This window comes from Barbatula barbatula (assembly GCF_947034865.1).
Source record: "Barbatula barbatula genome assembly, chromosome: 15".
NCBI classification, from domain to species: Eukaryota; Metazoa; Chordata; class Actinopteri; order Cypriniformes; family Nemacheilidae; genus Barbatula; species Barbatula barbatula.
The window spans coordinates 18665686-18737774 of NC_136778.1; the positions used below are offsets into that span (position 1 = coordinate 18665686).

Below are 72089 nucleotides of genomic sequence, written 5' to 3' on the forward strand. Positions count from 1 at the left end.
CTCACATGCTTCAGCGTGTTAAAGCAGTGGTCGTGGTAACGGTATTGCGGTCATGGCTGGCCGTGTTCATTGGACACGGCTCTGACACCGTTTGCTTCCTGCCCGACAGCGGCTAAAAAGAAAGCTGCGGCAGTGGTGATATGGGATTCCCGGTGGGCGTAACTCTGTCACATTATTGCTGCGGACCGCCCAGGCCCCGTTACGCTCACCGAACCTGTCTCCTATGGGAGTCGCCAGACAGTCTTATAGTGGATCCACGCTACGGCGTGCAGACGATAGGATTTCGGCTGCAACATCGGCTGGTGATTTCCTGACATCAATTCAATTTAATTTAATTTATATAGCGCTTTTCACAATTTGCATTGTTCCAAACCAGCTTTACAGGGGAAAAACACAAAAAAAGGGGTCAAATACAGAACATGAATAGTTTAACTTGTTATAAAAAAGACCTAGTAAATAATATCTAATGTCAGCAGTTTCCTGTTGGTTTATTTAGCATATTTTGCATTAAGTGAATGCTTGGCTGAAAAGATGTGTCTTTAATCTAGATTTAAATTTGGCGAGTGTGTCTGATCCTCAAATAATATTAGGAAGGCTATTCCAGAGTTTAGGTGCTACGTATGAGAAAGCTCGACCCCCTTTGGTGGATTTAGTTATTCTAGGTATTATTCTAGGTAGGACTCCCTTCAGCTCCCGGCTACGGTCGGTCAAGCCCAGGATTAGCCCAGCGTGGGCTAGATGTCAGGCGTGCTTGCCCAGACCGCCATGAGCAGCGGGCACTGCCTTCCCCCGCAGTTCACGGCCAGAATCCTGGAACCTGGACACGGAACACAGGGATCCGTGTTCCACCCCGGTGCCAGTTTCCCGGGCAGTGCACAACGAGCTTACGAAAACCGGGAACGCCCACATCGGCGCATTCGCGGCAGACGGGCTTGGTCGCCGTGACTCCCCTCTGACTATGTCAGTATCCCAGGAAGAGAATGCTCTCGTGGCACAAGTGCACTTGTGTCCACAGACGTGCTACCTGGAGGCACCAACCAAGGCTCCCTTCCAAAGCGTGTTCGCCCTCGCCATCACTGATGTCGAGGGCTATCACTGCGGCGGGTCAGCTGCCTCCACCCTTCATACCATCCTGCAGAGCCAACAGGCTAAGATGTTGGAGTGGTTAGACGAGGGAAAATAGGACCCAGTGGTTATGCAGGGCCTGCGCACCGCCACAGACCTCGCCCTTCGGGCGACCGAAGTGAACGCCGCGCACACTGGGTCTGACGATGTCCACTCTTGTGGTCCAAGAGAGACACCTCTGGCTCAATTCTGCGAAGATGGGAGGCGTCGAAAGAGTCCGCTTTCCTGATGCACCCATCGCACAGTGTGGGCTGCTTGGGCATCGTCAAAGACTTTCAAGTCTTTTGACGAAATGGCAGACAGAGGCCATCAGCCTCTCCGCCGTGACCCGGCCCCCACTAGGGCATTGAGGTCCCGGTTGCCGTCTGCATCCCAGCAGCCCCGCCCCTCCGTACCTCCACCTGCGGTTCCGGTGCCCCTTCCTCAGGTGGCCCCCCATGGACGGTGGTTTCAATAGAGGACATCAGCTCCCTGCCAGGAAACGGCTGGCAGGAGCCACCTGAGGAGACCGAGGACATTGGGCGCAGCTCCGGCCCCACGATCGGTGTCGAGCTGCATGGGATGGTCCTTGCCATGTCCCACATCAGGCAGGGCCCTTCTCAGGGCCTGGTGCCCACTTGGTCTCCAGGAGAGCGTCCTTCTCCCTGGGTGCCCACAGCATGCAACAGCCTCAATTTGATGCTGTGACGGTGCGTTCGCCAGCGAAGACTTAAGGCAGGTAAGTCAGCAGACCCACTTGCCCCTGTTGTTGAATTTTCTTATTCCTTAAACTTGGTTGAGTCAACTTTGACAAACGCGACACACAGAGACAAATTGAAGTGTTTTGCAAAGTATTTTATTGTCGTTTAATCTGCATCATACGCAATGAGATGGTGCAGAGAAAAGGCGCTCTTTCCTCCTGCACACAGAGTTTATATATGATTATAACGTGACACCCCTCCCCACCTTTCCCCTCGAGCAAGAACGCTTATGTGGTCGAAGCACGACTCGATCAACAGATTCCTAAGGGGCACACGGGGGGCTAATCCCCCCTGTCGTTATCTGTACCCTCCTGGGACCTAACATGGGTCTCCACTGCTTGTGTGCACCCCTCGGTTGGGCCCGCACTACTACTCCCATGAGTTCACTGTGTAGGTAATCCACATATGATCTCCCTTCGGCAGATGTGGTCTCCGTAGCAGCCCTCCCCCACCCACCCCACCCACCCACTTCTTACGGTGTTGGCGGCCTACTCGACTCCAGAGTAGAAAGGCCACTGCCTGTACGGACGGTAGTAAGAACCTATTGTCGTGGTCACATGAATTGATGTCTTACTACAATACTGGACGGTTACGATTCACAAGGACGTTCATTTGTGACTCGCCCAGGCCGGTCAGTGTCGTTCTGCTGTAAATCGTGATGCGGCGCAGCACCGTGGCGTTTTCCAGGGTAACCCCATTCTGTCAGTCTCGACACAACGTGGAGAGACCGACAGAAAGGGAACGTCTTGGTTACGTATGTAACCTCGGTTCCCTGATGGAGGGAACGAGACGTTGTGTCCATCATGCCACGAGCGCTGCGCTGGCACGCTCCAGGGAACAAGAGTGCCTCTCAATTTCCTCAGCGTGAATGAATGAAAGGTGAATAAATGGATCTTCCCTTTTAAACCCGTAGGTTCAAAATTACACCTAACGTAGCCTACCTAAAGCGAAGGAGTGAAGTTCCCAGTTGGCATCTATGAGGTGTACAGTAACGACAAGGTAGTTATCGTTGTTGACAGATGTCCAATGGTCCCCAGTTAGTTCAACACACCTCGCCTCTACCCTATTCTCATCTTTTGCGGCTTTCTCTGCGGTGTGCTGGTCATATATTCTCCTCCTGATAGTTTGCCTCGCAGGTAGTTTGTAAGAAGGGTTACTTGTGGCCGTCTGGAGAACAAGCTGAGCCCATCATCTTCAACCACGTTGATGGGCCGGCAATTGGTGGCAATCCACTGAGTGAGAAGATTAGTTAGCTTGGCTGATAGAGCTGTGCTGATGGGCTTGCCTCGGTGGCACTTAAACATAGTTTGACGACGACTCTTCCCCTGCGCTACATTAGTGCTTGGTCCGGCATCTTCCTTATTAGCTAAGGGATGCTTTGCGTTTAGGTGGTACTTGAGACAGGAACAACTCCTACAGTAAACTGATTCCGCATTGCACAAGGTGCAAACAACCTTAGTCTTGTTGAGGTTTCCATTGGGAAGCTTCTTAAAAAAATATTTCCCTGAAGCAAACCCGGCGGTTTTATAGCTGAATCCATGTTAGCACTTTGAAAATAGCTTAACAGCGATATCGTTTTTTTTATTGCCCGATAAGAGTCTCACGTTAACACAGCACGTTAACGCTGATAATGGCCCACCACTAGTTTAAATACACTCAGGGAAAACGAGGCACAGGTGCAAACATTAAAACAAAAAATAAAGGGAAAAGGGGTCAGATAAAAGCACAATGGTGGCATCTAATGGCCAGAACAGGAAATAACAGGCAGGATGCTCACATACTCCTTTCTGTGTCCTGTAGTTGGGCTGTTTTGTTGTATTAAACACTCCATTAAGGGACAGCTATATATCATGAGATTTTATGGTTAAAGAACAATTTTTTTTTAGAGACACTATGAAACATTTATATGTATGTATGTATCAGGTATGTATACATCATGTTTTTTACTCTGCAATGCAAATAACGCATTCTCCATGAGTGTCTTGTTACTGTCAGGACTTGGGTCTAATTCTTGCTCACTGTTCCTCTTGTTTTTTTTACTCTCTTCACGTGCGCTCATGCACAGCTGCTCTCTCTCTTTGCTCGCTAATTTTTCTGTGTTATAACTGCCTCCGTCTTTCTGTTCCTTGCCAGTGTGTTTTGCTGATAATTGCCTTGCCCTTGTACCGTGGTACAACTTTTCGTGGTGGATAAGCTGTATACTAACCTCGTCTTCTGTCCAGTGTGTGTTCATCTCTCAGGTCGTGACAGTTACAGTAACGCTCTTTCATTTGCACACACGTATTGTATTTCTCAATAATAACTTCAATGAAGCAGCACTGCACTAATTTAAAAGACATGACTTTGAATTAGTAACGAAGGTTTGTGTAAATGTTTTGCTGTTTTGGAAGAAAGTTAGTTCCCCATTTCCTTAAAGTTTTTAAGAACTCCGATGTTGTTTCTGATTTATCTACATACATATACACAAATGCTAATATAGAGCACTATCACGCTCATACTTGAGCGATATTGCATTAAAAGACATAGACACTTCTAATCATCGTTTTATTATGGATCTATACATATGAATAGACATGTGAGAAAAGGCTGCACAATTATGACTAAAATATGATAAAGCCAACATAGTGATCTACTATTGAAGCTTTTTGTTGTTTTCTGATGTTTTACTTAACAGAATAATAAGTTTGTCTCTTTGTCCTCACCACTTTTCAAAAAAAATTCTGTCACACGCTGTTACAACTCACCCCGCAGTGATACATTTTCAAGTCTACAAAAAAGTTGCTAGGACTTGAAGACATTCTTCAAGATGGAGCTATGTTTTAAATAACAGAAGACTGATTTAAAAAAAATGATGTAATTGTTTACTCACCCTTGAGTTGTTCCAAATCTGTAAAAATGTATTTTTCCGATGAACACAGATAAATATATCTGGAGGAATGCTTGTAACCAAACAGTTCTTGGTCACCACTGACTACCACAGGAAAATGCTTTCCTACATTTTGCTAAATATCTCCTTTTTTGTTTACCAGAACAAAGAAATATATAAAGAATTGTCCTACTATGTGTTACAAGCATTATTCCAAATGTTCATGATAGTAAAGAAATGAATACAGATTTGGTACAACTTCGGGGTCAGTTAATGAATTTTCATCTTCGGTGAACTGTTCATTTAAGAGAATTGATGTTTTGATATGATGACTTACACGCCTAATTTAAAAAAACGTTAATAAGAAATTAAATGTAGTGCCTTACTGCACATGGTCCTCTGAAAGTGACCTATTCACACTGGGAAGTTTTTTTCCAAATAGCAATGTGCATAGAGCAGATTTAATATTGCCAAATAGAATTATAATGCATTAACTGCGTGACTTTTTGTGGCATTTATCGTTAAACGTTATAACTAGGCCTATAACAGGCCTATATATATGGGGGGAGAGGGGGCAGTTGTGCACTGTTAGACATTTCTGTAATTTTTACAGTTATTTACTTTATATCACCCAGTATAATACAGCAATTTATCTATACAGTAAATAACTGTAATTTCTATTGCATTGTGGGATTTTTGTGTGACGTCAAACACTAAATACAGTGATTTACTGTATTTTTTAAATTGATGTACTATACTGTATTTCCCCTAATGTTCTTTGGCGGTCTTTAAACACAACGTAATTATTTTGCTCATTTCTGAGGGACAGCATAGGTTTTGCTCTCTACGTTTTGAAAAAGGAACCCCACCGCAGAACGGAGAAGGTTTTGAGTTGCACAGTTCGGAGCTGAGAGAGACTGTGACTTTTAAATAAATACTTTATAGCTGAGAAAACGTCTTGGTTACGTCTGTAACCTCGGTTCCCTGATGGAGGGAACGAGACGTTGTGAGAGACTGACTGGGGGTTTGATCTTGAGAACCTACCTTCGAGATAATTAATTATAAAACGGCAATGGGCTTGGCGAATGGCACGCGCACGCCAGTCTCCGCCCGTGCATACGGGTATAAAGGAAGATGGCGGCGGTCATTCACTTACCCTTTGTACTGAGGAACCTGGAACGTTCACTGCAGTGATTCGGTGCAGCGCTGTGGCATGAAGTCACAACGTCTCGTTCCCTCCATCAGGGAACCGAGGTTACAGACGTAACCGAGACGTTCCCCTTCAGTCGGTCTCTCGACGTTGTGAGAGACTGACTGGGGATCAATCTTAAACGCCACAGCGCTTGCACCGATATCACGACCTCTAGCGGAGCGACCCTGACTGGGCTAGCGAGTCACAATAGTGCTACCGCGAGACGTAATCTTCCAGCCACATAGTATTGGTCATACTGAGAAGCCTCTACTGACGGCCTCACGGACAGTGGCGTACGCCTCTAGTAGCGAGGAGCTGTCCGGAGCCGAACACTGGGGAAACACTGCTCTCCTCCTAGAAGAGTGTGTTTGGGAGGCCACATCCTACCCGGAGTGGAGGTTACATGTGGAGATACTAACATGGTCTCCCCGGCGGGGAGAACATCATGCAGAAAGGTGTTAGCCCGAATAGGGGACAATCCAGGTGGGATACCACCGGCGGGGAGGTCACAGATTCACCAATCGGGAAATCCTGAGTGAGGAATTCAACACACGAGACGACCCAGAGGGGAGTCACTACGTATGGGGCACTAGTCCTAATACAGGGGTCTGCCTGAGCAGGGATGACTCTACCTATAATGGACCTGGTTCTAACAGACGGCTCCGCTCAGTCTGTTACCAAGTGCAATGCTTAGTGATGGATGGAATGCCTATACTTCGCACGAGAGGGGAAAGTAGGGAGGCTAAATAACGCAGTAGTCTCACCTGGCAAGGGGAGAAGGCGTTTTCGCAGGCGTACGCCCAGAACAGGAGTCCGTCCTACACGCCGGGGGCGTTGAGGACATGGGCTGCTACTGGTTCCACGCGAAGATTGTAAAACCTTGCGAAGGTACTGGGTGTAGCTCAACCCGCAGCACTGCAGATGTCTGCCAGAGAGGCGCCTTGTGCCAGTGCCCACGAGGAGGCCACACTCCGAGTGGAGTGGGCTCTCACTGCAAGCGGGCACAGGCGATCTTGGGACTGGTATGCCACCGTGATGGCATCCACAATCCAGTGCGTCAGTCTCTGTTTGGAGACAGTCCCCCCCGGGTGCTGTCCTCCGTAACAGACAAAGAGCTGCTCGGAGTTTCTTAGGCTCCGTGTGCGGTCCAGATAGAGGCGCAGCGCGCATACTGGACACAACACATTAGAGGTTGGGTCTTCCTCCCCTGAGGGGAGCGCCTGCAGGTTCACCACCTGGTCCCGGAAGGGAGTGGTGGGAACCTTGGGCACGTAACCGGGCCGGGGTCTCAAGGCAACGTGAGAGTCGCCGGGCCCGAACTCTAGGCACCTTGGGACACGGAAAATGCCTGTAGGTCCCCCACCCTCTTGATAGAGGCGAGCGCCGTCAGGAGTGCAGCTTTCATCGACAGATGAGGGAGACTGGCAACTCCGAGGGGCTCAAACGGGGCCGTACCAAGGCCCTGTAGGACCACGTTAAGGTCCCAAGAGGGTACAGAGCGCGGTCGAGGTGGATTCACCCTTCTCGCGCCCTTGAGGAACCTGGTGACCAGGTCGTGCTGACCGAGAGACTTACCCTCCACCAGATCGTGATGTGCGGCAATGGACGCAACAAACACTCTCAGAGTGGAAGGGGAGAGATTACTCTCAAGTCTCTGTTGTAAAAAGGCCAGCACCGAACCGATCGGGCAATTCCGTGGGTTCTCCTCCCGGGGAGAACACCAGGACAAAAAGAGGCGCCACTTGTAGGCGTACAACCGCCTAGTGGCAGGGGCTCTAGCCTGTAGAACAGTCTCCCGGACCGCTACCGACAAGCCCCTTAGGGTCTCCTCGTCCCGTCCAGGGGCCAGGCATGGAGTTTCCAGAGGCCTGGGTTGGGGACCCCCGCTCGGAGAAAGGTCAAGTCTGACCAGGGTAAGAGAGTGCGAAGGCACTGCGGCGTTACCGTAATCCGCCTGGTGCCGGCGTGCCACGCCGTCCAGGGAACCCGACTCTGTAGCCAGTGCTGAAGCAGCCGCATGTGCATCAACCCGAGAGGGATTACCCCCGTCGAGGATGCCATGTGCTCCAGGAGCCTCTGAAAGTTCTTCAGCGACGTCGAGGGATGCTGACTGATCAACCTCAGACAGCGCAGCACTGACTGTGCACGCTCGTTGGTGAGACGTGCTGTCATACGGACAGAGTCTAGTTCCATCCCCAGGTAAGAGGTGCTCTGCGCGGGGGAGAGCTTGCTCTTCTCCTGGTTGACCCGGAGGCCTAGACGGTCTAGGTGCCGAAGCACAAGGTCCCTGTGCGTGCACAACACATCTCGCGAGTGTTCCAAGATAAGCCAGTCGTCGAGATAGTTTGCTCCCTGACAGGAGCTAAGGCAGCCTCCACTAGTTTGGAAAAAACCTGTGGAGACAGGGCCAGACCGAATGGCAGGACCCTGTACTGATACGCCCTTCCCTCGAACGCGAACCGTATGAACGGCCGGTGTCGGGGGAGAATAGAGACGTGAAAGTACGCGTCCTTCAGGTCGATTGCCACGAACCAATCCTGGTGACGTACCGAGTCCAGGATGCGTCTCTGCGTCAGCATTCTGAACGGCAGCCTGTGCAGGTGCTTGTTCAGGCGACGCAGATCCAAAATGGGCCGCAGCCCCCGCCCTTTTTGGGCACGATGAAGTACGGGCTGTAAAACCCGGCCGACATCTCGGTTATAGGGAAGAGTTCAACCGCACCCTTCGCCAGAAGGGCGGCGACCTCCTCCCGAAGCACAGAAGCATTCTCTCCACGCACCTAGGTGTACAGAATGCCCCGAAACTTGGGGGGGCGCCTGGCGAATTGGATCGAGTAACCGAGACGGACTGTCCTCTCTATCCAGTGTGACGGGCTGGTGCGCTGCCAAGCGCCCAAGAACCGCGACAACGGGACCAGAGGGACAATCTGCTTCACCGTGCCGGGGAAGGCTGGTTCGGTGGCTGACAGTGCGGTCACCTCGCACAGGGGGGACCCCCCAGGAGGCTGACGGCTCTGTATGTTTACCTGCTTCAGGCGGCCTGACGCAACGTCCGGGGGAGATTGCAGTCGGCGGCCCGATCCATCCAAGACACCGTCTGGACGAGAGTGCTGTGGAGGAAAACCCAGGGGAAATATCTCTCTTTGTGAGTAAGTGGGTGCCGGGCCCTGAAAAGGGCTGGACTTGATGGAGACGCGGCAGGCAGCGTCCTTCCCCGATCCAGCGTTGGAAAGGCCGGGATCGGACCCAATGAAACTTCCCCCAGGTTCGTCCCGTCAGGGCCGCTTAGCAGCGCTCTTGGCGGACTGCTGACGGGGGACAGATGCCTTCTTCCGCGGGGCTCGACGTCTCTGGCGGGTCGTCCTATGGGAGGGTCCTGGAACCGGAGGTGCCACCGCGGGAGGGCGGGGCTGTTGGGAAGCAGACTGCGGCTGAGAACGTGACGACCTGCTGGTGGCCACGTCGCGGCGCGGCAGGATCTGCTTAATCGCCTCGGTCTGCTTCTGAACCGCGGAGAACTGCTGCGCTATGTCCTCCACGGTATCACCAAACAGCCCGGCTTGCGAGATGGGCGCGTCTAGAAGGCGAGCCTTCTGGGCGTCGCTCATCTTCGCAAGGTTAAGCCACAGATGCCTTTCCTGGACCACCATTGTGGACATCGACCGACCCAGGGCGCTCGCCGTGGCCTTCGTCGCCCGTAGCGCGAGGTCTGTGGCAGTGCGCAACTCACTCATGCGAGTTGGGTCGGGCTTCCCGCCGTCCAAATCCTTCAGGACTTTCGCCTGAAAGACCTGGAGGACTGCCATAGCATGGAGAGCAGAAGCGGCTTGTCCAGCAGCACTGTAAGCCCTCGACACGAGTGTCGAAGAGAGCTTACATGCTCTGGACGGGAGTCTAGGTCGACCCCTCCAAGTGGCAGCTGTCTGCGGGCACAAGTGGCCCGCGCCGCACACTCCACCCGGGGAACGTCGACGTAGCCTCTAGCCGCTCCTCCATCCAGGGAAGCCACAGCCGCCAAACCCTCCTGCCTGATACGCGCCGAAAAGGGCGCATTCCAGGACTTGGAGAGCTCTTCATGCACCTCCGGAGAGAACGGCACCGGGGCGGGGCGCGGCTTTTGACCACGCCCCGACCCCAGAAACCATGCATCCAGCCGCGAGCGTTTCGGGGAGGGTGGAGCCACACACTGCAACCCGATGCACGCGGCTGCCCGAGAGAGCATGGCCGACATCTCCGTGTCCGTCTCCTCTGGCACTCGATTGCCTGACGACAGGAGATCAGAGGAGTCTTCCGCATTAGATGCCAGCAGGCAGCTGTCCGATGCAGCGACAGAAATGGAGTCATCATCCCTATACGCAATCTTTCCACTATGAGACGGCTGTCTGCCGCTCATAGGGGACAAACCAGGTGAGCGTGCAGGGGTATGGATGGTCCGCGAGCATGTAGCTGACGGAGCAACATCCATAGGAATCCCCGAATCACCCCCGCTGCTCGCCAAAGCGATCAACCGCGCCGAAACAGCGGCTGAAGACGCCTGGGAAGCAGACGGGGTGGTGGCAGCGCTCGAAAAGAACGTAGCCAACCGTGACCGCAACACCCTGATTGCCATGTCCGCACACACGGGACATGCCGAATCAGTGAAACCTGCCTCAGCATGCTTGAGCCCCAAGCAAGTGACGCAGGTATCATGGCCGTCAGACTCCGGGATGAGTCTGTCGCATCCGAGGACACAGCTACGAGACATACTCGTAGCCGGAGGGACTTACCTCTAAAGGTCTGTAGCCTTCTGCCGAAACGCCCAGGGGAAGTCCACGAAAGGAGAAGTCCGCTGCTCCGCGTCGTAAATCCAGCAGGAAAAAGTTTCTCGAAGTCGAGTAAAAGTGCGTTGCATAAGAACACACAGGTTCCGAAGAACAAAGGATAAGTGAATGACCGCCGCCATCTTCCTTTATACCCGTATGCACGGGGCGGAGACTGGCGTGCGCGTGCCATTCGCCAAGCCCATTGGCGTTTTATAATTAATTATCTCGGAGAAGGTAGGTTCTCAAGATCAAACCCCCAGTCAGTCTCTCACAACGTCGAGAGACCGACTGAAGGGGAACCGCACGTTTCCGACGGAGCTGAGATAACTTTACCGACGGAGCCGAAAGAACCGTACATTTACGACGGAGCCGATAGTGTCGCACATTTTCGACGGTGCTGAGAGAAACGTACATTTCCAAAGAAGACTGTTTTCCCAAGAGAGAAAAACGCAAGGTAAAGTATTATTGCTAATTTGTTGTAAGAAACCCATTAAAAGACTGCTAGCAATATGTATTTCTGTAAGGTTTGCAACCACCATACTGCCAGTTAAAAAAAAATTTTTACCAATGCATAAGTAATAGAAACCTAGCTAGTTACAGATTTTCATGTGGCATTGACAATAAATATCTTCCTATAGTTTACATCCCCCCCTGTCATCTTAGCTGTGTATGTCAGCCAAACAGAGTGTAAGTGATTGTTTACATGAAAAGAATGTTCTGTCATCATTTGCTCACCCTCTTGTCAGTGCAAACCTGTATGACTTTGTTTCTTCCAGAGAAAACAATATTTTGAAGAATGTTGGTTGCTGGTTTCCATTCATTGCATTGGTTTTATGTTCATACAATGGAAGGGTAATGGGTGCCGCTGCTGTTCAGTTGCCAACATTCTTCAAAATATCATCTTTTGTGTTCTGAAGAAGAAAGAAAGTCATGCAGGTGGGTTAGGGTTAGCAATGCTAAAAGGGTGAGTAAATATGTAAAACATATGGATGCTTATTACTTATTTTCCTATTTTTTTATTATTCCCCTGTTAATGTAGATTTTTATCCAGAGGACGGAACAAAGTGCAACGCAAAGACCGTAAGTTGAAAGACTGGCGACAGCAATAAACACCAGGGTATCATCCTTCCGTCGCCACCTCACAGAATTTCAGTGGAAGAACTTTGTAGGTGAGACGCTGCTCAATAGGATATATACAGTATACAGATATAATTCCCAGATAAAATGGAAACTAAGTACAAAAAAAATTATATCTGTAAAAATAATATTTGGAGAATGTTATTGCGATAGTGAACTGTATTGTGTACTAACAGTTTTTTTGGAGTGCAATTAATTTATTTCGATGCCCTACAGGAATACCAAAGGATTTTGGTGATAATATTCCTGCAGGACTCTTATAGGACCGGGAATCCAAAGGAAACCTACAGGATTTCGTTAGGAATCTAATGTATCCTGTACTATGTTTTTTTTATGCTGTTCTACAGGATTTCTCAATTATTTTATTTATTTTATATGAATTTTCTTCACATTTGATGCTGTAAATGGTGAATTTCATTTAAAATCAGTTCTGTTTTATTCCTGTTTTATTCACTTAATGCAAAATTAACCACCGGGAGACTGCTGACATTAGATATTATTTACTAGGTGTTTATATAACAAGTTAAACTATTCATGTACTGTGTTTTACCTTTGTTTTTTTTTTGTTTTTTTTCTCCTGTAAAGCTGCTTTGGAACAATGCAAACTGTGAAAAGCGCTATATAAATAAAATTGCATTGAATTCCAGATACAATTCCTTAAAATAATGCATTTTCTTTAGATTTCATATTTAATTGTAAATTCCATTTTAAATCCGTTCTGTTTGAAGTCCAAGTAAAATTTACAATATATTTTACTAAACATTTGATACAATAGTTTGAATGACAGAAGGGTTCATGCATTGCTGCAAATAACATTAATTGTTTTAAATGTATTTTTGTGTTTTAAGCATTTGTAATGTTTAAATTAATTTAAATAAAGAACAGTTTTTCAATATTGTATTGGGAGTTATTATCATGTATGTGTTGGATAAAAGTAAATTTTAAATAAATATTATAAAACCTAATTTATATTTCCTAAAATATAAACCATTGAATAGGAATACAGTAGTGCACTGTTAATCCAGGTTTTTACAGTACCTGGACTGTATTATATCTCAATTACAGTAATTTACTGGCAACAGTGTTGCCAGTAATGTACTGTAAAAACCCTTTGAAATGTCTAACAGTGTGGCCTAATAGTCTGTCCTAGTATTTTAGTCTCCTTATATCCACTGATTTGATTATATGGTAAAGGTGCCCCACCTCCACTCTTGCAGGAGGGCCACTGAAGTTGTTTTATGCCACTGGGCTCATATCTTTATGTGTTTGAGACACCATTTCATGGCGCTTAAGCCAAAACAACCACCACTAGGAGATACTAACTTGCTGTCTCCCCTCCTATTTCATTAGACCCATATGTGAAGCTCACAATGCGGGACAGATACATTTCTCTTACAAGTGGCACTGTTCCAGCTTTCTGAAGTTACCCTGGAGGTAACTGTACAGTCGATGCAGCAGTATTAAGAGAAGAGAGTGTGTGGGTGGGGTTGCTCTGGGCCTCAACAGCACCACAGAGGAGCAGGATGAACACTGGACGCGTTGCGAGCATCCTGACAGGGAACATTAGAGCCTGGTTCGGGAACAGGAAACCCATTAACTTTAAGCTGATATTGCTACACATCAAGGTTATCTATTCAACATAACATACATCTATTCTGTGTGGATTCATTATGGTTAGTATTATTGTGGTTTTCCAAACATCACTTTATTTTCTGTCAGACTGAAATCGAAACATAAGCCTTCTGTAATAGTTATTGGCCCAGTTTCACAGACACATCTTAGCTTAAGCCAGGACTTGGAGCCAGGAGATATTTGTTGCTTTTATAAAAATACCATAGAAGAAAACATTACTGTATGAATCTCGAAAAAAATGGCACAGGTATATTTTAAGAAATTTCTGACCAAGTTATTTCAGTTAAAACAGGTCACGCATTCATTTTAGTCTGGGACTAGCCTTAAGCCTTGTCTATGAAACTGGGTCATAATGGCTATGCTTATGCATCACTTGAGTGTGAAACAGGTCTCAGCATGTAAAATGCCACTTCAGAGTAAATATAACTGCAAATAATTATGCAAATACAGATTATGATGCAGTTTATTACGTCTACTCTGGTTTAATATCTTCAGCCAACAGACAGGAAGTGGTTTATTCTTCTGGTTTGAAGTCTAGAAACAGAAAGAGTCAATATCTGATAAAAATGTTTATAAAAGTAGGATAAAAGTACAAACATGTTAAAATGATAATTACATATAAACAAAGTTCATGAGCAAAACCCATAATCAGTCAGATGTCCGTCTCGTAACTTTTTGGACATGGAGGATTTGTTATCAATTATTTAAAAACATGACAATGCACAACCTCAGGCCACAATTTTTACCAATTTGAGTTTAAGTTGAGCACTCATTTCCCCAATGTGCTTAACTTGACTGTTCATTCACAGTGTCATTCGTATTAAAGTTTTTAACTTTTGTAACGTTAATCCAGAAAAAGTGATAGGGGGAAAATGAGACCAACACAGGGAAAACTTTCCACTGCCCGTGAAGTTCCAGGCATGGGAGGAAATACGTTTCATTTCCTCTGCCAACCCACATCCCTATCTTGGTCATGGACGTTATAATATTGTAATATATTGTTTGAACATTTTCAATACTGTGAACAGAAATGTTTTACTTATTTGTCTCATCAGCCATATTTAGGAAGGAGAAACAACCGTTTCGGCAAAAAAATATTTGGTCTTACAGCCTTAGCTGCTTAAGTGCTTCTGATAACATCAGCTTTAACCCCTCCAGATGTTTGGCTAAGCCATTATGATCTTCAAAACTGAAAATTCATGACTACAAGCATAACATCTTTATATGGATGGTTTAGACCGGGTAAAGTATTTACTTCAACCAATACTTTTTCTCTGTTCTAATATATGATCTTCTGATACTTTTGACACTGAAAACCTTGAGTCACCATTATTAATGATAATAGTATGGCTTTGGACAGGACTTCGAAAGATTGATGGGTCAGACTTTCTGGAGTCCCATGCACAGTGTCCAGGATTCTCAATTCTCAGTTTTCCATCCCTTTCAGGTATTTGTTGAATAAACGTGGAATCACTATGGTTTTTCATTAGTAGTTTCTGGTCCTCTTGATTTTTCTTGAGATCATCTGTTGGTTCTTCAGATGTGACCATGCACATGTTTGCGCTTATGCTGAACCGCCGTTTCAGACGAGGAGAATGTTCAAGTGGGATCACCAGGCCATGCAGAAGGTCACTGCAGCTCTTGGATCGAGACAGTTCTTCCTCCTGTTTTTTCTTCCTCCTCCTCTTCTCATCTGCTCCAATAGCTTGGATGACATCGCTGTAGTCCTCAACCTTCTCAGACATGAATCGAAAAATGTCAATGACGCCAGAGAGAGGGGGTGGCTTTGGAGCTTTTTTGACCTCTACATTGATTTCAGGAATGTCATCATTGGGGAGCTTGTGACGTCTTAATCTCCTTTTCTTGAGAACTTTATGAGCCTCAACCACCATATGTACATTCCAGCTAAAGAACAGAGACAACCAGGCAAGTCCCAAGCAAATCCACAGCTGCACAAAGAATCTGTAAAGAGCTGGGTAGGATATGTCTGGGTTCACACCTGTATGAAAACATTATTTTAAGATTGAAACATACAATGGATAAAAAAACCTCTTGATTAAAATGAAAGGAGATTTCGATACCTGCTACATAGTCTCCAAAACCCACAGTGGTCATGGTGGTAAAGGAGAAATAGAGGCCTTCTAAGTAAGTCCAATTCTCGAAGCACATAAACACGAAGGATGGGATGATCAGGTGAACCAACAAACCCCATAAAAGGAATATAGCTGTGCAAACAAACTGAACTTTTTTCTGTGGTGTATCAGAAAACATGAATGTTCTTTAGTCAAAAGGTAACAATGTGTTCTTCGTGTAAAATTACACAACTTCTTTGTTTATAGACAGTAGGCATGTTATTGTTGCAAATATGGGTCTGTTTTCTCATAAGAAGTGCGGATGCACTTATATTCTTACCGCAATAAGGCCTTTGTGGAGAAGCACCTGACTTAAGCGTTTTGCTCTACCACCAAAGAAAGTGCCCAACTCACTTATCCATGTGAGACACAATGGAATGCCACAAAGCCCATAAAGAATACAGAACACACGACCTTGGGCTGACTTCGGAGCAACATTGCCATAACCTGAAATAGTTGAGCAAACAGGTTAATCTAAAATATTTTTATTCAATCTAAAGCCAAATCCTTGATGAGATATAACATGACATCTAACATGACATCCTCTAATATCTGCAAAAATGATGGATGCATTGATCTTCTCTTATAGTGTTCGTACTATATTATATACAATTTTAATTTAGCATTCACACAATAGAAAAATAAGCGTACAACAAGTTTTTATACAATATGTTTCCATGCAGTTATCTACCTATGGTAGTAATGACCGTGGCAGCAAAAATAACAGCGTTCTCCCAATTCCAGTTGTTGAATTGTTTTTCTCCTGTTACAGTCACACCTTTTCCAGCTGCCTGGGCTACAACCTGATGGTGAAACATAAAATTATACTTTAAACACACACACAAAAAAAACGTCCATCAACTGAGTACAAAACAAACAGCTAATAGAAACTCATGTTTGTATAAAAATTAAGAATTGTTTGCTTAACCATCCATAATACCTGCACCCGGCATTGGTGAGTATACAGTAGAGGTCTTCTCGGGTCCAAAGATCTTTACCCGACCTGAAATGACCCGAATCACTTTTTACCCGAACCCGAGACAGACCCGATAACGTTTTTATTTTAAAGCCCCGACCCGAGACAGACCTGATAACGTTAGACCCATCCGACCCATCGTATATATTTTTTAAACCCGACTAGACCTGAATGTAAACCGACGTTTATTAATGAAATGTATATGGCAATGAACACGTTGATCCTCTTGTTTTGCTCTGGCAAATTGTGCAAACTGAGGCTAAATGGGTTGTGCCAGTTTTAGCTGAATCAAATCTAAATAAGTGACGACATGGCAACCACTCGCGTGAACATTCTGTCTCAACAATGTGTCCCAAACCGCGTATTACTGAAATGTGCGCGTCTTTTAATATCTACTTCTGGTCGCCTGGTGGAAGTATGTTTTTCCTGAATACGATGGTAACTACATCGAGTGCAAACCCCTGCAGCGTTGGAAACTTCGGGATTTCAATTCTAAGGTGATTTCAGATCACCGCGACTTTTGGAAGATGTGCGTGGCTTTCAACCAGGGCCGGATTGGGACTCATTTTCAGCCCTGGAGTTTCATGCCTTAGACCGGCCCACTTTAGTTTACGACTGACTATATTAAAATAATGATAATTAAAACCTAAGTCTGCAATAGCGCACCGTTCTCTACAGCCTTGAATTCATTGTCATTCAGTGAAAATACAGTAGCCTAAGTTTTGCTTCACAGTGAAGATTTATTAGAACAGGACAGTATCAGAATCTATTTTCTTTAAGAATTAGTGTTCATAAATATCCAAACATTGAAATAAGGAAAAAATTATAAATTACAAAAGATTAAAATAAAATGTATTGCACTGTCTAATGACACTATAATTTATTTTAAATAAACATCTGCTTTACAACTTCAAATATTTTTTTACAAATATGAGAACATTAGTTAAATAATAAAACTATTGGACTGTTATTTTCTGACTTTTCTTTCACAATGATTTCTAATGATTGTTTCATCTCTTTTTCCTCTGCATAAGTGTAGCTTCAAGGAAACATGGACAACCCTAAAACATTAATTAACGCGGGCTTCGAACCGACGTCGGTCTGAATGGGGGACGGGCGCTCTAACAATGAGCTAGCTTGCACCTATTGAGACATGCTTTTGCACGGCCACTAGCATCTTGCAGTGCTCCTATTCCTAAATACCTTAACGTTAGCTTACCGGCCGTCTCGTCGTCTTCATTTGCTTTGAGAAAAAATGTGGTCTTCTTAGAACATTTGGCCGCGTCAGTTTCCAGAGCTTTCTTGCTTTTTATTCTGGACTTTTCAGCGCCGCCTTTGCGCTTTCTGTCATCCATTTTTATTTCTGACGGTTTTTTATTTTGAGCAACTTGCAGTGGCGCTGTCGGGGGCGGGGCCAGGGAGTCAAAAGATAATCACGTCATCATTAACCTGCAGGCTGCGCTCTGAGTTGGGCTGCGAAAAAATATGAAATAAAAAAGAGTGGGGCTGCGATAAAATAATAAATAAAAAGATTAGGGCTGCTGTGAGTGAAGGCAGCCTAGGGAACGTCTCGGTTACGTCTGTAACCTCGGTTCCCTGATGGAGGGAACGAGACGTTGTGAGAGACTGACTGGGGTTTGATCTTGAGAACCTACCTTCTCCGAGATAATTAATTAATAAAACGCCAATGGGCTTGGCGAATGGCACGCGCACGCCAGTCTCCGCCCCGTGCATACGGGTATAAAGGAAGATGGCGGCGGTCATTCACTCACCCTTTGTACTGAGGAACCTGAGAGGGCACTCCCGTTCACTGCAGTGATTCGGTGCAGCGTTGTGGCATGAAGTCACAACGTCTCGTTCCCTCCATCAGGGAACCGAGGTTACAGACGTAACCAAGACGTTCCCCTTCAGTCGGTCTCTCGACGTTGTGAGAGACTGACTGGGGATCAATCTTAAACGCCACAGCGCTTGCACCGATATCACGACCTCTAGCGGAGCGACCCTGACTGGGCTAGCGAGTCCCAGAGTGCTACCGCGAGACGTAATCTTCCAGTCATATAGTATTGGTCATACCGAGAAGCCTCTACTGACGGCCTCACGGACAGTGGCGTACGCCTCTAGTAGCGAGGAGCTGTCCGGAGCCGAACACTGGGGAAACACTGCTCTCCTCTTAGAAGAGTGTGCTACGGAGGCCACATCCTACCCGGAGGGGAGGTACATGTGGAGACATGACATGGTCTCCCCGGCGGGGAGAACAACATGCGGAACGGTGTTAGCCCGAATAGGGGGACAATCCAGGTGGGATTACCACCGGCGGGGAGGTCACAGATTCACCAATCGGGAAATCCTGAGTGAGGAATTCAACACACGGGACGACCCAAAGGGGAGTCACTACGTATGGGGCACTAGTCCTAATACAGGGGTCTGCCTGAGCAGGGATGACTCTACCTGTAACGGACCTGGTTCTAACAGACGGCTCCGCCCAGTCTGTTACCAAGTGCAATGCTTAGTGATGGATGGAATGCCTATACTTCGCCCGAGAGGGGAAAGTAGGTAGGCTACAATAGCGCACTAGTCTCACCTGGTGAGGGGAGAAGGCGCTTTCGCAGGCGTACGCCCAAACCAGGAGCCCACCCTAAACGTTGGCGGCGTTTAAGGGATGTGCTGCAACTGGTTCCACGTGGAGATTGTAAAATCTCGTGAAGGTACTGGGCGTAGCCCAACCCGCAGTTCTACAATGTCTGCCAGAGAGGCGCCCTGTGCCAGTGCCCACGAGTGGAGTGGGCTCTCACCCAGCGGGCACGGCGATCCTGGGATTGGTACCCAGTGCGCCACTTCTGTTTGGAGACAGCCCCCCCCGGGTGCCGTCTCCCAGAACAGACAAAGAGCTGCTCAGAGCTTCTGAGGCTCTGTGTGCGGTCCAGACCGAGGCGCAGCGCGCGTACTGGACACAACACATAGAAAGGTTGGGTCTTCCTCTCCGGAGGGGAGCGCCTGCAGGTTCACCACCTGGTCCCGGAAGGGAGTAGTGGGAAGCTTGGGCTCGTTGTCGGGATAGGATCTCAGGACCACGTGAGAATTACCGATCCCGAGTTCCAGGCACCTTTGGGACACAGAGAATGCCTGTAGGTCCCCCACCCTCTTGATGGAGGTGAGCGCCACAAAGAGTGCATCTTTCATCCGACTGAGGAAGATTGGCAATACTTAGGGGCTCACCAGGGCCGTACCAAGGCCCTGTAGGACCCCATTAGGGTCCCAAGAGGGTACGGAGCGCGGCCAGGGTGGACACACCCTTCTCGCGCTCCTGAGGAACCTGGTGACCAGGTTGTGCTGACGGGGATACTTACCTGCGGGTCAGCACTGATCCGATCAGGCAACTCCGCGGGTTCTCCTCCCGGGGAGAACACCAGGACAATTGGCGCCACTTATAAGCGTATGACCGCCTAGAGGCGGGGCTCTAGCCTGTAAGACAGTCTCCCGGACCGCTAACGGGCAAGCCCTCGTCCCGTCCAGGGGCCAGGCATGGAGGTTCCAGAGGCCTGCGTTGGGGTGCCACAACGTGCCCTTCCCCTGCAACGGAAGGTCCTTCGTCAGGGGAATGGGCCAGGGGGGCTGTCGTCAGATCTACCAGATCCGAGAGCCAGGTCTGGTTGGGCCAGTATGGCACCACTCACCAGAACCTGATGCCCCTTTCTCTGACCTTGCACAGGACCTGTGCAAGGAGGCTCACTGGGGGGGAAGGCGTACTTCCGCTTGTCCCGCGGCCAGCTGTGTGCTAGGGCATCCGTGCCGAGGGGACCCTCGGTCTGGGAATACCATAGCAGGTAATGGGTGGAGTCCGGGGAGGCAACAGGTCCACCTGTGCCTGCCGAACCGCTTCCCACATGAGCCGGGCTGCACGGGGATGGAGTCGCCACTCTCCGTGGGGAGTACACTGTCGAGAGAGCGCATCGGCTGTCTGGTTCAGGTTGCCCAGAAGAAACGTGGCCCGCAGGGATTCACCTGCTGACTCCCAAGGAGGAGGCATCGGGCGAGTTGTGATAACTGCGGTGAGCGTATGCCGCCTTGCGATTGATGTACGCTACGGCAGTCGTGCTGTCCAACCGGACTAGCACGTGTTTGTCCTGCACGAGGGGCTGGAGCCTCCTCAGTGCCAGAAGGACTGCCAACAACTCTAGGCAGTTGATATGCCCACGCAGTCGGGGACCTGTCCACCGACCCGATACTGCGTGCCCACTTGCACACCGCACCCCACCCTTGCAGGGAGGCGTCTGTCGTTCCCACGACACGCCTCGAAACCTGTCCGAGCGGGACCCCCGCTCGGAGAAAAGGTCAAGTCTGACCAGGGTAAGAGAGTGCGAAGGCACTGAGGCGTTACCGTAATCCGCCTGGTGCCGGCGTGCCACGCCGTCCAGGGAACCCGACTCTGTAGCCAGTGCTGAAGCGGCCGCATGTGCATCAACCCGAGAGGGATTACCCCCGTCGAGGACGGCATGTGCCCCAGGAGCCTCTGAAAATTCTTCAGCGGCGTCGAGGGATTCTGACTGATCAACCTCAGACAACGCAGCACTGACTGTGCACGCTCGTTGGTGAGACGTGCTGACATACGGACAGAGTCTAGTTCCATACCGAGGTAAGAGGTGCTCTGCGCGGGGGAGAGCTTGCTCTTCTCCTGGTTGACCCGGAGGCCTAGACGGTCTAGGTGCCGAAGCACAAGGTCCCTGTGCGTGCACAACACATCTCGCGAGTGTGCCAAGACAAGCCAGTCGTCAAGATAGTTTAGCACTCGCACGCCTTGCTCCCTGCCAGGAGCTAAGGCAGCCTCCACTAGCTTGGAAAAAACCCGTGGAGACAGGGCCAGACCGAATGGCAGGACCCTGTACTGATTCGCCCTTCCCTCGAACGCGAACCGTAGGAACGGCCGGTGTCGGGGGAGAATAGAGACGTGAAAGTACGCGTCCTTCAGGTCGATTGCCACGAACCAATCCTGGTGACGTACCGAGCCCAGGATGCGCCTCTGCGTCAGCACTCTGAACGGCAGCTTGTGCAGGTGCTTGTTCAGGTGCCGCAGATCCAAAAATGGGCCGCAGCCCCCCGCCCTTTTTTGGGCACGATGAAGTACTGGCTGTAAAACTCGGACGACATCTCGGTTATAGGGACGGGTTCGACCGCACCCTTCGCCAGAAGGGCGGCGACCTCCTGCCGAAGTACGGAAGCATTCTCTCCTCGCCCCGAGGTGTACAGAATGCCACGAAACTTGGGGGGGCGCCTGGCGAATTGGATCGAGTAACCGAGACGGACCGTCCTCTCTATCCAGTGTGACGGGCTGGTGCGCTACCAAGCGCCCAAGAACCGTGACAACGGGACCAGAGGGACAATCTGCCTCACCGTGCCGGGGGAGGCTGGTTCGGTGGCTGACAGTACGGTCACCTCGCACAGGGGGGACCCCCAGGGAGGTTGACGGCTCTGTGTGTTTACCTGCTTCAGGCGGCCCAACGCAATGTCCGGAGGAGATTGCGGTCGGCGGCCCGATCCATCCCATACACCGTCTGGACGAGAGTGTTGTGGAGGAAAACCCAGGGGAGATTTGTCTCTTTGAGAGTATGTGGGCGCCGGACCCTGAAAAGGGCCCAAACTGCCGTCCTCCACGGTATCACCAAGCAGCCCTGCTTGCGAGATGGGCGCATCCAGAACCGACGTTCTGGGCGCCGCTCACCTGCGCAAGACTTACCCACAGATGCCTCTCTTGGACCACCATTGTGGACATCGACCGACCCAGTGCACGTGCCGTGGCCTTCGTCGCTCGTAGCGCGAGGTCTGTGGCAGTACGTAGCTCTCATACGAGTTGGGTCGAACTTCCCGTCGTCCAAATCCTTCAGGACTTACCTGAAAAACCCGGAGGACCGCCATGGCGTGGAGAGCGGAGGCGGTTCGTCCTGCAGCACTGCAAGTCTTCGACGAGTGTCGAAGAGCTTACGTGCTCTGGACGGGAGTCTAGGTCGAGCCCCCCCCAGTGGCAGCTGTCTGCGGGCACAAGTGGCCCGCGACTGCACGCTCCACGCGGGGAACGTCAACATAGACTCTAGCCGCCCCACCAACCAGGGAAGTCACAGCCACAGAGCCCTCCGGCCTGAAACGCGCCAAAAGGAGCGCATTCCAGGACTTGGCAAGCTCGTCATGCACCTCCGGGAAAAAATGGTAACGGAGCGGGGCGTGGCTTTTGACCACGCCCCCGAAACCGCGCATCTAGCCGCGAGCGTTCCGGCGAGGATGTTGTTACACCCTGCAACCCGATGCACGCGGCTGCCCGGGAAAGCATGGCCGACATCTTAGCCCGAGTCTCCTCCGGAGCTCTCTTCCGCATCCGATGCCAGCAGGCAGCTGTCCGACGCAGCGACAGAGATAGCGTCATCATCCGTTTGCGAAGTCTTACCACTATGAGACGGCCGTCTGCCGCTCGTAGGGGACGAACCAGGTGAGCGTGAAGGGGTATAGATGGTCCGCGAGCGTGAAGCTGACGGAGCGACATCTATCGCGTCCCTAAATCACCCCCGCCGCTCGCCAAAGCGGTCAACCTCGCCGAAACGGCAGCTGAACACGCCTGGGAAACAGACGGGGTGGTGGCAGCGCTCGAAAGAACGTAGCCAACCGTGACCGCAACACCCTGATTGCTATGTCCGCACACACGGGACATTGCATCAGTGAAAACCTGCCTCAGCATGCTTGAGCCCCAAGCAAGTGACACAGGAATCATGGCCGTCAGACTCCGGGATGAGTCTGTCGCACCCAAGGATACAGCTACGAAACATGCTCGTAGCCGGAGGGACTTACCTCTTAAGGTCTGTAGCCTTCTGCCGAAACGCCCAGGGGAAGTCCACCGAAAGGAGAAGTCCGCTGCTCCGCGTCATAAATCCAGCAGGTTTTTCTCGAAGTCGAGTATCGCGTGTAGCATCAGCAAACACACAGGTTCCGAAGAACAAAGGATGAGTGAATGACCGCCGCCATCTTCCTTTATACCCGTATGCACGGGGCGGAGACTGGCGTGCGCGTGCCATTCGCCAAGCCCATTGGCGTTTTATTAATTAATTATCTCGGAGAAGGTAGGTTCTCAAGATCAAACCCCAGTCAGTCTCTCACAACGTCGAGAGACCGACTGAAGGGGAAAGCCACATTTCAACCGTGCCATGACAATACCGGCCCTCGCGGCCAAAAAAACTGACCGGCCCACCGGGAATTCTCCCGCTGCTCCCGATTAGCCAATCCGGGGCTGCTTTCAACCGATCGGCTAAGGGTTGGAGGAGAGTTGGTAACTACACGCACACACACAAGCGACGCGCTGTTATTGTACAGGATAGTTCGGGTCTTCCTCGGGTCAATTAAGCAAAACTATTTTTACTTTATATTATCCGAGACCCGAAGACACTAATAATATACCCGACCCGTGTCCGACGCTCCCGTGAATCTTTGAGACCCGAACCCGCTCGGGTCTCGGGCCGGACCTCGGGTTTTTGGAACTAAGTGGACCCGTGAAGACCTCTAGTATACAGTATGTTACTGTCAATCGCCAGTTGGCGGGTCAAATTTGAGAACAGACCGTTTTTATAAAGATTTGCTTTTTCTGATGTTAGCGAATCAAATTATCTTTCACAAAGACAAGATCGAATCAAGTAATAGAAGGTATTTCAAAGTCGTCACTTTCCCATGTGAAAACGCCGGAAATGTTTCCGCTTCAGTGGTTAAAGACTCAGCAGAATTAATAGTTATAGAGGAAACGGAATTCCGCACACCATTTGAGTGTCCAAGAACACTTGATTCCATTGTAAGTCCTAATGTAGTCGTAGGGATCACCGTTGAGTCCAGCTGCTTATAGAATATGCATTCTGTTATCTGAAAATGTTATTTTGCATTTCAATTATTGCATTTGATTATATTTGTATCTGAACACTATTAAGCCTTAAAAAACCTAAAGCAATGTTTAATTTCTTCTGTTTATTTATATTATGTGCTATAGCTTGTCTTTTTTATTCATTTGTTCTTATTTACTGACTGCATGCAGCGTAAAAACAGCTGTGGTGACCCCTGATAATGGGAGCAACCCAAAATAGAGAGCTAGATCTTATTTACTGACTTATTTACTTGTATATATAGAGTTTAAAGTTATTAAAGACATTTATGCATTTGGCAGAGGCTTTTAATCAAAGCGACTTACATTGCATGATACAATACTGTACATTTGTTTCTAAGAATGTGCAATCCCATGGGATCAAACCCACAAACTTGGCATTGCTAGTGCCATGCTCTAACCACTGAGCTACAGGAAAGCTATTTGTTAGGTCAATAGTTTTTGCTCTGGTATTAGAGGGTATCTAATTTTTGGCCTAGGCGTAATTTGGTGGGTGGAAAAAGCACACACCATTTTTTGGAAGAATTAAGAAATGCTTGCAGAAGGTGTGTATTGTTTAGCGTCCATTAATACTTAAACCGCATGGAAAACGCAGGATGCGCTACCTTCTCACCATCTCCTGTTGCTCACACTCGTAAGTTATAGTTGCGGAAGACTATAAAGTATATAAAATGCACGCACCATCCACACTCGCGGCACTTGCTTGTGTTTTTAGTGTCCAAGCACAAAAAATGCGTAAACCAATGAACAAGTGACATTTTTAGTCATAGGAATAAACTGTTTTTAAAAAAAAGCAGAGTATAGCCAATGGACGGAACTCCCACTGTATATGATAAATATTTCCAACGAGTTATTACAGAAACAATTTATGAATTAATTTATTAAGTATTGTTTTAATCATCTCTGTGCTGACCACTTTTTAAAACAAAGTTACGCCACTGAATTTTGGTGTCATATAAGTTTGCTAATTAGAATACAAGATAACGTGATGGGTCAAAAATGATAACAACAACTATTTTCTTTTTGTGGCAATTTATGAATTAATTTATTAAGTATTGTTTTAATCATATCTGTGCTGACCACTTTTTAAAACAAAGTTACGCCACTGAATTTTGGTGTCATATAAGTTTGCTAATTAGAATACAAGATAACGTGATGGGTCAAAAATGATAACAACAACTATTTTCTTTTTGTGGCTATTTTTAAAAAAAAAACTATTTTTCTTTCAGTGAAAATGTTGGCAGTGCAAGTAAAAATTGTAATCACTGCCTGGACTTTAGTGTTGAACACTAGTTTACCTGATTTGTTTAGTAGCTAGATTAAATGTAGGATTCACATATTAATTCAAAGTTGCATAGTTCAGGGAAGTAAAATAGTTCAGGGATGAATAATTGGGACACTTAAACCCTCTAGTATTTGGTCATACCAAAAGCATGTTTTAAGTAAATAAAACTTTGGTGTTATGTTGTGTTGGATTGCTTACTGACCTATACTCATCTCTGTTTATCATAATTAAACCTGCATCATCCTCAAACTCCTCTCCAGTGTTTTGTTCAGAAATCTTGTATTGCCAGCACCACTTGAAAAATGAAAAAGAATTGCGCACTATACTTGGCCCCCTCTGTCAATTGTGGCCCCAATGGGGCCCCTGCTTTTACAAATTCTTAGATCCACCACTGGATATCGTGCCGATTATTCGTCAAAAACAATGAATTGGCCGACCTCTGGTTTAGGACAGACTATAATTTCTTGTAGAACCTTGACGTAATTTTGTAAACCTCTAGATACAAAACTTAAAACAATTGTTTTTTTAAACATTGCCTTGTATCTTTCATGTAAAATAGGACAGAATAACAGGTCCAAATACTAAGTTACAGATTGTGTCACTGTGTAGGTGCAGTCTACAGTGTTCCGGACAGTACGACAATGGATATTTCCATTGTCTAAATATATTGGAAAAAATCTTCTGCCATGGTGAATGCACTAGGGGTCGACCGATTATCGACGTGGATATTAAGCATTTTTATGACTATCAACATCGGTCATTTTCAAAGCATATTTGCAGATTAAGTAATCTAATTTTGAAACGTGCTATTTGGACCTAATGCAGTCACCTCTATTTGAAAATGCCAGTCTCTGGCCTAGAGTAGTGCCCGCCCATCTGATTTGCTGGAAGTCACAAGTCTGCCATTTAATGCAGAAGCCTGAAGACATGAAAGAACTGCACTCTTGAACTGAAAGCATATCATTTGATGGAATTGGCCTTTGCACATTATTTAAAGTCATCCCATTTCACAAATACAAGCCATTGTAAATGACAAATGCTCGTGGGAATTTCTTTGAAGGGATAGTTCACCAAAAAATCATTTTTTTATTCCCCCACATGACATTCTACAGGTTTCAAGACCTCCCAGCAACTTCGGAACACAATATAAGATATTTAGAGTTGCAGCTATCGAATATTTTAGTAAAAGAGTGTCCTATCGTTAATTCCATAAATTAATCGGATAAAACATATTTGCTTAATTAAAGAGCAATATTAAACTCAGGCAATGCACTCGCAGACGGGACGCTGATGGGGCACAGCCGCCCCTCGAACTGATCGCGTGTCAAATTGAGTTATTTTCGCAACTTATCACGCATAAACCTATCATTAAAACAGACTAAAACTCTGCGAATACTCATCATAGAAACGTAAAGCATATGTCTAAAGAAAGCTTGAAGTGTATACTTTTAAATGATCAAATTAACATGAAGTTATGAAGTAAGTTGTTTATAAGTAGTGAAAATATATTTTTTGGAGCTCCAGATGTATGCACTGTTTTTAAGTTGTCTGTGGACATGTATTCTTATCGAAGGAAAAGAACAATTGATCCCCACATGGACCATACGTGAGACTGTGGTCAGTGCAGTGGACATAAATCAATACACAAATTAGTATTGAAGTCATTGAAATATATATGAAGAAATTGGTTCTAAAATGAGATAAAATGTTCAAAAATCATGTTTATTGTGCATTCCAGTTAATATCAATGAAATTGCAGTTGGTTTGTTTTGATACAAGTCATAATAACACAATAAAATACAGCTAACTAACAAATACAAAATTACACATAAAAAGTATGAGCATATTAGCCTGGTTCTGTCAACCTTGCACTGGTTACCTATAACGCATTGCATTAACTTTAAAATCTTGATTATTGCCTATAAAGCAATACATGGTTTAGCTCCTCACTACTTGAGTGAACTTCTCTTGTTTCCTCCTTGTGTTTTTTCTCTCCTTATCTTGGGTGGGTGGTTCTAGGTGATGGCCCCTGTGTCTATGTGCGTGCATTTGTATGCGTGTATGTGTCTGTGTGGGTGTGTCTTCTGTGTTTTCACCTTTTTTGTTTTGACTTGCATAACCTTATATGTTTTGCGTCAATATGTTTTCTTGTACAGCTGCTTTGTAACAATGAAAATTGTAAAAAGCGCTATATAACTAAAGTTGACTTGACAATAAAAAATAAAAAAATTATTAAAAAATGTAAAACATGATATTAGATTTTTTCTAAATGTACTTACATAGGCCTATACATATAGGCCTACATATGAAGAGTTTAGTTCCTAAAAGTGATAACTCAGTTTTCTATTTATTTCAAAAATTATGGTTTTTATTATGTTATTATGTTATCATATTTTTATTGTGTTCTATTGAGTTTGATTGGCATTGATTGGACTGCACAATAAAAACAACATCATTTTTTAATTGTTTTAACCAAACTATATAATATAAATATGTATTAATGCTGCACGATAAATCGTGATTCCCATTCAAATCGCGATTGAATCGATGTGGCTATTGCAATTGTACATCGTACATAGAAAAATGTCTCTTTGGTTAATTAAGGTTCCAGACCCCTGGTACTGCTCACTTCCGTTTGGTAAATGCCCCATGATAGTATTACTATTACTCTGTTTTTTTACATAAAATACTCTGCCAGTGTGTTTGTAGGTTTTAAAAACTTTCATGCAAAATGTATTGTTTTTTTATTAACAACGAAAAATCGAAATAGTTTGTAGTTTGTAGACGTTCCCTACCCGGCCTAATCGCAAGAGTGTTGCTGGTGGAGCGTATTTGCGTTGCAACAAATAAACTGTCATCTGTCTACTTTAATACTTTAGAATAGGCTAAGCCAATTTTTATACAATTATACTTATCCACCAAAGATCTATCGACGTTTTGTCGAGGCTGAATATCCGCCAAACATAACGTCGAGCCAACTTTACATCGGTCTTTGCTTTTAAACAGAAGGACTTTTTCTCTCAAACATGTTGCATTCACTGTTTTATTGTTTATTCGACAACCGCAATCAAATTCGTTCGTTTTAAATCATAAAAGTAAACTTATATGGCAGTGTTTGTTTGCGTTTTCCGGGAAACCCTTTACGCGCTACAAAGATATTTGAAAGACTTTCCGCATTGACTTTAAGTGTAAACAATTATCCCCGTCGCAATCACCACCAACAATTCGCCGAATCAATGTTCTGGTATACCGTATAACTTACCTTAATGATACGCTCCAAATCATCCTTGTTTAAACATGAACAATTCTTTAATATGTCTTCCTTTTGGTTTTCATAATTCTGTACTGCTAATTTCCACATCGGTTCCTCGATGATCTGAAATATCGCAGCTCCGATTGACAAGTAAAAAATGATGACTGATGTTAAGATAGGTCCTTTATCTGCCATTGTATCAAAATACACCCACCTCTGCACAATGCCGAAATTCGTCTTTTGGTAACTTCTGCGCAACGCGTGACGTGGATGAGGTTGAGAAGGAAGAAGGATCTAGAGCCACGCCTGTAGGTGTGAACCCAGTGTTTCTAAACTTTTCATTTGTTTTTATAAATACGTGGTTGTTCGACAGGCTGTGATTTTTGCACCTTTTTATTTTTCTCGTCATAGGCTATGCACATTGTGTGTTCGTGTTCGAAATGGGATTAACATATTATTTAACTGGACAGTTCTTGGTTATTTTACAACTTTAGGAGACGGTAAAGGCGACGTGAATTGGTCATTGTATTGCAATGAAATTACGTGCCCGAGACGCAGGGCCGTCCTGTGGTCTTCAAAAAATACATGTTAGGGAATTCAAATGTTTTTATTTTCAAAAAATTTATTACAATTATGGCAGCATGACAACATTTTTGTTGAGATTATAATGTAATTATACCGTTACTGGTTAGACCGTTACTGGTTAGATACTTGAGAATTGTAATCAGTTTTCTGATAACAAACTACATGGCAAAAGTAGTAGTCAGTAATGTAATCCCTTACATTACACATTTCTTGTTGAAGATTAGTTTTGACAGCTAAATATCAGGGTTTTTGCTCAAGAGACTTAAATCTGCATCTGTGTATAAAGTGCTAATTTAAAAAACACAAATATTGTGTAATTGAATTTATAACTTTATAAAACTAAACACCATTAAATATAAAGATAGTTAAGATATATGTAGGTATAAGCATATTTAAAGTAAATATTCATTATGGTTGATTCATCTTTGTTAGATTTGTTTAGATGCAACCGTTATGTGTATGGATTTCTATCAGTGTATTTAACTACATTGCTAATTGTGTAGGCTGTATATTGAAACTCTCTTTTGTTACTTAAAAAAACTACTTTTATTTGGTCTTGTGAAAACTGACTTTGCAATGTATCAGCTTTATTTTGAACAGTTGCTGATGTAGTCCTATTAATGGTGACTCTTTTAATTGTAGAAACTGCAGCAGTTGTCATAATAAAAAAAACTTGTTTAACACCTCAGTACACAATAACCACAATAATTCAAGGCAAGTCAGCTTTATTAATATAGCGCTTTTTACAATTGTCATTGTCACAAAGCAGCTATACAAGAAAACATTGACCATAAGCAAAACATATAAGGTTATGCAAGTCAAAACACAGGTCAAATATCAGACAGACTATAAATTCCTATATGCAGTGTTAATTAAATAAAACTATAAAATTCTAGCAGCCCCCCCGGCCAGGCAAACAGTGCAAAAAAGTATGCAAATGGTGGCGAGGAATCCAAAACTCCATTAAATTGCAATGAAGGATGAAGCTAGAGAATGAAACCACAGCCCACAGTAACATGTCCAATTTTTCATGTAATATATCCCTCTAAAATTAATTTATTTCAAATATATCCATTACATTTTTTTGGTTTTGAATTTGTTAGCTAAGAGGCGATGGCTTTCCAAATGTTAAAACAGGTGGAAAAGGCTGAAAATCCTTAAAGGCTCTTTGTAATTTGGAGAAAGTCCTTTCAATATTGAACAGTAGGAGGAGGCTGGGGAGTTTTTTTATGTATTTTTTTATGTGAATCGAGCTTTGTGGTAAGAGCATGGCGTTAACAACGCAATTGTTGTGGATTCGATCCCAGGGGATTGCAGACACCTATGTAAGATGTAACGGATAATGCTATGTAAGTCGCTTTCAACCAAAGCGTCTGCCAAATGCCTAAATGTAAATATTTATAAAAGTTATAATTAGAATCTAAATATGTGAACAGTATGCCATAGGCTTTCTGGGGGTCATCTAACAAAGCCTTGTAAACCTGCACTTGCAACAAAGTCTGGCTCTCTAGCCAAATCGGCGCATGACATCATAGTACCGCGAGAGTGATTGAATGATTAAACAGGATTTGGCAACTATGGTTGTTCCATCACAGCGAGGCACCAAATCGCTTTCAAAAACCTTTACTCATTCGTTTCCCCTGTGGTGGAATGAACCGCCAGCGTCCATCCGAACTGCAGCATCCTTCGCAACTTTCAAAAAACAACTCAAAACATACCTGCTGGATTTATTTGACTTACGAATAAGCGTCTACTATGTCTTGTGTCTAAAAAAAAGAATTATTGTTCATTCTCCCCCTTCCTACTCCTGCTTTAATTATCCTATTAACATGGGCTTGTAAACTAGCGGTACTGTTTAGCGTGCTGAAGAAATGTTACATGCTCTTTTTACATCGTTTTGGATAAAAGTAATAAATGTAAAAGATTTGCCCTCTAGTGGACACTTATGACTACAGATACAATGAGCATACACAAATTTCGAAGTAAAACTTAAAATCGCAAATATTATTAATATTAGAGTCGGGGTGTTCATATTAGGAAAACAAAGTTAACATGTGTTTACATGTTGATCCAATGTTTCCCAGTTTTTATCATAGGCCTACAGAATAGTGGCCTCAAAACATCTTCAGAGGAGGTCATGGTCTATCTTATATGGGAAACTTGTAACAAAATGTGTTGATAAAGCATTACCCCAACCCCCTCTGGCAAGACACTTGTTTTTCAGATTAAACATGAGAACGGAGAAACCCTCTCATAAAAAAAAACATATTCTTGGAAAATCACATAATCACATAAATCACACGGCAGTTTAAGTTGACTTCTGACACTTTAAAAATATTTTATTGACAAACCAAAATTACACACATCTTATTATATTTCAAAATACAACATCTTAAATAAGCAGTGGTCTAACACAAGGATATCTGGAAAAGAATATGCTGACATAGAAATTTAATCACTGTGTGTAGACTCGTGTCAACGATTTCTCATGATTTGGGTGATTAGATAGAATGACATTGTTTTATCAGAGTGGTTTTGACATTTAATAGGCAAAGTCACCCAGCATTTTATGGAGATCAGTGTGGAATCGTACCAATGACCCTATATATTGTCAATGCACGGTATGTATGCAACCTAAACTCCTATTAGGACTCTTTTTCTTGATCCAGAAGAGCTGATCTGATGCCCAGTTTCTGAAGCTCCTCTACTAGGTCTCCACTCTGGTGCATTTGAAGAATAATGTCACAGCCCCCAACAAACTCCCCATTGAAGAAGAGCTGTGGAATTGTCGGCCAGTTGGAGAAAGTCTTAACACCTGTCAAAGGAGAGCACATGTAAAGTTTTTATAAAAAACAGTTAACCTTTCTGTCTGGCGAGAGAACTAATTCTTCTGTCTTTACATTGTTGCTTAATCTCTTAGGCGTCTGCTGAACACTAACCTCAGTCAGCTGAGGGTAAACACCCCTTTCCTCATGTACAAGACTGATAAAAGCAATCAGAGCTTACAAGGCTAATACTGCCGTTAAAACACGTTTAGCTTCGGCCATCCAGTAACTACAATTATTTATAAACAAGTTTTTAAACGGGAATGCCAACATTTAAGTTTTATACCACGACGGAAAGGGACCGCCACTGACCTTGTCTGAGATCCTGATCATCCAACACATTGTAAGCAGCATAACTGTCGACACCGTGCATTCTGAGGATCTGAACCACAGCGTTGCTAAAACCGCACATAGGCTGTGCGGGGGTGCCTTTCATAAACACCACCACTTTGTCCCTTTTCACCATCTCCTCTAAATTCTTCTGAACCGCTGAAGAGCACATGAGTCGGGCCCAGCCAGAAAGTAGCTCTGCATTATTTTGAACTGCTCCGTAATACCATGTTCTCGATCGAAGACACCGAACTGTAGATCTGAAAATGCTATTCATCGTACAGACTTGAAGGGTTTAAATTTAGAGCCGTTAAAGTAAACGTGCCACTTCTCTTTACGAACGCCAAAGTGCCTCGCCGTAGTAAGCCCGTAGACGTAAACCCGCCCACTACAATATAAACAGTAAAATACTTCTGTTTTTCGTGACCTCTGTAATTGGTTTAAAACTGCGTCATTCATTAAACACAATGCTTTAGCTTTCTGATCTTTGAAACGGCTATTTTAGAACAAATGTAAAAAGTGTATTTACAATAAAAAACGTATCGTGTTACTTGTATGACGTAAATACTGGGGGCGTTTGCATCCGGTTCGACATGTGCAATGCGCATTTTCTTCCGGTGTGTGACGTTACGTAGTTTTTTTATTGAATCTGTAGAATACAATCACAATCAGGCAGTGCGAAATCAAATGAAAATTTTTAAGAAATAGCACAGACAACATAAAAGATAATATATAAAATAAAAAAGTAAAACAAACAAAAAGATTAAATAGTACGGTCTTTTGAAATATCACTTTTTTACAAATACATTAAACAAACTACTTCCACATTTCGATTTCAACAAACTTAAAGATTTACAATATAGCAAAATTTGGTTTAAAAACACAAAACGACAGCTTAGTCTTAAAGCACTTACACTTGTGATATTTTCCCATAATTTCCCCTGTTTTTTCAATTTCTGCCTCACAAAATGTACAAATATTTTTATCAGTTGCCAAATAAACCTATATCTAAGAAACATCGTTGAAAACTTTATAGTGTGCTTATTTGGCTATATGAGGTAAAAAAATGAATGGCTCTTAATCAAATAGATGTTATCGAAAAACTATGAATCACATTACTTCTAATAAGCTTGTAGGAGTCAGAGTGGCCATGTCTTTTATTTTGTAAATGTTACTTCCTGTCTGTCAATTACTTCACTGGTGTATGTGTATTTAACTAGGGGTGCTCCGATCAGGAGCACGAGGAAGCACAGAGAGCAGGGGAGAAATTAGTGGAGATATTGTGTTGTTTTTAAACCCTAAGAGTCTAAACATTTTTGAGTTTTTGTTTGTCCTGACTAAAGATTGAATGATCAAAAGAATATTATTACATGTTGACAAATTGAGACCATAAATAAAATAATAGTAAAAAAACATAAAGGATATAGATAAATAGCAATACAATCAAATATGTAACTATAATTAAAATTATAAGGTACAGTAGATTCAATAAAAAGTACCTAGGACTTTAAATTCATGCTATGAAAATTTTTTTTATTGCTTTGAAGTTCAACTCAATTCACTTAAATTTTGGTATCTAATGTCAGCAGTCTCCCCGTTGTTTATTTAGCATATTTTGCATTAAGTGAATGCTTGGCTGAAAAGATGTGTTTAATCTAGATTTAAATTGGGCGAGTGTGTCTGATCCTCGAATGGTGTCAGGAAGGCAATTCTAGAGATTAGGTGCAACTGGATTTAGTTATTCTAGATGTTTTCAAAAGTCCTGTGTTTTGAGATCTTAGAGAGCGTAATGGGTTGTAATGTGATAGAAGCTCTATTATGTGAGAAGAAGCTTTTTAAGGCTTTTAGCTGAATAAAAGAATGTTAACGTCAATGTGGTATTTGGCTTAGAACTCTGGCAGCTGAACTAACTGTAGTTTGTTTATTGATGATGCATGAATAAGCCTCTCTGTATCAACAACACATTGACAATTTTGTAATTTAGCAACATTTCTTAGGTGGGAAAAAGCTGTTTTTGTGACATTTAAAATGAGATTTTGAAATTACAGATTGTTGTCTAAAATTGAGGTTTGTTACAATATTTGTTGGAGTAAGAGTACATCCTTCAATTTGCGGGATTTAATCTGAAATATTTGATTGACGTGTCTTTGGTCCAATAAGTAATATTTCTGTTTCATTACAATTTAAAAGAAGGAAATTAGAGGTCATCCAATGTTTTATATATTCGATGCACTCTGCCAATTTGGATAGCTGAGTATCATCTGCATTACAGTGAAAACTAATTCCATGTTTTTTAATAATGTTTCCAAGGGGCAGCGTGTATATGGAGAACAGCACAGATCCTAGAATTGTTCCAGAAGTTTATGTTTTGAAACCATTTTTCATTGATTTGAAGTTCATGTTTTAAAATCAGCGCTTTAACCTGTTAACTGTCACCCTTCCATATATGGAACACCCACGTTTGATTCCATATTTTTGTGAGATTTTGATCTAATTATGACAAATTATATATCGTCAGAAAGTTCCGGGATTTTATAAAATAAATTATGGTGGAAGTGTAATTGATTTTTAAAAGACAAGGATATGTATAGAATATAAATAGGCCTACCTCCCCAGTGACAACTACTATTACATCAGTACATTTGATCAGTGTTAAGAAGAATAATCTAATCAAAGAGAGAAATTGGTAAATGATAATGGAATCATAAATTATGGTGCATCAAAAGAATAGTTTTATGTAAATGTAAATGTTATACAAATTTATTGTTTTTATGTTCTTTCTGTGTTCTTGTAGTTTTTAATTACATCTGTTAATTGAAAGATTAATAAAGCCTCTCAATGTTTTTTTATTGGTCAACTTTTAGTTCTACCCTAACACCAATGGAAGCCTATTGGCCCCCTAAAGGAATTTGGTGGTATGACGGCTAAAAAGAAACTTTCCAACCCCCTAAAGGAATTTGGTTGTATGGCGGCTAAAAATAAACTTTCCAGACCCCTTAAAAATGTGATGTATCATGACAAACTTGATACAACACTTATTGACCTTTGGGACTTTGAGTTATACAAGTAAAAAAGGTTTATGTTTTTGTTTTATAAATTGTTTAATTTTTATGAGAGACATTTGTGGGATTCTTTTTTAGGACCAAGCTGCTAATTTTCTTTTTTTTAATGAGACCACCTGTAGGTCATTATTACATAGACTTTATGGGTCACAGACAATTTAGTTCCACTAGTGCATTAACACGTGTATGTGTATATGTTTAAAAAGGTCCTGACGTGGAATAGGGTAAACATATTTTTGTTTTAAGGTTTTTATTTCATTTGTCTTTTAAGGAATAATTTCCACCTACATTTGTTGAGAATCACCCTTGCCCCATAGCAAATTATTTTTTTAGATCTGTGGCAATAAGCTGCCATTATTATTATTGAATAATTGGCTTTTGGGTTTGAGTTCTCTTTTTAATTTTGTTTTCTTTCAGTTTATTGAATATTTCAATTATTGATTTTTATCTTTTGAGTTTTCTTTTAAATTTTTTTTTCTTTCAGATTGCTGAATTATTTAATTAATGAGTTATTGACTGTTCAGTTTGAGTTTGCTTTTAATTTTAAATTGAACTACTGAATCTGAGACTCCCAGATTTCTCATTTCATTGTTAATGATAGAAAAATATATATTATGAGGCCAATGATTTTGAAGCCTTTGCCCCATTATTGATTCATAAAACCATAGATTAACTCTATGAATAAGACTTTTTGATAGTCGAAATAGCCCCAGAAAACTCAAGAGCTTGGTTTGCATCCTCTTAATAAAAAGAAAGATGTAATAAAAATGAGATAAATTAAAATCTCTGTGCTTTTAGTATTGAGAAACACTACTTAAAGAAATGGCATCCACTCCTGTAGATCTGTTGGGGTCCAGATACCCAGTATGTAAAGAAACCATAGAAAGAATATCAAAAAAATGGGAACTAAAAAACTAAGAACAATGTGGCCTGAAAGTGGTACCTTTGATGTGACAGTGTGTGAGGAAATGGAGGGACTGATAAAAAATGATAAACCTAGAGACACATCCAAGAAACGAGAATCAAAAAGAAAAGTAGAACAGGAGTTATTGAACTTGTTCAAAAGTGAAGGGATAGGTTTTTTGAATATGAGATAAATCAGAGAAGTGTTAAATAAGGATGAGGAAAATGGTGAAGAGAAGTTTGAGAAAAAGGCTCAGCCACCTCCCTATGAACCCCATAGAGGCCAAAAGGTAGAAAAGATGCAAACACTAACGCAAATGCCAGTCGTAGCATTTTCAGGAGAGGTTTCAATAGAAGGGATGATAGATATAGATCCAGATAGAGATGGCAGTCTTAAGAGAAAAATCCTCTCAAAAACAGGAAGAAAAAACAACGGAACCAGCCGAAAACCCCCAGTGCGTAGGAAGGATCAGTTAGATGATGGAGATCAAGTTACCCAATGTCCTGATCCTTATGAAGACGTGAAAGAAGCATTAAAAGGAATAACAAAACAATGTGGAGGGACGTATGATACTACAGCAGAAATGTTAAGATCCATACATGCAACCTCTGCTAATGCTCTGAAAGATCTGTCAGACTCCAATACCGAATGGGGAAGTGAAGACGAAGACCACAACTCAGTAATCAAAAACGAGGAAAAACACCAATACAAGACCCAGCAGCCTCCATTTAACAATAAAGAAACATCAGGAGCTGTCTCACGAAACCCCTCAAGCGGAGAACTAAAGTATGTAAGGGCAAACTCTACCTTCAGGACTCAGAGATCGAAGAAGAGGGCGAACTCTGGACTCGGATGTGAGGGGGAAGGCTTAGAAAAACAGCAGGCATAAGTTCCCCCCCCCAGAAAGGAACAACATGAAGTCGATACAACAACTGAGGAAAGTAAACAATGCCCTATTTTGATAAAAGGGACACAAGCGCAATATGTGCCATGGGCTTCTCAAGATCTAGAGGGACTAGTTGCTCGTCTACCTGATTTACATGAAGGAGCAGGCAAATGGATCAGAATGGTAGAGGATGAGACAACAGGAAAGCTATTGGCACTAGGAGACATCAAAGCACTTCTAGCCAAATGTGTCGGAAGTTCCAAGTTGAACGAAACCTTAAAGGAAGCAGACCTCCAATGTGCAGCAGACTCCCCATACCTAGACGGAGACCCATTCAATAACCATAGGAGGGAAGTATGGGTGGAATTAAGAAGAGAGTTTCCCAATCGCATTGATCCCCGAACTCTCAAAGGAGAACAAATGGGAGAAGAAGAAAACCCGGCCACCTATGTACAAAAACAGTTAAGAAAGTGGAAGCAAGAACTGGAAAGGGACCCAGAAGCTGATATGGTAATGGCAGCACCATTCAGAAATGCTATCGTCGACGCTATGCCATCAGTGGTGAAGGCCAAGATGGAAGATGTAGTGGGCCTGAACTCCAAGCCGCATAAAGAATTCTGTGATTACGTGACCCATGCCGTGGAGCAATACAGACAAAATGAACTCAAACTGAGAAATCAAGAAAAAGATCTTCAAAGAAGATTGGTACAGATGCAACTGGAAGAACTGGGCAGAAAGAAAAAAATGCAAGCTGTGGTTAAAGATAAAGACAAAGACGAAGATCATACAATAATGATGGCTCCAGTAAATGTCCCAGGACCTATGGTACAGCAATCAGCCGTAGGAGCTACTGCACAGCAAACACAAGGAGGTGGACCGCAACAGCCAACGCCTATTGTCATCTATGTGAAGCCTGAACAACAAAACAGACTTGGGCCAAGACCTGTGCAAGGAGGACAAGACAGACTGAATCGAGGAAGAAACTTATGCTGGGGATATGGCCAACTGGGACACAATAAAAGAGAATGTCCAACCAACCCCTGGAACGCAAACCAGCAACAACAGGGCATCCAATGGCAAGCGGGCAGACAACAACGACCCCAAAGGCAGGTTCAAAGACAACAGGGACCTCGTTGGCAAAACCAGCAAGATCAGCCATGGCAAAATCAAGTAACTTTACCCATTTTAGTATCAGACCAAACCTCTGTTAATCTGTTAGGGAGGGATGCCCTATGTAAACTAAAGATACAGATATCTTGTACCCCCGAGGGTATTTACATTGACAGTGAGGGAGTTAGACAAATGGTAATCTCAACCCCCCAAGCTAATTCCTATTGGTTAGGAGATTTAGACGAGGATGTAGGAAAGACATTGCACAAATGGGAAAAGTTTATTAAAGGAACAGATCAAAGATCCCAAATTACCTGAATTAGAATTTCACTGCACCATGATATATGACCCATTGCGTAGAGTAGACACGTAGAGAAAATGGCTACAAGAAACCAAAGATAAGAAAGTTCCCCTAATTTCACAGCATATAATCATAGAACCACAGGGAGCGTCATTACAAGTTGACATCAATGATTTTGTTAAAGATTGGCCAGTAGAGGTCCCAAATCCTCATACCCTGCTCACAAATATTCCACTGGATGCTAAATATTTTACAGTAATTGATCTTTGTACTGCAGTTTTCAGCATTCCATTGGGAGAAAGCAGTAGGCACTTTCCTAATAATACTGCCCCAGATGGGTCTTTTACTCATGCTAGGGAAAAATGTAAACATTTGAGGGATGAAATAACGTCTAATGCAGGAAGAGATAAGGCCTTTGGGAAATGGCCTGATTCGATGATTGAATCGTGGGGAGAATGGCTAACGGGAATGGGAATGGTGATTGTTGTTGTTTTGATGGTTTTTGCAATTATATTCTGTTGTGTTCTCCCTATACTAAGATATTTGCTGGTTAAGGCTACGACTAAATGAATGTCACTGCAAACTGATTTAAATGTGCAACATGACTCTGTTGTGACCATGGTCACAACAATGGAAAACTGTGGAGAAAATACTGAGATACTTTAACTTGCCAAACACTCAACCAAGACAGGGGTGCCATTTTGTTTTACTATTATAACTCTGTTTTTCAATAGTAGGGAGACAGCATAGAATTGTATTTCCTTTTGGGGCAAAAAGTATAGGTAGAATCTGTTAGATACTGGTAAGCAGGAAGATAGCTTGTGTTTTGTTTGTTATTTTAGCATAAACCCAAATTAAGAAATCGGCTATATCATCTTCATTGCAATTTGCACAAGCAAGTAAAGGACTAATGAACGTCAATGCTATTATCGCTCTCAGTGTTAGATGTGTTTTGTGCCCATCGAGTGTATATATATGTGCGAGAATTTTATAGACTTGTGTGTGTGCAGAGTTTATATGTATGTGCGAGTGTTTTATAGATGTTTTTTGCACGCATCGAGTTTATATGTGCGAGTGTTGATTAGGTGTGTTTGCACGCATCGAGTTTTGTATGTATGTGCGAGTGTTTTATAGATGTGTGTGTGCAGAGTTTGTATGTATGTGCGAGTGTTTTATAGATGTGTGTGTGCAGAGTTTGTTTGTACGCATCGAGTTTATATGTATGCATGAAAAAGTGTACATGCATGCATTACTAACATTTAATATGTATTGGTATGGATTTCACATTAGTGCGCACATGTTTTTCATATGTGTTTACTTGAACATCCAATACTATACATGTATATGTGAGCAATGTATATGTGTGTATGGACGCTTTTATATATGTATTCATAAGCGCAGTTTGATTTAAACCCTATACGGCGCCTCATATCCTCGCTCCAGCCACTCACTCGCTCTGCGCATCAGCCATTTCAAACCCAACCTCCGGTATTTGGGCACGCCTCCTAATTTGCATACACTCCTCAATCCTCAAATGCCCAATCCTAAATCCCCAAATCCTCAACCATAAATGGCTAAATGTCTGTACTTAGCCTCTAAGTGACTAAATTACGGTCGCTATATAGTGTAAAGGACGTGTTTGATACAAACTGTGCTGTTGTACATATTCACGAAGTGTTTGTTTGATTCACATGCATTGGATACGCGTAATACTGCGTTGTGTGAATAATGGATGCTAAAGAGTTTGAGCACGCTGCTGGATGTGGCAAAAGGGAAGCTAAGTTAACGGCTAAAGCTATGGCACTCAAAGTCGAATCATTGCAAAAGGATCACAAAGCGAAAGTGAACCAAATGAAAGGTTTGATAACGACAATTAAAGATCTCATGAATTGTGATGAAATTGCCTCACAAGTGTCTTCAATGTTAGTGTTTTTGAAAAGTTCTAAGGATGATGCTTCTGTTTTACACAAACAAGTGCTTACTTTGCTTCCAGCTGATGAGATGCACAAGCAAAATGTATGGTTTGATTCAATTTCTAAGCACGATGATGATTTTATGCAAGATGTTGAATTGTGGTTGAATGAAAACAGGGACATGAGACGAAAGATTGAAGTAATGGAATTAAGTTCTACTCAAGATCAATCACTTTCTGTTGTTCATGACACAAATACAATGGCTAATCCTGTTGAATCATTAATGAACTATAATACTCAGACAACTACGATTATATGCCTTCCCGTGGGCTCACCACTTGCAGGACGGACCATAGGGGGTCGGTGCATAGTGGATCGGGCGGCAGTCGGAGGAGAGGGCCTTGACAGCCGATCCCTGGACACGGAAACTAGTTCTAGGGACGTGGAACGTCACCTCGCTGGCGGGGAAGGAGCCTGAGATGGTGCGTGAGGTTGAGAGGTTCCGACTAGAGATAGTCGGGATCACCTCTACGCATGGCTTGGGCTCTGGAACCACACTCCTCGAGAGAGGATGGATACTTCATCACTCTGGATTTGCGCATGGTGAGAGGCGGCGGGCTGGTGTGGGTTTGCTTATAGCCCCCCAGCCATGTGTTGGAGTTTACCCCGGTGAACGAGAGGGTTGTTTCCCTGCTCCTATGGGTTGGGGATAGGTTGGGGATAGGTCTCTCACTGTTGTTTGTGCCTTCGCGCCGAGGAGAGGGAAACAGTGCCCTACCAACGCTGTTTACAGTGAAGGTGGGAAGCGGTTGACCTCAACTGGGGATGTCGTTGGACGGTGGAAGGAGTACTTCGAGGATCTCCTCAATCACGTCTAGAAAGAAACTCCTCGGTGGTAAGGCACCGGCGGTGGATGAGATTCGCTTCTTTTTAAGAAGGGGGACTGGAGGGTGTGTTCCAACTACAGGGGGATCACACTTCTCAGCCTCCCCGGGAAAGTCTATGCCAGGGTACTGGAAAGGAGAATACGGCCGATAGTAGAACCTCAGATTTAGGAGGAACAGTGTGGTTTTCGTCCGGGCCGTGGAACGCTGGACCAGCTCAACACCCTCTACATGGTGCTGGAGGGTTCATGGGATTTTGCCCAGCCAATCCACATGTGTTTTGTGGATTTGGAGAAGGCATTCGAATGTGTCCCTCGCGGCGTCCTGTGGAGGGTGCTTCGAGAGTAAGGGGTCCTTTGCTAAGGGCTGTCAGGTCCCTGTTCGACCGAAGCAGGAGCTTGGTTCGCATTGCCGGCAGTAAGTCGGACTTGTTCCCCGTGCATGTCGGACTCCGGCAGGTGAAGAAAGAGCTAAGCCGCAAGGCAAAGCTCTCAATTTACCGATCAATCTACGTTCCTACTCTCACCTATGGTCATGAGCTTTGGGTCATGACCGAAAGGACAAGAACCCTGATACAGGCGGCCGAAATGAGCTTCCTCCGCATGGTGGCTGGGCGATCCCTTAGAGATAGGGTGAGAAGCTCGGTCACCCGGGAGGAGCTCGGAGTAGAGCCGCTGCTCCTCCACATCGAGAGGGGTCAGCTGAGGTGGCTTGGGCATCTGTTCCGGATGCCTACTGGACGCCTTCCCCGGAAGGTGTTCCGGGCCCGTCCGACCGGGAGGAGACCCCGGGGAAGACCTAGGACATGCTGGTGGGACTATGTCTCCCGGCTGGCCTGGGAACGCCTCGGTGTCCCCCCGGAAGAGCTAGAGGAAGTGTCTAGGGTGAGGGATGTCTGGGCTTTGCTGCTTAGACTGCTGCCCCGCTCCCCGTCCCGGATAAGCGGAAGAAAATTGATGGATGGAACTACGACTATCAATACTATGGAACCAGTTTCATCATCTCATAACACGGATAATACAAATGAATATCGGAACTGTGATATGGATTACGAGGATGTACAAAATCAAGTATTACCTACGGACAGTGCTTCCAATGTGAATGAAAGAACTTCGTCTAGGATAACCGCAAGGACTCAAGGATCTCGATCCATTGTATTAGCTCGTCTGAAAGTTGAAGCCGAAAATAAAACTGTTGAAACATCAGAAAATGTTATCTCAGAAACATGCTCTGGAAATGGAAGAGGAGAATTTAAGGAGGAAAAGGGAACAATTGGAGTTGGACACTAAAATGGCGGTGTCCATGGCACGGATAAAGGTATATGAGGAGGCTGGAGCAGAACAAAATGGTCTGATGGATTCGTCAGATACCAGTGTTGTAAGCGTGAGGAATGTTGCTATCCATATTCTTAACCCTAATGTGAAGCCTTTCAATTCTATAAGTTCTCATTGGATATCACCACAACCAACATTATCGGATAAACAAGTTCAAGCAGTACAAACAGATTTAATGCCATGATCGTGGACAAGCACCTGGAGTACCAAGTGCACAAAGATCGCCACAGGATGGTCTCGATGGAGGAAATATTCTCAAGCTTATTGACAAACAGAACGAGATTACCACTCTACTGGTTCAACAACATAACTCGTTATCTCTTCCAACAAAGGAGGTTCCAATATTTGATGGAAACCCATTACGTTATCACAACTTTATAAGAACTTTTGAAGAAGTTATCGAGAAAAGAGCAAGCGGACACTCAGATTGTTTATATTTTCTACAACAATACACAAGAGGACAATCTAAGGAGCTTGTTAAGAGTTGCCAACACACGAGTTCATCACAAGGATACATAAGAACAAAGGCTTTACTTAAGGAGAACTTCAGCAATGAGGTAATAATTGCATCTGCTTACATGAATAGAACGCTTGCATGGAAAACCATAAAATCAGAAGATGCAAATGCTTTCCAGGATTATGGAATGTTTCTAAGGAGTTGTTGTAATGTCATGCAGGATCTTAGTCATATGAATGAGTTGAATCTTTCTACCAACATGGGAATCATTCTGACTTACAAAGCTCAGAGAACAGTGTAGGAAAGTGGCATATGATCTACAGGGGAGATGTCACCATTCAGTTTGCTTTTCTGATATAGTCGACTTCATAGAAAGACAAGTAAGAATACTTAAAGATCCGTTATTTGGAAAAATTCAGGATGCTCAGACTATTAGTGTAATAAACCAGTTTTGCCACTACAGTCACTGCAACTGGTGCAAAGGATTCTAGTGGAAAGACTGAGAAGAGACAGTTCCTATTCAGTGATGGAGAACATTTATTGGACTCTTGTAACAGTATAGACACGATCTCATTGTCATGATTCCGCTATCATGTCATGTTTATTCTTGGTCTTGCAGCGGAGTCATGGCATAGCCTTAGGTTTTGTGTGAGAAAGACATGGCTTTGTTTTGATTCTGACTTGCCATGTGCTTTCTCGTGTCTCGTCAGTGTTTCCCGCCCTTTTGTCTCGTTAACCTTCCCTGAGTGTTTCAGTACCCGCACCTGACCCTTGTTAATTATCCTTTGTCTGTCTCCCTTTAAAACATCCTCGTGTTCATTGTCCTGTGCTCGTTCGTTGTACTTGTTCCCATGGTCATGTTTATAGTTCCGAGTTGCTGTTGTTTTGTATGTACTTGTTTCCTGCCATGTTCCAAGTTCCCTGGTCATGTTCGGTGTATGTAGATTGGAGTTCCTTGTTTATAGTTCTTAGATGTTTGTTTTTGCCCCCTTGTGGGAAGTTCTTGTTTTCAGTGTCGTGGGTATTTGTTTTGTTCTTGTTTATAATTAAAGTATATTTGTTAACCCCTTCATCCCCGTGTCTGCCTGCACTTGGGTTCTTCCTGTCCTAATCCCTGACACTCATGGAGAAAAGATAAATTTTCTGAAGAGGAAAGGGATATGCTTCGGTTGCTTATGTACATGACATATTAGCAGAGATTGTAAGAAGAGGAAATATGTAGGATAAGTTATCTTAAACACCCAAGCCTTCTTCATATTTCATCATATGACAAAAGAAATACATTGGACACAATTCAAGGCCTACAGTGGGTAGTGCATTGGTCTCCCTTCAGTCTAGTGGTCTTAATGGGGCTGGGAAAGATGATTGTGCATTTTATATTGTTCCAGTATGTGTGAAATCAAATAAAGGAAGTAAAGTGATTACTGCCTATGCTTTTCTGGATTCTGGAAGTTCTGCTTCTTTCTGCACAGAGATTTTAATGTCTAAGCTTAATCTTTCTGCAAAGAAGATCAACATTCTATTGAGAACTATGAATCAAGATAAATCTGTCTTCTGTCATGTTCTTGAATATTTAGAAATATCTGGATTAAATGGAGAACGGTATTGTGCTTTACCTGTGGTGTATACGCAGAAAAGCATGCCTGTCAGTAAAGTTAACATCGCTACTCAAGAGGATTACATACGCTATTAAAACCATGTTTGGATGGACAATTAATGGACCTATTAGGAAACAGGAAGAGTATGCTACGAAGGAGCATCATCCCATAACAGCCAACAGGATCACAGTTATAAAACTGGATGAATTGTGGCAAAAACAGTTCAAGGTTGATTTTCCTGAATGTGTTCAAGAGGAACAACAGGGTTTGTACGAAGAGGATCATCAATTTATGGATTTTGTTACACAATCAGCAAAACTTAACAACGGAAATTACACCATTGGTCTTCCACTCAAAAGGGAACAGGTAATCATGCCTAGGAATAGAGCTATCGTGGAACAACGTTGTAATAAAGTTCGTTAGATGGGAAGGAAGGAGGCGGGAACCGGCGAACATTCAATAATAAAACTTTAATTAAATAAACAATAACGTAACTGACCGACAGCCACCTCACGGTAGACTGCCGGCCATAAAACATACACACACTAAACATATGTCCGGGCCCGGTCCTCTCTCGTCAACAGTCCTGCCGAACATCCTTTTAAGCTCCCAATCTCCTCCGTGATAAGATGCGGGACCGGTGCGCGCACAGCTGCTTCCACTTATCACTCACGCCACCGGCCCCGCGTCACGGCTCTCGTCCCGCCTTCCTCACCACAAACGTGCTCTGAATCTACGAAGAAAGCTGCAAAGAAATTCTGCATTACATTCTGATTATACTGCCTTCATGGAAAGTGTCTTCGCTAAAGGTCATGCGGAAAAGGTACCTAGATCGGCGCTGGACAGATCTGATGGACGCTTATGGTACATACCGCACCATAGTGTGTATCACCCTAAGAAGCAAAAGATCAGAGTGGTGTTTGATTGCGGAGCTTCATATCAAGGGACTTCTCTTAATAAATGTATTTTACAAGGACCTTATTCAACAAGTTCATTATTGGGTGTTCTTGTACGTTTCAGGATGGACTATGTTGCCCTTATGGCGGACATAAAATCGATGTTTCACCAGGTCAAGGTACATCAAAAGGATTGTGACCTATTGAGGTTTCTTTGGTGGCCAGAAGGAAACATTGATGGTAATTTGGAGGAATACCGAATGGTAGGAGCAACATCATCACCAAGTTGCTCAAATTATGCTCTAAGGAAGTGTGCAGAGGATCAGAAGGATTAATACAACGGTAAAATCATGGATCTTGTTTTCAATAACTTATACGTAGATGACTGTCTCGTTTCTGTACCTACGGAATCAGAAGCTGTACAACTTTACCAAAAGCTCACTGAAATGTGTAGCAAAGATGGATTTAATTTTATGAAGTGGATTAGTAACAGTCGTGCTGTGTTGAGTTCAATTCCTGAGGAACAATGAGATAAGAAAGTAAAGGACTTAGATTTGGAACGTGATATTTTACCAATGGAAAGTGGAAAGAGCATTAGGTGTGCAATGGTGTGCTCAATCTGATGTTTTCACGTTTAAGGTTATCATCCCTCTAACTAGGAGAGGTATTCTATCTATCATTAGTTCGATTTACGACCCTCTTGGTTTTCTGTCTCAGCCACTTTTGATGTGGGAAAGCGTATTACTTTGTCCCCTTCCGATTCACAAACATTTGGCACCAGTTATTTTAATTCCTTTGAAGAAAAAACGTGACTTCCTTGATTTGGCCGAAAGATGTTTTGTCATTGTTATTACAGTGCAAATTAGCTGGCAAGGCTTGATGTTTATTCAACCTTATCGTTAGAACATTTACACATTTGGCAGACGCTTTTAGCCAAAGCGACTTACATTGCAATGCATTATCCTATACATTTACATCGAACCCACAACCTTGCTGTGTTAACACAATGCTCTTACCACTGAGCTACAGAAAAGCTTAGAAGTCTTAAGTATGATGTGGTTAGCAGTACTCAAGGCTTATGAGTTAGTTCCTGAAGCCTATAAAACAAATGTGTTAGACTATGTGAGTGTTTTTCATGACATTGTAATGGAAATTTTTTAGTCTTGCTTCATGAGTGTTTATCTTTGTATTTCATTCCTATTATTCTATCCTTGCTTCATGAACTGTTTATCGTTGTTTTCTTTAAAATATTTGTAGTGTTTTTCTCTATACGCGTCATACCACTCTGCCTTTGCCCTCGAGCAAGGGCCAAGATGTTCTGTTCGGAATAAAGGGCATCACTTCTCGTAAACCAGCTCGGGATTCTTGCTGGGGCAAAGGAAGGGGTTGTCACGTTGGAATACTATATAATCTCTGTGTGCAGAAGAAAAGAGGGCCTTTTTCTGCACCATGCTCATTGCTTATGATGCAGATTAAACAACAATAAAATACCTCATGCCTCTCTGTGCATTGCGTTTGTCTCGGCTGACTCACCTAGTTTAAGGAATAATAATATTCCACAACAACATACTTCAGAAAGCTTGTGTGCTAGCTTGTGTGTCATTGCCTAAAGCTCAGGGTAAGATAAAACATGTGGTATGATAAATCTGCAGTAAAAATATATTTTCCAGTGGGTGACCAAGTGCGGGTTCTACTTCCTGGATCTGCATTCGGGCCCTTACAATATACAGGACAAAAAGGTTGAGACAAATTACATGTTGAGGACACCGGCGAGGAAACAGCAAAAACGGGTATGTCACATCAATATGTTAAAAGGTTACCATACCAGAGATGATGAAATGTTCCTTTCCAAAAAGGAAGATGATTCTGTCCATGTAGTTGGAATTGTGTGTGACAAAAGTTATTTTGTTGAACTGCCGGATAAGACAGGAGGTTTGTTGGAGTTTGATACTCCACTTTTGGTTGCCAAGAGGGCAGATGTGGTTAAACTTCTTGGAAAGTTTTCTTCTATATTGGGGGATATTCCTACACTTACAAAGGTTTTAAAGCCTGACATCAATTAAACAACAACCTTATAGAGTTAACACTACTAAGAGAGATGTAATGAAGAAACAATTTCAGTATCTGCTGGAGAATGAATAAGCCATTCCTAGTGTGAGTTCATGGAGTTCGCCATGTCTCTTGGATCAGAAGTCAGATGGAACGGCACACTTTTGTACAGATTATAGACGTGACAACACTGTAAAAGTACCCGACTGTTTCCAATGCCGAGAATGGAGGACTCTATTGACAGAATTGGTTTCCGTCAGATTTGTTAGCAAGCTGGATTTGCATAAGGGATATTGGCAAGTTCCATTGATGCCTAGGGCATCTGAAATTTCAGCTTTTGTAACACCAGACTGTACGCATTTGTTTTGCGTATCACTGCCGCCACTTTTCAGAGGTTGGTTTACCTAGTTCTAGCTGATGTTCCAAACTGTAATGCATATCTAGATGACTAGTGATTTATTCGCAGAGCTGGTCTGAGCATATGTCACTTCTGGAGACTGCTTTCAAGCATCTACAAGAAGGTTCATTAACGTTGAATTGTCCAAATGAGAAATTGGTAAAGCTACGGTAACCTTTTTAGGTAAGCAGGTGGGGTATAGGCAAGTGCGCCCAGTATTGGCAATAATTTTGATGATCAACGATTTTCCAGTGCCTAAAACCCGATGCGAGTTGCGTAGATTTTTGGGTATGGCCTTCAGAACTATTTGTTTGGTTGTCTGAATGTCAAACAGCATTCGACAATGTTAAAGTGTTGTTTTCATTGGCATTCAAATTGGAGTTGGACCCTAGTGATGTAGGGGCTGGTGCCATATTCCTACAGGAGGCTAAGGATGGGATTGACCACCCTATTTGCTATTTTTCTAAAATTTTTAATAGAAGTTAAGGGAATTATTTGATAATAGAGAATGAAGCTTTGGCTTTGTTGTTGGCAGTCCAACATTGAGGTCTATGTTGATGTCTATACTGACCACAATCCATTGACCTTTATTTCATGTATCCATAATCAGAACCAAAGATTGATGCAATAGTTTCTTATCCTCCAGGATTACAGCCTCGAGATCCAGTACAAGAAAGGTACGTATAATGTCATGGCAGATGCTCTGTCGGGGGTATAGGGGATGGGGTTTACTATGACAGGTTGGTTTTGTCCAACATATGTTTGTTTTTTAAGGGTGAGGGTGTTACGTCCCGTATCGTGGTGGGAGGAATGTTTTCTTCTTTTTGTTCTATTTCCCTCTCTCGCTCTCGCTCTCTCGCTCTCTCGCTCTCGCTCTCTCTCTCTCTCTCTCTCTCTCTCTCTCTCACTTGTCCCACTATCATCTAACAAGAGCTGTGATTCGAACATGTTTCTGTCAGTCATCCATAAGTGACAGCACAGAGAGCACTTAATCAAGCCAACAGCGCTCGGCCAGTGCTATAATGGTGCACATTATAAGGGCAGTAAACCGAGCACACAAAGACAGAGACAACTGTCCTCAAGTGGTAATGAGCGGCTCTCATCTGCAGTCCTAAGGGCAGAAACCGGTATGGCTAGCTCTGTATCCATCTGTCCTACAAGCATTTCACAGAGCAACGGCTGTACCAGCTGTGTAGCAAACGTGGGCTCGAGCAGCTGTTGATAGTGCAGCACTGCCGCAAAATCCAGCCACATGTCAAAATAACAGGGACGCGAATACATTCGCTCTCTGAATAAGTTCACATTCAGAATGGTCACATGAATCACAGAAAACGCCTATGATGAGGGGTTGTCTGTATTAAAACAAATATATGGCTCAGTTGGGGTACAATAAGCCTGCAGAAGCGGGGTGATCTGTGAAAAATCTGGATTGCATAACAGTGCGGTAGTCAGTCACATTTCGTAGAAGTATGCATTTCTGTTAGCTATTCAAACAAAAGTATGATAGGAAACAGCACAGAGCTGCTATGCATGCAGGGAAGCTTAAATGCAAGGGACTGCAGAGAAGATTAGGATGGGCACAGGTGTGCTGTAATCGACTGCTCGATCCTGAAGCGCGTCACAACCTCCTCGTGAACATCGAGAAAGGGGGGGGACCAGGTGGTTAGCTTACTCCTTGCCGACTGAGCACAGCCTAGGTGCGGACATATAAGAGCTCTACGTGAAGCGCACGGGGGCATCACACACCGCTTGCTCCCTCAAAAACTCAGACAGGTCGCTGTCGGAAGCTGCCAGCGACATGAGCTCAACCCTGATGCGCCAAACAGGATACTTAGGCAAGGCACACACTGGGATGCTGGAACACATGAGTAGAAGGATCCTAGTTCTTCTTCTCCTGGGTGTATCCTCAACATCGTGCGAAGGTAAGTGAAGGAGAAAGAGTCTGAGGTTATGTGCTCCAGACGGTTTAGTATATAAGTCCATTCAGGATTTTGCGATTGCATAATCAAACAAACTCCGCAAATTTTAGAGATTGTATTTTTTTTCGTTTTAGTGCACCTCTCTGGCTGTTTCGTGGTTTGATGTTGGAAGAGCTAATTTGTTAATAATCAGGTGGTTAGACTATTGATTTAATGAGAGTATCCACAAAAGGACTTGTTGTTTATATCTTGTTCCCCTCTGTTATAGCTGAAGCGATCGAGAGCTGGTAATATGTTCGTGTGATTACAGAGAGCTGATTGGGACCGTGACCTGGGCTTCCTCTTTTCCCTTTTTTTTGGTCCTTCCTTTTGTCGCTTTTGGCACCTGGTTGCGCGTTCCGCCTTGCCTCATTTGTGTCTGTTGGACCAGCCTGCATTGAGTGGACTTGAAATCGGGAGATTGTGAGACCCGAGTATTAATTTGTGGGGCCGTTTGGCACCAGCCCACATACATCGGGAGATTGTGAGACCTGAGTAATAATCCGTGTGCCGTTTGGTCACCGCTGCAGTTTCAACTGGAAGGGGTTCGTATGGTATCATTGTTGGGTGAAAGAATTTATAAGCTGATGTGAGTCGTCGGAGTGTGTTTGGTTGCTGCTAAAAGTGTGTGTGTGTGTTTGAGAAATAAGTGTTAATGTGAGTGTGATCTTATGGAGTGAGCCCTGTTTTGTGGGTATATTGTTATTTTGTTGTTGTTGCTTTACTTTGTTGATCAACTTTATATTTTTCTTTTCCCCAGTGTTTAATTATTTGTGACAATTTGATGTCAATTGGAACTTTGTTGGACTGGCCAGGTAGGAGTGCTGACCACTCTAGGTCCAAATTAATGGGTACCCTTGTTCATTTGCATTTGCATTTATTCATTTGGCAGACGCTTTTATTACTTTACAAGTAGTTTTGATACAGTGGCACATTACTGCAGAGCAATCAGGGGTAAGGTGCCTTGCTCAAGGGCCCTTCAGTCATGACCTGCTGGCACTGAGATTAGAACCGGCAACCTTCTGATCACAAGCCCAACGCTCTAACCATTAGGCCACAACTGTTCACTGAGTGATTCTACAAATTTCATCTGAATGCACGTGTGCTTGTGGTGAAGTGAGTACATTAGTGTACGGGTGAAGTGGAATTAGGCAGGTTTGTTATTTCTCCCTGCCATCTGACTTCTCTTTAATTGTCTGATTGCTTTTATATTTTTCATTTTGAATCTATATGAATCCCTTGTCTACTTAATTGTGACACTGAATGTGATGGCTAAGGCCACACTTATTTAGGTCAATTGATCAAAGTTTCCTTTAAATATTATTTCTTTAGGATAAATTGGGTTTTCGTCTTTACTATTTGGTTTCTGTGTGTTTATAATTTTTTTATTTTTTTCGTTAAGAATTCACCCAAAAGTATTGTGTAAGTTGCATGTTGTCTGGATGCGCGCATTGAATACCTGCTAGCGGGACAACATTTCAGTACAAGAGTGCACACTAGTGTTTGAATAAATCACTACACAGATACAGGGTTAATGTTTTTTATTGAGATATTTATTTAATAGTTTAAACAATTAGGTATCTTACCCGTGGTCCCGCCTGGTTCTGTGGCTGCAGCATGGAACAAAGGTTGGCTATTAAAGGGTGCGGCATTTCCTGATCACCATTATATCCTATGTAGTTTGTAGGGAAATGTAGTTTGTAGTAATCAAAGTTTAATCTGACTTCTGTTTACAAAAAAGTATTACAGCGGTCGATTGGAGCAAAGGATCAACATCGAGTTTTAATCTAATTTCTACATCATGAATGCAGAATCAGCACGCAGAAAACGCTGGTTAAATCTCGGTGAAACAAAAATAAATAAAATAACCTCTTACGTAAACAAAATGAAACAAAATACAACGAAATACGGTAGTGGCTGTGCGTAGAAGAACAAAGCACACTTGTTAGCCACTTTACGACCACATCAAAGAAAATCAACATTAATGATCAAAAACACATGACACACTTATACGATCATACATATGCTTCTGTTCATAGCTTCGTAAAAAGAATATTATAAAGAAAGCAACATACTGCTGTAATATCTTTAACTAAAATTACATAGCCAAATGCTCGCTAGCATTCACCACGAGGTTTACTTGCCATGTGCACACTCAATCCACCGAACCCGAATTACACACATGCACAGAATCTGCGACCGCGATGACACGCCACTTTCGTATGCACAGAACCAGCGATGACACGCAACACACTCTGAGCTGCTTCTCTACAAGAGTGTAACGTTTTTTCCCCTCTCAGAGCCACGCAGCACACACAGAGCTTCTTCTCCACAAGAGCGTTTTCTTTTTCTCTCTGTGTTACGCATGCGCACAAAGAATCTCCTCTGATACCAGACAAGCGTGCATACAGGCGAAGTTTTACAATTTCAACTAAATAAATTGACGTTGTGATATTTTATTTTTATGCTGTTGACATGAATGCACAAGTTTGACGATTAAATGGAAAGTTAATAAGTAGTTATTTATTCCCAGTAATGGATAATTATTTTCATTGTACTTCCCTCCATCCCAACAGCCGGTCCCTGTGAATAAAACAAAACCTGTCCATGGTTTAAAAAAGGTTGGAGACTGCTGATCTAACTACCCATTATTGTTTAACTTGCCTAAAAAGAGTTGCGTGCAGACTCGAAACACTAAGGATTTACTAAGAGATCAGTCTCCTCTAGGATGCTGCTTTGTAGTTTAAATACCTGGGCCCGTATTCACAAACAGTTTTAGCACTTAAACTAGCTCCTAAACTTGTGAGACGTTAGGAGTAGTGAAGAGGACTCAATCACCAATCGCAACAATCCTAAAATGGTTGTAACACCCGCAGTCTACCTTGAAACATAAACATTTTAGAAAGATGACAATGAGTTAAACCACAAAGACTACCAATATCTAACGGTTTATGAGACATGCAAAATGCTTACAAATAGCTGAACATATACTTTATATGAACATATGGTTTATTTGCAAAAGATCATTTAATTAATTAAAAAATCATGTTTATTGTGGTATGATGCGTTTTATTGTATTGTAAGTTATTGTTACTTAATAAAAAACAATGCAAAACAAAGGTTTGATTGATATTAATTTGAATGCACTATTAAAACTTGAACATTTTGATTTAAGATCTTAATTTAAAGATGTCAGCATGATACCTCATTCTATAATATTTCTATGATTAAATGACTGACAGAGACCCATCCTCTGTCACTGTGGCCGCGGTCATAGTCAGTAAGCTCGCTGACATCATCCATAGCAGCAAGGTCAACATTTTTCTTAGCTTAAGATTTTTTGTAAAAGTTGTTATCAGCAGCGTGGTTATAGGTTTTAAGTGGAAACTCTTAACTAAACTTTTACTGCATTTTAGGAGAGCTCTTAGTGTTGATAACTTTTTGATTGGGCCCATATTCACAAAACATTTTGTTATCACAATATCTTGTTATATGAATAATCCGAAGCTTTTTATTTTTTTACTTTGCTTTAAGAAAAACATACAAACCCCATATGACAAACAACATGCAGGGGGATACATATAACAGATCCTTCAACATCATATACATAAACCAAAGAAAAGAGAAAGAACAAAAAAAAACAGTGTTACATTTTCCAACAAAAAAAATTAGCACAACCTATTCAGTATTTATTGTAATACAAGATATGTTTTAAAACGTCTCTTGTTTTTAAAATTAGTGGCAAGTGACAGCCTTAAATCTATGCAAAAAGAACACTAAAAAAGAGTGTTTTAGATATTATCTTAGCCTTATATAGGTGAAATTTCCAAAGAAGTATTAATAATTTTTTGCTTTGTCCATTAAAGAAGATCCAGTGTTACAGTCCAAGAAAATAATCATACGAACATCTATGTAGGGACATGACCAGAAAAGCAGGAGACAATGCTTGTATTTCTACAAGAATTTCTTTATTATAAATTGACATACACCATAGCTGACCCTCCTCAGGAAGGAGCCCAGCCAGAACGCCCCAAAACAGAGAGAGACAGCCATTTCTACTCGGAGGATCAAACCAATTTAAATAAATGGGTGACAATTGAAATTCATATACATAAACAACTAAATTGACAAACAAGTTTTACTCAGTAAATGATTTTACATCAAAGTAAATTATTTTACCTCACAATAAGTGAAACTAATACCCAAAGCAAGAACAAGAGTAAACCATTTACATAAAACATAACAATAACCCCCCTACAAACATAATAAATGAATCAAGCCTACATTACCCATAATTACTGAAGATCGAATAAAAAGGGAAACAGAAAGGCCGAACACCCTCTTAGACCCTGCCCCCCAGAGCCAAGCTGCAGCCATGAACCCAGAGCCAAAGGTATGAGAATTAATACAACTTCTAAATAAAGTAAAGAGATGAAAATGACTGGTGTCTTTCTTCCAATCTAATGTGCACCCTAGACTAGAAAAATAACAGAAAACATTTCCAATAAATTAACCACACAAACATGTAATCAAAATAATATAAACTTAACCCACAAATTCTTTTTTGAAATCTTCACAATCTATTACAATTAACTTATAAATTGTATATATATCATAAATTATGAAACAGCATAGAAACCTGCTTTCAAAAATCTCGCAAAAACAGTTGAAATAATGTGCAAGTGTTTCAGGTTCAAGCTGACAAAATGGACATAATGGTGAGATGTCCTTTTTAACCTTAGGCCACGTTTACACGAAAAACTGAAAAGTTTTTCTTTTGCATTTTTTGAAAACGACACACAACAACGTTACAAAAAAAACATGCAAAGGCAGCGAAAAACTTTGTATGGACAGACTATGAGATTGGTTTTTACTTCATGTGATTTTGGACTACAAATGTCAAAATTGCAGGAACTGCAATTGAAATCAGCATAACGGTGAAAGCTAACTCTGTGTTGCCTTATTATATCTCCTAGAGGTGTATAATGCGAAGAGCATAGACCCTAAGACTGAGCCCTGTGGTACACCGTACTGGACTTGCGAGACACCTCATTGTTTATTGCTACATATTGAACATGGTCGGCTAAATAAGATCTAAGCCATTTCAGAGCTATTCTCTTAATGCCGACATAATTTTCGATGTCTATGTAGGAGTGTGCTGTGGTCAATGGTGTCGATTGCAGCACTTAGATCTAGCAGCACCAATAAGGAGATAAAACCTCGGGCAGACGCCAAAAGCAGATCATTTGTATTTTTATGGAGGAATGGGATATTGTTTTTGTTAGCACCTCTAATAGAGTGTTCACACCAAATGCGAATGAAGCATTAAGCGCAAGATTTACACATTAAGTCAATGCAATGAGAGAATGACCTACTTGCGGTGCGATTCACACGAATTGAGCGTACGCTTGATTTGTGCGAGTTGAAAAATCTGAACTTTGGCGAAAATTTGCGCCGCAAAAATCAGGAGCTTGCTCAAGTAGGGCCGTGATAATGACATAGCGGGCGGAGGCAGAAATCCGAAACAATGAAGGACTGCGCCTCCGAAGGATCTGATGGACCCAGACACAACACCAAATGAGTCTACGTCGTTCTTCAGCCTTCCATAGCACAAAATGCGCAACTACACTCAAAACAAAATCCATGTCAGCCATTTTGCAACGAGACTGGAGCCCCCTGACAGAAGCCCCTCCCATGACGCAAATTTGCGTCTGTACTGAAATTTCTGGTGTGAAGGAAATCTTGGAAATCTTTCATATTTGTAAATGACTCTATTTTTAATGTTTTCACTTTGTTTAGTTCTACACTGTTTTATATAATAAATGTTTAGTTTCGGATGATATCTCAAGATCTACAAAATTGATAGGCCTACCATCTAGTTTAGTTCTAAGCCAAGTGAATACTTTACAGACAATTAAAAAAAGAAAAAAAAACCTTTTTATTTACACTAACCTTCTCTCTTTGTCTCAACAGGTAGTGGTCTAGCTTTAGTTGAAACTAGCAACTTTGTATTAGCATCTATTGTATTATTGCTCCTGTATGACATATCGCTTAACTCTTTGTAAGTCGCTTTGGATAAAAGCATTTGTTAAATGACTAAATGTAAATCCAAATGTAAGCCTGTGTAAAAATACAATTGTTAAGCACTCTTTTCAAAATTCAAGATAGTGTGGGAATTAAGATCAATCGATATAGAAATGGATGAGTAATTTTGTTTTAATCAAATGTATTTTCCCACGTGACATGATTAAAGTTTAATAGATATGTTTTAATCATATAACCTTTGTTTTAACCATATTGTGTGCTATATAACCATTGACATTTTGTCTAATTACATGGACGCAGAAGACAATTCAACTTGCAAACAAAGGCTGGTTTTAGAAGATTTCCGGCAAGATGCTCTTGCAGAGAACGGAACGTGGTTAGCAAGAGTCCAACAGGACCTGATTGGTTGCTCAGGGAATTACGACCCGGAGGCGGAGGGGGAGCAGAAGACATTAACATATTCTGTTTTCTGTATATAATGTATGTGTGAAACTTTCTTTTTTGTTGTTGACTGGACTCGTATGGAGACGGCAACAAACCATCGATGTGAAGACCTTTTAAATCTGCTGAATAAACTCTATTACTTTTAAAACTGTTTGTTCCCCTCATCCTTCCAAATTTTGAACACGCAGGACTAGCAAAGATCATTTGAGTCCTACAAATGGTGACCTCAGACGTGATTTGGAACAAGGGGACACGGTTTGGAGAATCGATCTGAGAGACCACCGTGAGGCTGAGACAGACTTAACACAAAAGACCGCGGCATAATTAAAGGTAAGCAGAAACCAGTTTATTCGAATTCTGCCATTGACTAAATCTAAATTATTCTGTGTTAAGCTGGACAACGCCCTCGGTCAATATATAATAAATAATTTATTAAAAGAGGAAAAAAAGTCCGATTTAAAAGGATTCTTGGGAAAATAAGTCCCGTGATTAGCAAATCACAAATCCTGTTAGGAAAGAAGTCCCTTGATCAGCGTATCACAAATTCTGTTAGATTTGAGTCCTTCGGCCAAGAAAGCCGTAAATTCTGTTGGGAGAAAGTCCCGTGATCGGCGAGTCACAAATTCTGTTGGGAAAGAAGTCCCGTGATCGGTGTATCACAAATTCTGTTAGGTTTGAGTCCTTCGGCTAAAAGAGCCGTAAATTCTGTCGGCCAAGAGAGCCGTAAATTCTGTTGGGAGAAAGTCCCGTGATCGGCGAGTCACAAATTCTGTGTTCAAATTGTCAACTGTAAATGTGAAAGAAATGTATATTGTGTGTTCGACTAAATGCGTGAAGTTGAAATAATTGTATGAAAATGCTTGTTTGATTGTGTGTTTATTTCCGTAGTGTAAAATTTAGTGAAAGATTTATTTAGATAAAAATGGCCGAATTTCAAAAAGAGTGTGATGAATATGGGTGTCCACCGGTATTGATGCAATGGAAAAATATCACAGATATGTTATTAGCGCAGACTGAGCCTAAAGACAGAAAACAAAGACAGAGAGAAGTAGAGAAATGCTGGATAACGTTGTGTGAGGATTGTGCATGGAACAAAAAAGAAGCTGAAAAGTTGAAAGTACCATTGGCGCCTAAAATTAGAAATATGGAAAAAAAGGCCCATTGAAGATTGATTAGACATGGAAATGACAGAGAAAAAGCCGAGTGGTATAATGCAGGTAAACGAAAAAATGAAGAGAGGAAACTAGAAAAACAGTTAAGAAAGTAGACTCGATTTGCTCTCTTAGCAACAGCTCTCTCACCAGCTAGGAACAGAACAAAGACAGAGGAAGTGATTGTTTCAGAGACTGTAGAAAGACAGGAAGTGCAGAAAGGAAGCAATGAGTGTAAGTCACCAGCACCGCCCTCGGAGAAGTACAACTCACTTTATCCAACCCTCAGTCAGCCCCCACCATACGCTCCACCAAATTCAACTCTCAGCAAACAACAGGTTATGGTTGAAGTAAAAGAAGGAACCCTAGAATGCGATGTGAAAGAATTAGAAAAGCTTAGACAAGAGGTAAAATACCTGGGCAGGGTAGTAACAGGACAGGTACGTGCCGCACGAGAGCAGGTGAATGAGTCAATGAGCAATGTAGCAGAACACATGGAGCTTCCAGAGGGAAATAGTGGTAGTAGTAATGGAGAAGGAAGCGAAGATGAAGAGGGCAGTTTAAGAGCATCTAGCCCTGAACACACAACAGGTCAGGCCCATAGCACAATGCACACAGTATGTATTAAGGGAACGATGGTAATGGATGAGGAGCCAATAGCAAAACGTACTAGGGGAAGGGAAAGAGAGCAGGATTTGTCTAACGTTTCAATTGATCATCACCCCCCTAACGAGCCACAGCAAAGAGAACAGGCTATGAGTCACCATGCAGAACAATTGTATACGGGGCTACAAGCGCCATTGTTGGCCAAAAGGACAGGGGTGCAGTACCAGCCTTGGTCACACAGCGACATGACCGCCATTGCTAGTAAGCTTCCACCTATTACATCAGGAGTTTCTAGGTGGTTGAGTACACTAACCGCTTTGAGTCATGGCACCGTTTTGGCTTTGGCTGAGTGGGAACAGATGGTGGAAGAGTAGTTTGAACAACCCTATCACACGAGACATATTTAGAGCAGCAGTTATGGCAGGTGCCCCTAATGGCGTTAAACAAGTGATGGAAAATAACCCTGACATTCCAATTGCCAGCAACGAGGTATGGGAGAGACATTTAGTCCACCACACAGATAGGGCTGTAGAATAAGCAGGCACGGAGGAACAAGAATTAGAGAAGGTAAAGACAAAGAAAAGGCCAAAAATGAGGCAAATGTCATAGCAATGTAAGCAAATGCCACAGCAATCTCATCAACCACCCTCTTACCCACATGAAGGCCCACCCTATGCAGAAGGTAATTTTGAGGGACCCTGGGAAGCACCCAAAAAGTACACACAAGCCAATGCAGCAGGGGGGAGGGGAAATAGACAAAGAGGTAATTGGAGGAGTAATAATAGAGGGAGGGGAACTTTTGGAGAAAGGCAGCAACGCGGGGGAAATTGTTTTGTGTTTGATAAAGCAGATCACTGGATGAGAAATTGTCCACAGGCACAGGGTCAAAATGACGGTCCACCTGCGGGGGGATGGGGTCCCCGAGGAGGTGGTGCCGGTGGTCGCGGCAGGGAACCACAAACCCCATACAACCCGGGACAACACCCTCCACCACCCTCCAACCTCCAAGTGCCTATGCACCCAACATGGGGCCCGGGGGGGTGGGGCGGGGGATTGTTGAAGGGCCTTCAGAGAACTGACATGGGGGGAAGGGCTGAACCTCTCATGACTTTAATGGTAAACAACAAACCATTAAAAGCTCTTGTGGACACCGGAGCCACCTATTAGACTGTCACAGGCGGCATAAAACAATCTGATTTGAGTGACAAAACTGTGGCGGTCGTCAGGTTCTCTGGGGGGGTAGAAAACTGGCCTAAGACAAAACCATTTAAAGTAGAAGTGGCAAATCAATGCTTATCACACTCGTTCCTTTTCTCCAGCAATGCTCCTATTCCTCTTTTGGGGAGAGATCTGTTGATAAAATTAGGGGCTAGTATTCTGTGTTCGGCAGAAGGGGTTATAGTAACTTTTCCAGATGGTACAACTATTAACTGTTCCCTCTCAGGTAATAAGACACACAGCCAGTGGATGCTGACCTACACCCAAGCCATGAAGCCAGGGAGCTAGGTAAAATTACAAAAATATTACTGGCCACCCAGGATTGGGAGCCCACAGAGCAGACATCATTAAAAATTTACCTGAGGATCTTTGGTCACAGGGACCAACAGATGTAGGTTTTTGTAATATGTCTCCAGTTTACTTTCAGCTGAAAACACCTGACCCCATCTGGATTCCACAGTACCACAACAAACCTGAGGCGGACGAGGGTGTGGCTGCAACAGTAAAAGGTCTCCTAGAGAGAGGTGTTATTACACCATACAAGTCTAGGTGGAACACACCTATTTTTCCGGTGCCCAAACGAGGCACAAGCAAGTACAGGTTGGTACATGATTTGAGAGCAATCAATGCTGTTGTGGCTACACCATCGTTGACAGTGCCTAACCCGTACACTGCACTTTCTGTGATAACACCTGAACACAATTGGTTTACATGTATCGACTCAGCTAATGCATTTTTCTGTATCCCTTTAGCCGAGGAATGCAAGGCTTGCGTGGCTTTCACTTACAGGGGTTGTCAAACTCTTACAACAGGTTACCCCAGGGGTTTGTTTTATCCCCAGGAATTTTTAATCATGCACTAAAACAACAGTTACAAGACTGCAGTTTGCCTGAAGACTGTGTGCTGATCATGTATGTTGATGACCTCCTCTTGGCAGCCAAAACAGAGCAAGGATGCCTGGAGGGGAGCGAAGCTGTGTTGAGACAATTACACAAAAGTGGCTTCAAGGTAAGCAAGGAAAAGCTGCAATTGTGCAGACCTTGTGTCACATTTCTAGGTCACATGATCACCCCACAAGGCTCCACGCTAACTGCAGCCCACAGAATTTTGAGTCATCCAAAACCAACCACGGTTAAGGAGATGTTGTCATTCCTAGGCCTCACAGGCTACAGTAGACACTATATTCCAATGTATGTTTCACTAACAGCCCCTTTGAGAGATCTTGTAAAACAGCAGGGTATGAAGAATCTGAGAGCAGAAATGGAATGGACACAGGAAGCTGAACGGACATTCATTGACCTGAAACAACAATTGGCACATGCAGCTAATCTGAGCTGTGCTGATTACAGATTACCGTTTTATTTAGACGTTTCTGAGACAGGTTCCAGTGCACATGGTATACTTTACCAGAAAGACCAAGGGGGTAGAAAATTGTTGATGTACGTTAGCATGTTGTTAGACAGTGTTGAGCAAAGACAGCCTCGATGCAGTAGATTCATCGCAGGATTGGCAAAGATAGTGAAGAAAACCTCTCACATTGTCATGGGCCACCACCTTGTTGTTTTAACCACCCACTCAATCGCATCTTTCGTTAATTCTGAGTCATTCACATTTTCCTCTTTGCGCCAGCGACGCATCGCAGCAATTTTGCTCGCGGACCATATTGTGTACACACACGATGGCATCAACATGGCTGATTTGTTAGAAGACGGTGAACCGCATTATTGCGCCCCAATCACAGAGAGGGCTTCAGTGGTCAGACCAGGTCTGTGTGCGAAACCCCTGGTTGGCCCTGAACCAGTGATGACCTTGTTCACCGATGGATGCTGCTTCAGGGCAGAGGATGGAAGTTTGAAAGCAGCATATGCAGTAGTAGAGCAGGTAGGGGACGCTATGATTACAAGGGATGCAGCAAGGTTAGAAGGAAAGCAGTCTGCACAGAGAGCAGAAATGGTAGCAGTGATCAAAGCCTTGCATCATGCTGGTGAGCACCGTGTAAACATCTATACTGACTCTGCTTATGTTGTTACAGCTGTACATGTTGAAGTGCCCTTATGTCAACGATGTGGCTTTATCACATCCTCTGGTCGACCAATTACACATGCATGTGAAGCCAGAGACCTTTTAGAGGCTCTGATGATCCCCACGGAGGTGGCAGTGATTAAATGCACTAGTCATTCTAAGGTGGATAGCCCTTTGAGCTGAGGCAATGATGCAGCAGACTTGGCGGCAAAGGCTGCTGCTGGTTATGTGCCCTCGCAGATGCTCTGTAGATCAGAAAGAACATTGACCGATCTATTGCCCAGGTTCACAAGAGAATACCTTTGTAAAGAGCATCAGCGCTGTACCCCTGAAGAAATCTCAGTGTGGGCACAGCACGGAGCCGTCCGCATCTCTGATGGACTTTGGCAAGCTCCGGACGAACGTCCAGCGCTTCCCGCGAGTCTGTGTTATTCTATCATGGTAGAAGCTCATGGAGTAAGCCATGTAGGAGACAAACAGATGATGAGAGCTCTTGAGCACTGGTGGCATGCTTTCTTAAGAGCAATGGTCACCGCACATGTGAGTACATGTGAGATTTGCCAGGAACATAACGTAAAACCCACAATTAAGCCAACAAGAGGTTCGTTTCCTTTGACCGGTGGTCCAGGAGATGAGATCGTGATTGACTTCACAGACATGATCACCAAGGTGCACGGGAAACGGTATGTTCTGGTAATTGTTGACCATTTCACTGGATGGCCTGAAGCCTATCCTGTCAGAAGAGAAGACAGTACGGCAGTGATTAAGTGTTTAATAAATCATTATATACCGCATTATGGGTTCCCCCGCCATATAAGATCAGACAACGGCAGTCACTTCAAAAACGAGCATTTGAGAGTTGTTGAACATGCCCTAGGCCTGACACATGCGTTCGGTGCCGTTTGGCATCCAGCCAGCCAAGGTAAAGTCGAACGAATGAACCTGACCCTGAAACTCAAATTGGCTAAAATCTGTGCACAGACTAAATTAAATTGGTTGTCAGCCTTTCCATTGGCCTTAATGTCAGTAAGATCATCTGTTAACAGAGTTACAGGTTTCACCCCTTTTGAATTGTTTACAGGTCGCCAGTTTCCAGCTCCTGGGACAGCACTGACCGAGGCACCTTTGTCTTATACTGTGTATTTTGATAAACTCACTGCTCTTATTAAGACTTTTTCTTGCCAGGTGATTCCAGCCCAGACTGAAGACCCCCATCCAGCAACAGCACCCTGGGTGAGGCTCAGGGCGTTCAGGAGAAAGTGGAATGAGCCCAGGTGGTCACAACCTTACAGGGTGACAGGGAGGACATCACACTGTGTTAAATTACAGGGAAAGGGTGACACTTGGTTTTATTTAACCTCATGTGTAGCTTGCGAGCCCCCGTCTAGGGATCTTGCTGAGACACGTGTGGACCTGAGGAGTCAGGTCCAAGAGAGGGGAAGTGCGGGTGGAGAACCAGAGGCTGAAGAAGCCACAGGAGGCTGAAGAAGCCACAGGTGAAAACACAACACCACCAGGCTGAAGAAGCCACAGGTGAAAATACAACACCACCAGTCCAACAACAACTGCAAATAATGTTGAGAATAAAGTGACAGGGATATCAACACCCCGGCTAGGGTGTGGTCTGGACAAATTGGACTTTGAGCGAGTACAACGAATTTTAAGTGAAGTGTTCACGGATGTGGAAATACGTATAACCATTATTCTTTTTAATCAATATTAATTATTGCTATTGTGATTTTTCATATTTTTCATATTAATATTTTTCATATTCATTATTGCTATTGTGATTTTCATATTGTCATATTCATTAACATATAACCATTTATTCCTTACAATTAAGTACATTTTGTGTGATTTTAACCATATATCTTTTCTTAATCGCATATTTTCATTAAGTGTGTTTAACCATTTTAATTTTCAAAAGTGTGTTTATTGTTCCTTTTAAAGTACTAGAGAGGGTAACGAGATGAAGCTGTGGGAAAACTGCAAGCTGTCGGGGATCCTATTAATAATTTCATGAGTCATAGTGGGAATAATTTTTAGCCTAACTGAGGGTCAGGAAAGCAACAACACCACATCGAAACCGAGACACAACAGAGCCATAGCCGATACGAGGTTACCATGTGAACAACTCGTAGTTAACTATGTTTGGGGCAAGACCACATCATTTACTTTTGACCTATGCGCTGTCATAAATTGTGAGGGAAAAAATAGCTCATGGAGGGGTTACGACATATATGTATGCATGGACTGGAATATGGACAGTGTTTGTAAGGCGCACCAGTCTAGGCGAACTCTTATGAGTGAATGGTGTCCGGCATGGAATAGTGTAATAGCATATACCGGTGGTTGGACCCCGAAAGAACCCAGCCTTTGGACCCGTACCTCGGCAAAATTTGATTTCAAAATACAAAGAGATTACAATGCAAGCCAAAATCCACTCACCCTTTCAATATCCACCAGAACGGGATCAACCAATTATACAATTTTTCCTTATAATGGGGGTGAACATGCAAGGAACGGATAGAAAAGCAGTAATAAAATTTGTTGTGAAGAGCTCACCTGAGGAGGAAAGAAATGAGACAGTAGCTGAGCCACTATCGGTACAACAAAAGAGTGGAGTAGTAGAAATAGATTACACCATGTTAAAACCAGAAGATATGATAGAAAGAGCCACAGGATATGGAGAAAATTATTTGTGGCTGGAATGGATAATTACCACAGCCAGAGAACAGAGGTTAGATGATTGTGTAGGATGTGCTAATGCAAGACCCCATTTATATACTGAACCAGCACCATTGTACAAAAACGATACATGGGGTTATGAGTGTATGCTGGCACTAACAAGGATGGCCAGTCCAAAAAAATGTAGTACACTAGCAGCAATATTCCCACCAGTAACAAACCGTTCAAAGACAGGTCCATTTACACCACAGAAAGCAAATTATATATGTTATGATATTAAATGTCAATCACCAACCAGCAACCTGGGGGAGATAAACAAGGAGTGGTGTGATCAAGTCAAGTCAAGTCAAGTCAGCTTTATTTATATAGCGCTTTTTACAATTTTCATTGTTACAAAGCAGCTGTACAAGAAAAAAATGACTATAAGTAAAACATAAAAGGTTATGGAATTCAAAACACAGGTCAAATATCAGACACACAATAAATTCCTATATGCAGTGTTAATTAAATAAGACAACCAAATTCTAGCAGCCCCCCCGGCCAGGCAAAACAGTGCAAAACAGTATGCAAACGGTCTAATATGCTCATACTTTTTTGTACGTGTAAGAACTCGAGCTGCCGCATTTTGGACCAGTTGGAGTTTTTGTAATAGGCCTGCAGGGCAACCACCTAATAGTGCATTACAGAAATCTAGTCTTGATGTCATAAAGGCATGTATAAGCTTCTCCGCATCTGATGATGACAGCATATGACGTAATTTAGATATATTTTTAAGATGGAAAAACGCAATCTTACAGGTGTTGGCGACCTGGTTCTCAAATGACAGAGTACTATCGAATATAAAGCCAAGATTCTTAGCTGAAGATGAGGGTTTTATGGAACATCCATCAATAGTTAAGCAGTATTCTTGGTTGTTACGTAGGGCGGTTTTCGGTCCGATAAGTAACACTTCAGTTTTGTCCGAGTTCAGTAATAAAAAATTGCTACTCATCCACTTTTTTATATCGACAATGCATTCCACTATTCGATGGAATTGCTGTGTTTCGTGAGGCTTCGAGGAAATATAAAGTTGCGTATCATTAGCATAGCAGTGAAAGCTTATTCCGTGTCGCTTTATTATATCTCCTAGGGGTAACATGTATAATGCGAAGAGCATAGGCCCTAGTACTGAGCCCTGTGGTACACCGTACTGGACTTGCGATTTGCGTGATACCTCATTGTTTATTTTTACATATCAGATAATAAGAAGATAATTGGACAAAAATAGGAACCTGGGCTAGAGCGGGATTGTATTATTATTGTGGAGATCGAAGATTGTTTACTAGGATACCTGAGGAAGCAAAGGGAGTGTGTGCTATGGTAAGACTGGGAGCCCCGATAACCCTGATAGGTGACAGAGCAGTCAGAACGGAAACCACGAATTCAGCAACATTGACTAGAAGACGTAGGAGACACATCCTCAAAAAGAGAGCAATAGGTTCAAGTGTAGATTTGTCATTGAATAGTCCCACGTATATCGACGCGATAGGAGTCCCAAGAGGAGTACCAGATGAATATAAACTAGCAAACCAAGTGGCAGCAGGTTTTGAGAATATACCAATAATAGCTGCTCTTTTTCCAGTCACCCCAAACAAGAATGTAGATAGGATTAATTATGTGCATTATAATGTGATGAGATTAGCAAATATGACAAGGGATGCCGTTGATGGTTTAGCGGAGCAACTAGCGCCAACTTCCCTGAGTAACTAGGGCATTGGAAGGTTTGAAATCTTTTTCTGTTGAAATGAAGGAACATTCAGGAGTGGACAATCCAATCGGGGAATGGTTAGATAAGGCTTTGGGGAAATGGAAAGCATTAGTGATGTCAATTGTAGGGTCCATAGGAGTATTTTTGGCAATCACAATCACCTGCGGATGTTGTTGTAATCCGTGTATTAGATCATTGTGTAACAGGCTCATTGTAACAGCCATAGAGAAAAAAGAAGGCCCGACCCAGTACATCATGCCTTTGTTGTCCAGTGAGTTAGAAGGAGAGGAAAATGATGTGTGACCTCTTTCGAGGTCAAGAGAGGGAATTGTGGGAAATAAGATCAATCGATATAGAAATGGATGAGTAATTTTGTTTTAATCAAATGTATTTTCCCACGTGACATGATTAAAGTTTAATAGATATGTTTTATTCATATAACCTTTGTTTTAACCATATTGTGTGCTATATAACCATTGAAATTTTGTCTAATTACATGGACACAGAAGGCAATTCAACTTGCAAACAAAGGCTGGTTTCAGAAGATTTCCGGCCAGATGCTCTTGCAGAGAACGGAACGTGGTTAGCAAGAGTCCAACAGGACCTGATTGGTTGCTCAGGGAATTACGACCCGGAGGCGGAGGGGGAGCAGAAGACATTAACATATTCTGTTTTCTGTATATAATGTATGTGTGAAACTTTCTTTTTTGTTGTTGACTGGACTCGTATGGAGACGGCAACAAACCATCGATGTGAAGACCTTTTAAATCTGATGAATAAACTATTACATTTAAAACACCCTCATCCTTCCAAATTTTGAACACGCAGGACTAGCAAAGATCATTTGAGTCCTACAATAGATTACCATATTCTTACAAAATTAAGAATAGTCAAATCACTATTCTAAGGACAGCGGGTGGGCAAAATTTGGGTGGATGATTTGGAATCAGTTTGTCGGGTTTGAAACATGTATATTGTATAGGCTCATTATTTAACAAAACCCAAGTGTGCGTGTACTCCATTCTATTAGTAATCGTGATGTTACTATGTTGCAATCTACAATCACAATTGGCTGCGTCTTCTCGCCCAGGTGCATCTGATTGGGCTGGACGTGCGAGTAAACGTGCTTCACCTCTCCCCTCTAATACAACACGGAATCAGGTTGTTGTATCACTTAACTTGCACTTCTTTCATATTAGTGTATTTTATTCATAGCATACATTGTTAATTATCACTGTCGTTGCTAACCTCTCCTGGTTATTTACTTGAAAATCTTAAACCAAAACACTCAGCGCCGTTAGCATAGCACAAGCGTGCTAGCGGGCTTTCTGTTTACACTGCTAAATATTATCTCGCCTTCTAGCTGTCTTGTGTGCTAACGGTTTCTCTCTAAAGCGTATATACTAAGATTCATCGAGCAACCTTGGTAAGTTGGAATTACTCTTCAAACCCGGTGAGTTATGGCTTCTTCTCTTATTATTGTCACTTGCACCTCATGTCATATGTTTAGCTTAGCCTTCTCTGTCAGCGGCGAGGGCTTTACATGCGATAAATCCAGGGAAATAGCTAGGCTGACAGAGAAGATCACAGTATTAGAGTCTCGCATCCAATCTTTATCTGAGGATAGTAAGAATGTAAGGAGCTTAGAAAACACTTTGGATGCGAGCAATATTAGCGCGCACAGTTCGGTTCCGGTTGAACAACCCCCGCAGCTGGGAAACTTTGTGACTGTGAGACGGTGTAGTCGCAGGTCAAAACATCACTCAAACGTTCCGACTACAGTCTCAAACAGGTTTGCCCCGCTCAGCGACGCACCGACTGAGAAACCTGCTGAAAGTGCCCTAGTTATCGGTGATTCTATTGTTCGGAACGTTAACATAGAGGCACCAGCCACCATAGTCAAATGTTTACCGGGAGCCAGAGCGCCTGACATCAAGTCAAATTTAAATGTGCTGGCTAAGGCTAATCGTAAATTCAGTAAGATTGTTATTCACGTCGGCACAAATGATGTTCGACTCCGTCAATCGGAGATCACAAAAGATAATATTAAAGAGGTGTGTGAGCTCGCAAGCACGATGTCAGAAACTGTAATATTCTCTGGCCCCCTCCCCACTTATCGTGGTGATGAGATACACAGCAGAGTATCATCACTAAATGGCTGGTTGTCTGAGTGGTGCCTGCAGAATGATATTGTTTTTATAAATAACTGGAAAAGTTTTGAGGGCAGACCTGACCTGTTAAAAAAAATGGTCTCCATCCCTCCTGGGCTGGAGCTTCTCTACTCTCTAGAAATATGGCACATAGTCTTAATGCTAAAACTTGACTCACTGGGGCCCAGGTCAGGGAGCAGACTGAATGGCTTAACCAACGGTCTGCTTGCCGTCTCACGTTGCAGAACACACATAATACACAACATGCAATAATACTTTCTCCCAAACATCATAAAATAGAGACTGTGTCTGTCCCCCGGATTAGTAAACATAAAATAAAGCGTAAACCTCTCAAAGGTAATTAAGTTAACGTTAAACTTACTAAACATGAACATAATACAGATAATCAACTGTTACGACTCGGATTGCTAAATATTAGATCTCTCTAATAAAGCACTTTTTGTTAATGATATGATAACTGATCATAAAATAGACATGCTCTGTCTCACAGAAACATGGCTAAAGCCAGATGATTATATTGCGTTAAATGAGTCTGTCCCCCAAGATTATTATTATAAACACGAGCCTCGCCTAAAAGGCAGAGGGGGAGGTGTTGCTGCACTTTACCGTTACTCTTTTAGCATTTCCCAGAAGTCTAATCCTAAATACAATTCTTTTGAAGTCATGGTACTTGATGCATCAATACCTAATACTAAGGACAAAACATCTTTAAAATTTATTCTGGCTATTGTATATAGGCCTCCAGGGCACCACACAGATTTTATAAAAGAATTTGGTGGGTTCTTATCAGAACTAGTACTGTCTGCAGACAGAGTCCTTGTTGCTGGGGACTTTAACATTCATGTAGATAATGATACAGATGCTTTAGGAATGGCTTTTAAAGACACTCTTAACTCCATGGGCGTTAGTCAACATGTGTCAGGACCTACTCACCTTCGTAATCATAATAATCATTTAGATTTAATTTTGTCTTACGGTATAAACGTGGTCGATGTTAAAATCCTTCAGCAGAGCGAAGACATCTCAGATCATTATCTGGTATCATGCTTGCTTCAATACCCAATGGTGGCAAATCAAACTCCAAGTTACAAATATTGTAGAACAATAACTTCGACTACAAAAGGTGCGTTTCTTGATAATTTGCCTGAATTGTCTCAAATCTCTAGCATGAGTAATAACGTTGAAGATCTTGACTCTACCATTGAAAATATTAATGCCACCTTCTCGGAAACGCTAGACATAGTTGCTTCCTTGCGCTTAAAGAAGATTAAAAATGACAGACCGACACCGTGGAAAAATGAACACACTCAGGCTCTAAAGAAAGCGGTACGAAAAATGGAGCGCAACTTTAAGAAGACTAAATTAGAGGTATTTCGTACTGCCTGGAAGGATAGTACAAAAAAATACAGGAAAGCCCTAAAAACGTCTCGATCCGCCTACATTTCATCATTAATAGAAGAAAACCAAAATAACCCTAGGTTTTTATTTGATACAGTGGCTAAATTAACCAAAAATAAATCGTCAGCGACTTCTGATGCTGTATACCAGCATAGCAGTGATGATTTTATGAACTATTTCACAAATAAAATCCAAGATAGTCGGGAGAAAATTATAGCTATGCAACCAGATGCGAAACCTGCTGAACATATGACTAACTACAGCACCCCTAAGGAGAAATTATGTTTATTTTCTACTATAGATCACGATGAACTATCGAAAATCATTAGATCATCTAAATCGACTACATGCATGCTAGACCCTATACCTACAAATCTTCTGAAAGAGATGCTCCCAGAAATTATAGATCCTCTACTTAGCATTATTAACTCATCTCTGACATTAGGACATGTGCCTAAAGCATATAAGGTGGCTGTTATAAGGCCCCTTGTCAAAAAACCCCATCTGGACCCTGGAGAACTAGTTAACTATAGACCTATTTCGAATCTACCTTTCTTATCTAAAGTTCTGGAAAAAGTAGTCTCAATTCAAATATGCTCCTTCCTCCAAAGGAATGAGATTAATGAAGATTTCCAGTCTGGATTTAGAGCACATCACAGTACAGAGACTGCTCTGATTAGAGTTACAAATGATCTGCTTATGGCGTCTGACCGAGGTTGTATCTCCTTATTGGTGCTGCTAGATCTTAGTGCTGCATTCGACACCATTGACCACAGCATGCTCCTACATAGACTTGAAAATGATGTCGGTATTAAGGAAATAGCTTTGAAATGGCTTAGATCTTATTTATGCGACCGTTTCCAATATGTAAAAATAAACAATGAGGTATCACGCAAATCGCAAGTCCAGTACGGTGTACCACAGGGCTCAGTACTAGGGCCTATGCTCTTCGCATTATACATGTTACCCCTAGGAGATATAATAAAGCGACACGGAATAAGAAACTATATTTCCTCGAAGCCTCACGAAACACAGCAATTCCATCGAATAGTGGAATGCATAGTCGATATAAAAAAGTGGATGAGTAGCATTTTTTTATTACTGAACTCGGACAAAACTGAGGTGTTACTTATCGGACCGAAAACCGCCCTACGTAACAACCAAGAACACTGCTTAACTATTGATGGATGTTCCATAAAACCCTCATCTTCAGCTAAGAATCTTGGCTTTATATTCGATAGTACTCTGTCATTTGAGAACCAGGTCGCCAACACCTGTAAGATTGCGTTTTTCCATCTTAAAAATATATCTAAATTACGTCATATGCTGTCATCATCAGATGCGGAGAAGATTATACATGCCTTTATGACATCAAGACTAGATTACTGTAATGCACTATTAGGTGGTTGCCCTGCAGGCCTATTACAAAAACTCCAACTGGTCCAAAATGCGGCAGCTCGAGTTCTTACACGTACAAAAAAGTATGAGCATATTAGCCCGGTTCTGTCAACCTTGCACTGGTTACCTATAAAGCATCGCATAAATTTTAAAATATTGCTTATTACCTATAAAGCCTTGCATGGTTTAGCTCCTCACTACTTGAGAGAACTTCTAACGTATTATAGTCCATCACGTGCACTACGCTCTCAGGCGTCAGGTCAGTTGGTAATACCTAGAATTTCAAAATCAAGTGCAGGCGGCAGATCCTTTTCTTATCTAGCGCCTAAACTTTGGAACAGTCTTCCCTGCAATATCCGGGAGGCGGACACACTCTGTCAGTTTAAATCTAGACTAAAGACGCATCTTTTTAATCTTGCATACACTACATTATCATAATATATGTATTTCAAAGATCTAGGCTGCACTAGTTAGATCAACCGGAACCAGGGACACTTCCAATAACAACTGATGCATTTGTTGCATCAAAGAGTGCAGAACAGTACTCTACTCTCAGCCAGTCTTGTCTCATTGTTCCAACGTTACAAGAGCGGAGCGGGCAGGGCGCAATCCATTCCTAGACCTGACAAATGCTGGACGAAGGAAGTGACGTCCCTACAAAACTTCAGCC

General features: G+C 42.9%; 2 protein-coding genes across 2 annotated transcripts; both read right to left on the reverse strand.

Annotated features, from left to right (window-relative positions):
* Positions 1 to 13898: 13898 nt before the first annotated feature.
* kcnk5b (potassium channel, subfamily K, member 5b) lies at positions 13899 to 29274 on the reverse strand. The gene is made up of 5 exons (XM_079474514.1): positions 29052 to 29274; positions 16317 to 16428; positions 15906 to 16072; positions 15575 to 15743; positions 13899 to 15492 (listed from the first exon to the last, which is right to left on the reverse strand). Exons 1-5 carry the CDS (start codon positions 29235 to 29237, stop codon positions 14750 to 14752), a joined length of 1377 nt encoding a protein of 458 aa, XP_079330640.1. The 5' UTR covers positions 29238 to 29274; the 3' UTR covers positions 13899 to 14749.
* A 1063-nt stretch (positions 29275 to 30337) lies between these two features.
* On the reverse strand, positions 30338 to 33966 carry glrx5 (glutaredoxin 5 homolog). Its single transcript, XM_079475300.1, has 3 exons — positions 33697 to 33966; positions 32765 to 33431; positions 30338 to 32442 (listed from the first exon to the last, which is right to left on the reverse strand). The coding sequence occupies exons 2-3, from the start codon at positions 33057 to 33059 to the stop codon at positions 32273 to 32275; spliced, it is 465 nt and encodes a 154-aa protein (XP_079331426.1). The 5' UTR covers positions 33060 to 33431; positions 33697 to 33966; the 3' UTR covers positions 30338 to 32272.
* Between the last annotated feature and the right edge of the window lie 38123 nt (positions 33967 to 72089).

Excerpts from the sequence above, each read along its gene's own strand:
- glrx5 (XM_079475300.1), bottom strand. The coding sequence starts at position 33,059 with ATGAATAGCATTTTCAGATCTACAGTTCGGTGTCTTCGATCGAGAACA. Across the intron at positions 32,443-32,764 it reads TGATCAGGATCTCAGACAAG|GTGTTAAGACTTTCTCCAAC; the intron begins GTCAGTGGCGGT and ends CTCCTTTGACAG.
- kcnk5b (XM_079474514.1), bottom strand. The coding sequence starts at position 29,237 with ATGGCAGATAAAGGACCTATCTTAACATCAGTCATCATTTTTTACTTG. Across the intron at positions 16,073-16,316 it reads CACGGTCATTACTACCATAG|GTTATGGCAATGTTGCTCCG; the intron begins GTAGATAACTGC and ends CAACTATTTCAG. Across the intron at positions 15,493-15,574 it reads TTTTGGAGACTATGTAGCAG|GTGTGAACCCAGACATATCC; the intron begins GTATCGAAATCT and ends GTTTTCATACAG.